Source organism: Nicotiana tabacum, chromosome 5, assembly GCF_000715075.1.
Source record: "Nicotiana tabacum cultivar K326 chromosome 5, ASM71507v2, whole genome shotgun sequence".
Classification (NCBI taxonomy): Eukaryota; Viridiplantae; Streptophyta; class Magnoliopsida; order Solanales; family Solanaceae; genus Nicotiana; species Nicotiana tabacum.
Window position 1 is genome coordinate 164456574 of NC_134084.1, and position 57122 is coordinate 164513695.

Here is a 57122-nt window from a genome sequence, read left to right on the forward strand (position 1 = left end):
ACCTTCGATTGCAACTGCTTGATCACTTCTTCTTTGATTTTTATACTCATTTCTGTTTTAAATTTCCTTAGTTTTTGCTTGACCGGAGGGTATGCCGGGTCAGTGGGTAGTTTGTGAACCACTAAATTGGTGCTCAATCCAGGCATATCATCATATGACCATGCAAAAACATCTTTGAATTCCCTGAGAGTTTCGATCAATTCTGCTTTGACATTCGGCTCAATGTGGATACTAATTTTGGTCTCTTGGATGTTATTAGCGTCTCCTAGGTTCACAGCCTCAGTGTCATTTAGGTTAGGCTTGGGTTTCTCTTCAAATTGGCACAGTTCTCGGTTTATTTCTTCGAAGGCTTCCCCTTCGTCACCTTCGGATTCATTATCACAAACGACCTCTTGCATCATTGAGTCAGATTCAAATTGATTTATTAGACTAGGTCGAAGATCCGATGTGCATGCCATGTCATTAGGACCAGTAAAAAGAGAACTGTTCAGAAAGAAAAAGAACAAAACAAGAAATTAAAATGGGACAAAAGAAAAGAACTTTATTAAATTTGCAGGATAAAAAGGGTTCACACTTTTACAAAACGAAAGTAAAATTTGGATTACACCCTTGAATAATCCGATCAAACAAATAAACAAACAAAACATTAATCAAAGCCTACTACCAAGACTCCCCTCGGACAGGAAGAGGAGTAACCGTCCAATTGTTGGTCTTGGCCTCAGGCCCCACAAATTTTATCCCTGCTCTGCTGGAACCCTCTCCAGCTTCCACCATACTGACATCCGCGAATAGTCTCTCAAAACTCTGATTCAGGTCTTCACTTATGCCGATCAAAGGTCCTCGAATCTTTGGGATCGCTGACCCCTTGGCACTAGCTTTAACAAAAGACCTTGAGAGGCGTGGCACTGGTTTAGGCAGAAACCAGACTCTCTTCTTCATTTTTCGTGCTTGCTTCCTGTCTGCTGCGGTTGGTTTGAACCCCAACCCGAAAGTTTCCAGATTCTTAGGAAGGGAGACAGGTTGGACTATCCCTTGAAGTTCAACTCCCAGGCCTTTTCCCGGCACAAACCCATTACCCAGCATTTCTGATACCATCATGACTGTTGCGGTAGTCACCCTAGGGTGCGGGATGATTTCTCCTTCAGAAATTTTGTTAGCCGACCCTGTATCGAGAATCTGGTAGACCCAGGGACCCTTGTCATCAGTGGTCTCTATGAAAGGCACAATGGTTCCGCCCATGGTGCATGTCGTATCCTCGCCGTGCAACACGACCTCTTGTCTTTCCCACTCGAACTTCACTGTCTGATGTAGGGTGGAAGGCACCGCTTTAGCTGCATGAATCCAAGGTCGTCCTAACAGCAAGTTGTAAGATACCGTGGCGTCCAACACCTGGAATTCCATGGTAAATAGGACCGGACCAATGGTTAATTCAAGTACAACATCCCCCACAGTGGCGGTTCCGTTTCCGTCAAACCCCCGGACACAGATGCTATTCTCGCGGATTCTTCCACGGCCAATCTTTAACTGGTCCAGGGTGGATAATGGACAAATATTGGCGCTTGAGCCGTTATCCACCAATACTCGAGTTACCACCGAGTCTTCACATTTGACAGCTAGGTATAGAGCTTTGTTATGCTCCGTACCTTCCACCGGCAGGTCATCATCTGAGAATGTTACCCTGTTCACCTCGAAAATCTTGCTGGCGATGGTTTCCAGGTGGTTTACAGAAATCTCACTGGGTACATGGGCCTCGTTCAATATCTTTAACAGGGCCCGACGATGTTCCTCGGAATGGAGGAGTAATGACAATAGTGAGATCTGGGCAGGTGTTTTTCTCAGCTGCTCAACCACAGAATAGTCTTGTACTTTCATCTTCCTCAGGAATTCTTCAGCCTCTTCTTCTGACACTGGCTTCTTGGTTGCCACTGGGTAGGTTTTTCTTAACTCCACCGGAGCAAAACATCGACCTGATCGAGTCAGCCCTTGCGCTTCACAACTGACTTCTTCCACCTGTTTTCCTTGGTACGTCACCACTGCATTTTCATATTTCCAGGGCACAGCCCTGCTGTCAATCATCGGCAGTTGGACCAACGGCTTTATGGTCACCCGTTCTCTACATACCCCTTTCAACATGACTGCCGGTGCGGGCAGGATCCCTGGTATTACCAACTTGCTTGGCTCGGGTTTGCTTGCTATGATGGATGGGCTTTTCCCCCATATCACTACCGGCTTGATGCCTTCTCCCTGCTACTGTACGCTCGTTCCTCCACTGGCTAAGACTTCTTTTGGGGCGGCTTGGATCATCATCACTGTTTGTGAGGGTTTTCTTAATTCTCCTCCCTCACACACCAACTCAATCATGTGAGTTTCGTGGTGCGCTGGCAGTGGGTTCTGGTTGATGTTAGGAGCCTCCGGTGTCTGGACCTCGATCTTATTGGTGTCAATAAGATCCTGTATGGCATGCCTTAACTTCCAGCACTTCTCGGTATCGTGCCCGAGCATCCCTGAACAGTATTCACAACTGATTGAACGATCCAAATTCTGAGGCGGGGGATTTGGTTCCCGAGTATGGACAGGACTAACCAAACCCAATTGCCGCAGCTTGTGGAACACAGCGGTGTAGGTTTCTCCCAGTTCGGTGAAAGTTCTTTGCTTCCGCAACCTGTCATTCCTAGCATCTGGATTTCCCCGGAAACCTGCCCCTGAAGGGTTTCTATATGCCCTTGGTGGAGGGTAGGTGTTTTGTGGTGGTGCATATATGTTCTGGGGAGCCGGTGCGCGCCATTGTGGGCGAACCGGAGGCTGAGTGTATACCTGGGCTTGGTGTACGGAACAATGTGGTTCTCGAGGTGGATAGAAATTTTGTGGTGGGTTGTATGGGTAGTTTGACCTGTGAGGCCTGGGTTGGTTGTAATGCGGCCTGCCAGCCCTGGACCAACTGCCTGCCTCGATCGTGGCAACCTCTTCTTTCTTTCTTCTCAATGCACCTCCCGTGCCGCTTTGAATAGCCTGGGTTGTGGCCTTGAGTGCCGAATAATTCAAGATCTTGTCCGACCTCAAACCTTCTTCTATCATGACCCCTATTTTGACCACCTCGTTGAAAGATTTTCCAACCGTTGTCACCAAGTGACCAAAGTAGGTTGGATCCAATGTTTGCAAAAAATAGTTCACCATCTCTCCCTCTCTCATGGGAGGATCGACTCTAGCTGCTTGTTCTCTCCAGCGGAACCCGAACTCGCGAAAACTTTCCCCGGGTTTCTTCCCAGTTCTCAATAACGTGAGACGGTCAGGGACTATCTCCAGATTGTACTGGAAATGACCTGCAAAAGCCTGCGCCAGGTCATCCCACGTGTACCACCTGCTAAAATCCTGCCTGGTATACCATTCCAGTGCAGATCCGCTCAGACTTTGGCCGAAATAAGCTATCAAGAGCTCGTCCTTGCCTCCTGCCCCTCTCATTTTACTACAGAATCCCCGCAAATGTGCCATGGGATCACCGTGCCCTTCGTATAAATCAAACTTGGGCATCTTGAACCCAGCCGGGAGTTGGACATCTGGGAAAGGGCACAGATCTTTGTATGCCACGCTGACTTGATTGCCCAAACCGTGCAAGTTCCTGAAGGATTGCTCCAGGCTTTTGAACTTTCTCAGCACTTCATCCTGTTCAGGGGCCTTAGCCGGCTTTTCAATCTCTGCCGGCACTTCCACATGTGGATTGTAAGCTTGGGGCTCAGGTGCATGAAATGTAGGCTCAGGGGGATAGTATTGTGTATCGTGAGCCTGAAACAATGGCTCACTGGTCGTCCTTTGCAAAGGGGCCGATGTTGGTCCCACAAAAATGGGAATATTGGGTGTTGGGAGAGGTTGATGGGGTGGTGGAGCTTGGGAATCATGAGGGCTTCTTTCTTGATGATAGAGGGGATTTGGGCGGCTTGTGGAAGGGCCAGAGTGAGGGTACTCCGGCATGTGTCCCAGTGTCTCAGGGCTCTTTTGCGTTTTGGCCAGGGCTAGCTGCATTGCATGCATCTCTAGTCCCATCCTTTCAATCTTTTCCATTGCCTCTTTTAGCAACTGGCTCATCGGCCTTTCTTCCTCATTACTATTCTCTGAAGTAGTCATGCTTGTTGCTACCGGTCCTTTGGATCTGGTTTGGTATGAATGTGTTGCCAGAATTCTTTAACAACTAACTGTCTGGATCAGACAATAACAAACTTTGTTAGCGTTAGATTTCAACAGATTTGATCATAACACATAGAGGATGCAATGCACCTAGGCAGTTAACCGTTTCTATGTGCTTTGCTTCAAACAGCATGCGTCATCCCGGCTTGCTCAGTTATCCCCTTTTTATTTGTTTTTGTACTTTCTTTTCTTTCTTTATTAAAGACACATAGAAATTCTTCCGGAGTCACTTAATTTCATTATCAAAATTTGCTATTACACATTACTTCAAACAAAATAGCAACAGTACAGACTCCAGGGTTTTAAACTTGGTTTGAGGAAAAGAAAACAACATTGGGGAAACAACAAACAAAACAACCAGGACTCGATCAACAACTAATTTTCCAACTTAGGGACCCACGAGGCATCTTTCGGCCCTTTCGCGGCCCTAGGTGTAAGGTCTCTTTGCAAGCCCTTCAACTCGTTCATAATCCGATGGACGCAGCCCATGATGGAAGCAATGAGGTTTTCCCGAGGTGTCTGCTCGCATGCCAAACATTTTAGGTAGATGTAATGCCCGACTTCGTCAATTCTTGCCCGAATGTTGTCCCTTTCTGCGAACAATTGCCTTATCTGTCGGCTTTTTAACCCTAGCGTTTGTGCATTGGCGGCGAGCTGATCCTGGAATATATCCATTTGCCTTTCCATCCTTGTCATTGCATTGTAATAGCGTCTCCGGTCGGCCTGGGCATCTTGTGTTTGCTTGAAGATCCGCTCTTGCAAAGCGGAATTTGTTTCCTTTGCTGCTTTGACGCTCAGTTCACAATTCCTCATGACTTGCTGTAGGCGCTTTCTCCGGGCCATTGTACCTTCTGCCCATTTGGCCTTCATCCTTGCTATGCAAGCCTCTGATAGGTCTAATTCTACCTGGCTCTGGATGACCTGATTTCTCAAACTGGCTATCAATCTTTCGTCGGAGCAACGCCTCTGTCGGTCGATGTTATTCTTACTGGCTTGTACGTTGTTTTCGAATACCATCCTTTCCATTTGTCGCTTCAGCTTCCTAATTTCAACCAGGTAACCTTCCTCTTTTGCGAGCCAGTCCCATTGTTCTTGCGATGACTCAACAAAATTTCGGAGGTGAGGCCGTTTGGTTGGCCGTTTTACGATGTTCTTCTTGTTCTGCCAAGTGATATAGGCCGGCGAGACTTCACCCCTAGACAAATCATTTACTCGGGTATTCGCCGTTAAGTACTGGCATTCACTCCATATGCAACGAACTGTCTTTTCAGGAAATTGGCCGTCACTGCTGACCTCGACTGCATAAGTGCTGAGATCTTCGTCCGGGTGTAGTACTTGACATCTTCCCAACTGCCTCATTACCCTGTAAGGGGCATAAGGTTGAATACCCCTGAGTCCCATTAAGAGGAAGTGAGGACCAGTGGCGGGCATGTATATGATTTCTTCCACAGAAAGCCAACCCAAAGTCCAGTTTACTTGGTCTGCGGTGATGACCCGGAGATAGGATATCCATTCTTCAAACCCTCCCGGTGATCGGAAACCTGAAACCCTTAGGCTATAACCCTCGATGCAGCCCCCATTTGTAGACATGTAGCGCATATACTGAGGGTGGTGACACAAGTGTTCGATCATCCACATCTGTAACAACAAATTGCACCCTTCGAAGAAGTCTGCTCCAGCCTTACAAGCCGTGAGGGCTCGGTATATTTCTGACATTATCATGGGAGCAAGGATGCTTTTATCGTTGGTAATCAGGATTTTGACGATTCCAGCCACCTTTAGGTCGATATTTCTATCTTTTCGGGGAAACACCACAAGGCCCAAAAATGCCACCATAAAAGCGAACCGCCTATGCTCATTCCATTTTACCAGATTTCCCCTGCTGCAAACACCACTTTCTGGATCATTGAATCCTCCTATGCTCCCGTACCTCTGGTATATGAATTGTAGGGTAGAAAAACCTCTATCCAGTTCAGCGTATGGGACTCCTTTGCTTATCTTCAACAGATCCATGAATTTGTGTGAATTCACAGCCCTTGGAGCGATTAGGTATTTGTGTCTCAAACCTTCAGTGACGTCCATGTAACCCGCCATTTCCTCTAAGGTTGGGGTGAGTTCAAAATCTGAGAAACGGAACACGTTGTGGGCCGGATCCTAGAATGTAACCAAAGCCTTTATGATGTCGCACCGAGGCCTGACTTTCAACAAATCAACCAAACCCCCCAGGTGCAGTTTGACCTTGTCTTGCTCTGGCTTTTCCAAATCCTCCCACCATAATCGCACTTCCAGGGGGATTTTGCTTCTAACCGTTATCGGCAAACTTGGACTCATGCTCATTCTGCATGTTTATTGGGGTGATTAAGCGAAGATCCAGACTCATTAGACTCAAATACACAAATCGACACACTATTTTCTAGAAAAACGAAATTTTGGTTGTTTCTGAAAAGTATGATGTTACCTTAAAACTTTCGTTATTTGGTTTGTACCTCTATTTTGAAAGAACAAGTTGAGCCCGATGGGGGTTGCCTACGTATCCCGCACCATGCGAGAATCAAACTGACGTAGTTCGGGCATAAATCGAATTTTGGGGACACCCTATTTTTCTCTTAAAAATGAATCAAAGACTCTTTTTTCTTTTTTAAAACAAATTAATAAGACACACATTTTTTTTTTTCGAAATTCTGGCAGAGCTTTGACCATTTTTGTGACTTTTCAAGAATAAATAAGTAACCCCTTAACCGTTATTCCTCTTCCCTTTGCAAACATTCCCGATATTCAGAAACCGGTCAGCATGCAAGCCTTGAAACAAGTAAATGCATAAAGCAAACAGGATGTAGCAGGATGGCCTTTATTCTCAGGTTGCCTGTCCTAGACGGACCCAGCCCCTGTGCTGAGTCCCCTAAGTCAAATGCACATGATGCAAATAAGCGTTCCTACTAGGGATCCGGCATGAAGCTATGTTATGCTAAGCTGTAAAGCCTAGGTGTTTGTTCTAGACCTGGCTTACCCGAGCGGACAACTCGAGCCGAGGATGGGAGCTGTGTACCGGTAACCAAAAGGCCATCCGATTTTGCAACTCCTCCGAATCCTCGTTCTATTTTGGCATATGACACTAACAGAAAGAAGCCACGACCAGCGTGCGCTCCTCAAGAGAGAAGAGAAGGGTTTCGACACAGTTTATATATACAGTCCAAATAATATCAAAGCAGTAAAAGCAGCATTTAGCACAATAGGCTCAAACACATTAAAAAAATCAGATAATAAATAAAGCCAAATAACAACAATTATTCTAAGCTCGAATTCTTAACCCTGAACTAGTGGTTCTGGGTTTTACGATCCCCAGCAGAGTCGCCAGAACTGTCACACCTCCTTTTTCCGTGCCCGAGGGGCGCAGGGGAGTTTTTTCCAATTAAAGGACAATCGAAACGGGATTTATTTGTTTATTTCAGAGTCGCCACTTGGGAGTTTTAGGGTGTCCCAAGTCACCAATTTTAATCCCGAATCGAGGAAAAGAATGACTCTATATTACAGTCTGCGTACCAGAAATCCGGATAAGGAATTCTGTTAACCCGGGAGAAGGTGTTAGGCATTCCCGAGTTCCGTGGTTCTAGCACGGTCGCTCAACTGTTATATTCGGCTTATTTATCTGATTTTAAATACAATATGAACTTATGTGCAAAAATTAATTTTAAACCGCTTTTATCATTTACTGTTATTTTATAAGACTTGCAACGTTGTGAAAGCATATCTCGAACCACGTTGCATCAATGCACCCGTGATTGTTGACATATTTCGACTTGGTTGGGATTTGGATTTGGGTCACATCAATGTGCACCCGAGTTTAAGGAAATTAGATTATTAAAGGCGCGCCTAAAGCGACTAGCGTATTTATTTTGGGTAGGACCGTGGAATTTTACTAAACGGTCCATCCCGAAGTTTAAGCAATTTTTAAGGCAAATATTTACTGAGGGACCCGCAATTTGTATTTTATTTGGCGAGGCTCATCTCATTCCCTTTTTTTTAATGAAATTGCAACGTCATGGACACGCATCTCGAACCACGTCACAATCAATGTACCCATGATTAGAAATACATTTCGAATCCGTCGAGATTTGGATTTGGGTCACATAAATGTGCACCCGAGTTTAAGAAGGTAAGGTTTATTAAAGCGTGTCCTAAAGAGACTAACGTGTTGTTATTTTAGGAGGGTTGTGAGATTTGCTAAACAACCCGTCCTGGAAACTAAATGCTTCAATAATATACATTTAACAAGGGCCCCGCATCTGCGTGTTTTGTTTATTTTCATCGAGGCTCATCTCGTTCTTATTTTAAAAGGATATCCTATAGCAACTACGTTTCTTGTCGTGTTCGTCTCTATCAATTGAAAACGGTAGATAGTCCTAATTAATTACATGCTTGCAAGTTGTTTGTAATGGAATTCGGAAATGCTTAACAACAAAAAAAAAAGTCGGGACCGAAGCTGCGTGCACAGTCGGCCAAACAAATAATCCTGGGCCCAAATCCAGCCCACGCGCGGTTGGCCAGACCTGGGCCACTGCTCGCTCGATGCGGGCCTGCCTGATCTGTCCTCGACCTGGGCTCGACCCTTGTGAGGTTGAGGCCGTGAACTTGTTCTGGGTTCTATTGGCGTGGTTTATCAGTTATAAAAGGATCGCCTATTAAAGGGAAAGAAATTAACTAGTAGTGGATAGTTTTCATGCTTGGCCTACATTAAAGAATATACTGCACAGTTAAACTAAGTCTAAGATACAACCTATTACATTGGGAATATTTTCACCTAACAACATACATATATAAACTAACATTCAGCTAATCTACATTGATATATACTGGGCATACAGGCTACTTCCATTATCAAAACAGGAATGAAAATTATTATACAGTACATGATATCTAATGTAACAATCTATGTATAAAAGTCACTCTTCCGGTCTTTTCTTTTGTATTCATGCTCAACTTTCCAATTACATTTGACAGAGTATTAGTCATGTACCTGGTATAGAGAAACAAAAGAAGAAGGAAATGATCAGCTGAGTGGTACGCAGCAAGCACAGCAGCAGCAGATAAATGGCACAACACAGCAACAACCAAACAGCCACAAAGATGAAGTTCACACGTTGGTCGAGCAACAGACTAATAATCCCAGGAAGACAGGATAGGAAACAAAACCAGTCGAGAAAGGAAACAGAATATTTTGTGCTATAGCCACAGAAGTTCAATAACCACCAAGGCTCAGCAAATAACCAGCACAGTTTCGACAATCAAGGAGACTAAAACTCAAACCAACAGCACACAGAAAGCTCAGTGTAGCAACAATCACAGCAGAAGAAACACAGACTTCTCTTAATGGAACAAAGAACAATCCCAGTTAGGATAACCAACTTGGTTTCTTTGTGCAATTCTTGGACAGTGTTCAGTTACAGTATTTCTGGAAATTTCTTTCTGTTTTTTTTTCAGTTTTCTTCAACTCACAAGACCTCTCTTCAAGACTAAAATTTCCAGCCTTTTCTCTCTTTTTCTGAAGACTAAAAGTCCAGCCTAAGACTCAAAACTCCAGCCCTCTCTTATGTTCTAAAACAGCTTATTTATAAGCTAATCGACCTAGTGCAGCTAAGCTGCCTGCATCCTCAACTTTGCAGTCTGCCCATCCCTATTAAGCCCATCCTAAGCATCTTTTGATGCCAGCCCTTTTTGTTCCCCACGCCTGGCTTTCTTTAATCAAGAGTTATGGGTTCATTTTAGTATTCATTTTAAATTCCCATGCTCTTATGTCTTGTTCCCCATTGGCATTAATTTAATCCCAAATTAGTACCCTACTTGTCAGCTCATTTAAACTAATCATTTTTGTTCTTTTCAAACCCCAGACTACCCTTGCTAGCCCTTGATTATCACTGCCCTGCCCATTGCAGTATCAGGGCACTTTGGGCTTTAACCATTTGATTTCAGAATTGCCCCAGCCTGGCTTTTTTAATTGTTTACAAGGTAGTTACAAACTAATATTCATAGGCAATGCCCAATTCAAACCACAATACAGGCTCATTAGTCATGCGACATTATTAGTTCGTTCGTTTCATTAGTTATAGAAAACTAATCGACGACATTTATCGAGTCGACTATACTAATTATAGCAGGTAATAATCAATCGCTCACATAAACAATACATTTAGGGACCTAAAGGGCATCAGACAATTTTTGTTCAATTACTGGGGCCTATATGAGTTAACTTATCTGACGATTAAACTAATCGACGATCATGTTTATCACAGAGTACATTCAGAATCATACACAGAACACAATCGACCAAATAAAAAAGGTCTTTATAGAGATGAAAGAAATCCGAATGAAAAAATAACAAAAAATAACAAACAAACATAATGACACATGCTGACCACTTAATCAAAACTATCACAAAAGAAAGGAAAACTTACCGAAAATGTTTAAATCAAACAGACCCAAATCTGATTCAACTTCGAACTTTTGAGGCCGAACAAACTTTAACCAGGGTGTTCTCACATGAGAACACCTTGATTAAGGTCTATTAGACCTCAAACCCTTGTCAAGACTGGCCGGGTTCCCCAGGTGCATGTGTTTCAAGTTCTGGATTTTCAGATCTGGATTTTTAGGAGTTGTGGGTAGATTCGGACCAAACCAAGCTTGGTTTGGTCACGAGGAAGGTCAGGGGGTGTCTGGTATGAAGATGGGGTAACTTGGCATAGGTACGGGTTCGACTCAAATCTTCAAATGAAGATTCGAGACGAACGAAAGTGATTCGAGGCAAATGGATAGTAGATCCATGTTCAGGAGAGGGAGGGGGTCTTAGGGTGTTCAGGAGGCGGTCACCGGCGTTCGTGCCGCCGGGTTCTGGTGAAAGGGAAGCTAGGGCGGCTGCTAGGGTTTGGGGGGGCTTCAGTGTTTGGATGAAGACGATGAGTGGGGGGTTAGAATAGGGGCGTGGGGTATGATAGGAGGCTTATATACGGGGAGGCTGATTCAATCCTGGCCGTTGGATTGATTAAAATTGATGGCCAGGATTGGGAGGCTAGACCATACGGTGCCGTTTGGTTAATCAAGGGGTCGGTCAAAAACGGGAATGGGTCGGGTCATGAGGGCTAATAAGGGCCATCGGATCACTGGAAATGAACGGCTCAGATTAATCATCCCTGAAACGACGTAGTTTTGGTGTTGAACTACGTCGTTTTGATGGCCTGGGGAATGGGTCGCTTGGGCTGCTGATTTGGGCTGCTTTTGGGCTTAGAATATTCAAAACAAATAGGCCCAAGTCCGGTTAATCTTGCACTATTTTCTTTTTGTTCCTTTTTCCTAATTTTAAAATTAAATAAATAGAAATTAAAACAATTATTAATTTAAACCTTTAACACAGTTATCACTCGCATATTGAAATATTCAAGTAGGTTTAAATCACCACCTAGATGCATTTCATATTTTTTGTGGATTTTCTTTTAACGACCGAATTTAATTACCCTGACATACACGCTTTGTAATTTGATCGGTAAGACTAAATGCAAAATGGACAGACCCGCAAATGATTAACAACACATGTAACGGAAAACTTGAAACATTGTATAGCGCAGTCATTTGTCGCTATTTTTTATTTTCTTTCTGGAGCGATTGCCGGTAAAGCAAAAATCACGTGCTTACAGGGCTGTTCATTCGGATCGGATATCCGAAATCCGAACCGATCCATTCAATTTTGGATTTCGGATTTCGGATTGGATCGGATTTCGGATTGTGTTTATTAAAATTTCGAATTTCGGATCGGATTCGGATTGGTATATTTTAATCCGATCCGATCCGAAATCCGAAATTATTAGGTAATGTATAAATACTACACTTTAATTTCGGATAGTCAGTACTTCTTTTACATCTTCTTCGAAGTTATTACCTTTACAATTGCTAGATTTAGCTATATTGGCACCGTAGTACTCTCATAATTGCATAAACATGAATTTTTCTTAATATCTTGCCTCTTTTACAAAGAAAATATACATATTAGTTTGCAACCTTGAGGCATAATAATATCCGAAATCCGATCTGATCCAATCTTTAAAATTCGATCTGATCCGATATAATTCGGATCGAATTCGGATTGCATTTTCTAGAATCCGAAATCCGAAATCCGAATCCAAAATGTACGAAATCTGATCTGATCCGATCCATGCATAGCCCTAATTTGTAGGAAGGTTCTAGAGAAATATAGAGGTTTCTTTAGGAAGATCCTAGAACCCTATAGAATTGTTAGGAAAGTCCTGAGAAGAATCAAGCTGTGTAGAATATTCTAGAGAAGGGACTTAGTTGTAAATATGGAAGGACTTGTAGAACAATTATTATTTACATACTAGCCCCTAGGTGATTAGTATAAATAGGGGGCATTCATTTGTAATTCATCAACCAAGCAAACAATTCAAGTTATCTCTAATACAAAGCTTCTTTGAACAATTCTCTTGTGTTCTTTCTTCCATTCTCTTAGCGATCTTGAAGGTAGTAAGGCTAACTTGGCATAGCAAGAACGTGAGCAAGTTGTGCAAGATCGTGAGCGAGTTGTCAAGTGTCGCATGTGTACTTAGTTAACAACTAGTTTCACGGTACGCGCGTTGCGCGTGTACCTTATATTGATGAGAATCATTTTTTAAAAATATATAACTAATATTCAAACATGGTTTCAGTCACAAAAATAATATTAAGTAAAAGTTTGAGTTCTTGAAAATAATAAATATTGATCATGAAATTAATACACATATAAAGAATTTTATTCATTTATTCATGATCTTTTCTAATAATATTTATTTAAGTAACAAATTAAGTTAACGTATACAAAAGAATTTATTAGTAATTTGAAATTAGAATATCTTATGAATATTGCTTTTGTCTTAATAACCATGTATATTATGATTCGTTATGTAGTAATCAATAAAAATGGACAATTAGGTTAATAATTTTATCATAATATTATAATTGATTTCAAATTATAATTATTACGAAAAATGATTAAATGCCAATGTTATCCTATTTGAAATTTATTTTTAAGGGTAAAAAGGTTTATTAATATTTCGCTATGAGGCTTTGTGCTTTTATAATAGTTAATATATATTGATTAAAAAAATATAACAACATGTATTTTGCTCGCAAGAAAGAAAAAATATTGCATTCTGTCTATTAAAATGAACTTGAAAATAACTTTTCAATTTTTTAGAAATGCTCTTAGATCTTTAAAAGTTATGTGTTCTTGCTAAAACTGAAAAGTTGAATATATAGAATTTGGATATACATCAATTTCAAAAATTTAAAGTTTTTATTTTATACTCGAATATAACTTTTAGTAAGTATACTTACATATTGAGATTAGGTGCACACGCAACGTACATAACGTGAATTTTACCAAATAATAAAGTCTCCTAACCAAAAAGAAAATTGTGTGTGTGATTTAATGCAAAAAAATTTAACCAAAAAGATCTCCTAAACCTAAAAGATATTAACTACAAAATAAACGCATTCAATACTCCAACATAGGGGCGAAAATTTAGGCTAGGCAGAATTTTTAACTACAAAAAAGGTCTCCAAAACCTTAAAGCTATAAACTACTCCAACATACGTAGGGAGTAGAACGAATAGGAAAAAATTTAGGCAAAATTTTATTACCTTTGCTAGACGGTTAATAATAGGAGAATAATTAAATAGCTATTCCTAAATTATAGGAGAATTAATTAAATCATTATTTCTAAATATTAATGAAATACTTAAATTACTATTTTATCTAATGTGAACTCTATATTTTAAAGGATAAAAAAGGCGAACGACATTTCGCTAAGGGCCTTCGTGCTTTTAATATAGTATAGACTAAGGACATGACATATAGTTGTACGTACGTCGTTCATACCTTCTTTTTAAGCCATAGTTTAGCCCTAAAAATGTTAAAACAGCCTAATTATAACCATATACTATAACCACTTATTAAGGGGAGAAATTCAAAAATTGCCCAGTTTCAAAAGTAATCAAAATTTAGCCACTTTTCATGTAAAGATAAATCTAAACGAAAACATTGCTCAAAATCCGGAAACATACTCCAGCATAATATACCGGTCCAGCATAATATACTGGAGTTTGGAGCATCGGTGCTCCAGTATCCAGTATATTATACTAGAGCCAGTAAAGTATACCGGTCCAGCATAATATGCTGGAAGTTCGCACATAGGTGCACTGAACTCCAGTATATTATGCTGGACCGGTTTCTGTTGCAGCAAAATAGTGGCTATTTTTCATTGATTTGATAAACGCTGGCTATTTTTGAATGACCAGTCCAAAAACTGGCTAGACCGTGCTATTTTTACCTTATTAAGTTGACATGCATCTTCTATGTGAGTTTTCCTTCATTCATAGGCTACTATACTACATAAATAAAAATTATTGCCTAGTATCAATAATGTCTCAAGAAAAATTAAATGAATTAGTTTTTGGATAACCAAAATGGATTAGCTATATTATCAGATGAAAAGGACATCTCTTAGAAGAAATATATTATAAAAATTATTACTCATAATTTTCCATCTTAAAGAGCTAGAAAAATAAACTTCAAATAAAAACATATATTCATGAGGTTTCTTTTGTTGACAATAAAATTTAAAGCCTCTTATTGAAGTTTGGATTTAGGCCACTAACTTCATTGTGCCGCCCCCGACTATACTACATAAAATTCCCTCAATTGCCAATACATAAATTCGATATCTTTGCAATTTGCTTCCTTCTAGATAAAGCTATTGAGTAGGATTAGGATCTAAGTTAATGTGTCTTACTTTCATCGATATGCAGCCATACTTTTCGGGAGAGAAGCCTTGGAGCAATGGTAAAGTTGTCTCCATATGATCTATAGATAGAGGTGGATTAGGATTTCGGGAAGATGGGTGCACTATTGCTTTTAAGATAAATATTAAATTTGATGGCATAAATTTTTATAGTATAGTAACTTAGAAAGCAAAAAATAATTAGTCTCAAAAAGGGGCCAAAACCAGTACACCACTTCGCCTCTTTTGACCATGGGTTCCATCGAATATGTATACATATTTTTTGCAAATTATGTACATCATATATATAGTTTAACCGGAGGACCAAGGGTTCATGTGAACAACATTTTATACAGTGGATACACCCCTGCCTATAGGTCACGGGTTCGAGCCCTAGAATCAGCTATCAGGGTACAATGCCTATATCACACCCCCTTGGACTGCGACTCTTTCCCGAACCCTGTGTAGACACGGGATACTTCGTGCATCAGGCTGTACTTTTTATTTGGCAGACAACTTTTCGGGCCTAACATCTCTTCCGTTGTATTTAAGTTCTACATAATGTCACACCTCCTTTTTCCTACACCCCCGTAAAGGGTATAAAGGAGTTTTTTCCAATTTAAGTGACAATCAAAACGGGATTATTTTGTTTATTCAGAGTCGCCACTTGGGATGATTTATGATATCCCAAGTCACCGATTTCGAATCCCGAACCGAGGAAAGATTGACTCTGTTTTACAGTCCGCGAACACAGAAATCCGGGTAAGGAATTTTGTTAACCCGGGAGAAGGGATTAGGCATTCCCGAGTTCCGTGGTTCTAACACGGTCGCTCAACCGTTATAATTGGCCTATTATCTGATTTTTAATACATGTTTTAACCTATGGTTCAATTTTAACTTTATAACCGCTTTTATTTAAATAATTTTCAGGAAGATTCAACGTCATCTAAAACACGTCTTGAACCACGTCACATAAATACACTCGCGGTCCACGATATATTTTATCTAATGTTGCTGAGATTTGGATTTGGGTCACATAAATGCACACCCAAGTTTAAGGAAATTAATTTAAATTACGCGCCAAAAGCACTACGATGTTCATTTTTATTTTCCTAATAACTAATAAATATTTTCCACACACAAGTCAACAACTACAATTTGAAAGCTACAAATTCATTAGTAAATCAATGCATGTTCCGGCCATATGATGTATTTGTGCATATGATGTATTGTTAGCGCTTTGCTTTTGTAACGACCCGACCTGTCGTTTTGAGCTTTTGCACTTCGTTCGCCAGTTCTCGGGCATAACTTACCCCATGTGGTGTATTATGACTTATGTAAATCGTTGGTGTTGGGTTTCAGGTTAATCAGAATGAATTTGGAAGAACAATATCTGTTGAAAGCTTAAAATTTGAAAGGTTTGACCAAGATTTAACTTATGTGTATTTGATCTCGGATTGAAATTTTTATGATTTGGTTAGCTCCGTTAGGTGATTTGGGACTTAGGAGTGTGATCGGAATGCATTTTGGAAGTCCGTGGAAGGTTTAGGCTTGGATTGGCGAAATTGAGATTTCGGCGCTTTCTGGTTGATAGGTGAGATTTTGATATAAAGGTCAGAATGAAATTCCGAGAGTTGCAGCAGCTTCATTGTGTCATTTGGGATGTGTGTGCAAAATTTCAGGTCATTCGGACGAGATTTGATAGACTTTTTGAGCGAAAGCATAATTTAAGAGTTCTTGGAGTTCTTAGGCTTGGATCCTATGTTAAATTGGTGATTGGATGTTGTTGTGAGCGTTCCGAAGTTTTGAGCAAGTTTAAACGATGTCATGGGATGTGTTGGTACAATTGGTTTGAAGTTCCGGGAGTTCCGGGATGTTTTAGTGCAAAAATCATGGCCGTAGCAGGTCCACAGGGGTTGCAGGCCCCGGAACTCACTCACGCGGTCCGCACAAAAATAAGTGCTCCCACGGTGAGTGCTGTGCGGACCGCACAAAAGCGTACACGGCCGCGGTAGGCATCGCGCGGACCGCACAAAAGTGGGCTCGGCTGCGGTGAAGAACCTTCCCGCTGGTCCTACTTTGGAAGCTCATATCTTTAGATCTACAAGGAATGTTGAGGTAATTCAAAAACGAAAGTTGTAGCTCTTCGTGTCTAGTTTCCCGAAAGGTAAAGATATCTCAATTTGGACATCTGTAGTGAAAGTTATGGTCGAATTACTAAAGCCTATCACTGCAGAGGAAGGCCTGTGCGGCAGCGGTGGTTTTGTGCGGACCGTGGTGCTTTTGCGTGGACCGCGGTGGTTCTGTGTGGACCGCGGAGGCTGAAATCTGAGAGGTACTCTATAAATACGAGGTTTTGGGTTTTATTTAATATTTTGACCTAGAGAGCTCGAATTTTGGCGATTTTTCGAAGGTTTTTCAAGAAATTCATCGAGATTCGACGCACGTGGAGGCCGATTTGAGGGGCAAAGGCGTCGCGAGCTAGAGATTTTGCCGGTTAGAGGTGAGTAATGATTGTAAATGATACTCTGAGAGTTTGAAACCCCGGATTGCACATCGTAGTGCTATATTGAGGTGAGGCACACGCTTGACGACGAGCGTGGGGTCGTGTACTATTGGGGATTGTGACTTAGTCCGTCTCGATTGATGACTTTACCGCGTATTTAACTGAAAACTAATTGTTACCATCATTATTTGGGTTGAATGCCATCTTTGGGCCTAGTGCCAGCTATTTGAACCCTTCGGGGATTGTTGTTTGATAATTCCTCACTATTTGATTATATAGTTGAACTCAGTCATGTTATTTTCTACTGTTTTCAAAACTCAGTCATGTTTACTCTGCTTTAACACTTGAAATGGTATTTTAAATAATATTTTTGGGCTGAGCATCATGTTTTACTGTTGCCCGAGGGCTTATGTGATTTTGACTGAGTAAGGCCGAGGGCCTGTATTGCGAGGATACTTTTGAGATTGGGCTACACGCCGCAGCAGTGTTATACTGATATTGATATGAGCCCGAGGGCCTAGATTTGATACCACGAGATGGCTTGATATTGCCCTTGGGCCATAAGGGGCCCTCCTGGAGTCTGCACACCCACGGTGAGCACCATCGACGATAAATGGATCGGGCTGCATGCCGCAGCGATATATGGATCGGGCTGCACGCCGCAGCGGTGCTGGTACTGTTCTATGTGTTTACTTTATTTCATTTGTCTTCCATTATCTGTTGTTGTGCTACTTCATGTGATATCTATCTGATTGCCTGGCATTATCTGTTAATTGAGTGTTGCGCCCGAGAGGCGGATTTCCGTACTTATCTGCACTATTTGTTTTGCATTCATTTGCGTAACTGTTGATAAGGTCATTTTCAAAAGAGGTTTAAACTGAGCTAAGATATTTCTAAAGATTTCACAACTTCACTATTTTTCTCAAAGGGTTTTTCACTGCCTCTCTACAGCATGTTGGTTGCTTTACGTGATTTCTTACTGCTCAGTTGTTATTTACCTTTATTACTCATTGAGTTGGAGTACTCACTTTACTCCCTACACCTTGTGTGCAGATGCAGGTATTTAAACACCCAGTAGCGGGTTTCGAGCCGATCGGAGGCTAAGTTATCGGAGTTTAGCAAGGTGACCGCCAGCGTTCGCGGCACCGCATTTCTTCCTTTTGTTTATCAGTCCTATTTTGTATAATTCAGACCGTGTAGTTGTATTTATACTCTAATAGATGCTCGTGACTTGTGACACCCCGGTTTGGGCTGTGTTTGGGTTGTATTCCGCACTTAATAAAGAAATTTTTTGTTTAGACTATGGTTATTTAATTATGTTAAAACTGTTTATTAATGTTAACTATTCTGAAAAGGCGAAATGTGTTAGTTGGCTGGCCTTGTCTTCACGAGAGGCGCCATCACGACCGGATCGGGGTTTGGGTCGTGACAGCTTTTCAATTTGTTATGAGATTTGTCAAAGACTAGAAGATGCAAGGGACACAAAGCACACCTATTTATATGTGTCAACCACAATATACAGTGATGGGCCCAATGTGAAGTAATATCCAAAACTTTTAAAAACTTGATTATTAAAATTTCTAGACATTCTAACACTAATACCAACATTCTAACTTAAGCAAATAGAGATGAAAGGGTAGATGTCTGCATTCGTACAACGTGATCAGCCATCTTTTAATGAAAAATTTAAAAGAGAGAACCACCGCAAACAAATTTCATTGTGCACGCTAGTAACAGACATACGGGTAAATATCTAGTGAAGAAATGAAAGAACGAACCTTCTATTGCTGAAATTCTGGAGCAGATTCAATGAAAATAAAAGCTCTAGAACAGCAAATCCTTAAGCGAGCTACAGACTAGAAACCCGGACCGTAATCGGCAACCTGAACAGATTCAACTCGACTGGATTTGGGTGGTGATTTCGAGCTGATTTTCACACTGATTTGGTGTAGTTTTAGGGAGTTTTGGAGCTGGGCTTACCGATGGGTTCAAACTCTGTTTCGACGAATTCTATGGAAGGTCGCCGGAGCTACACGTTTTCGGTCAAACCCGGTTCCGTCTTATGTGCGTGTCCGACTATTTCTGGGCAGCAGAGAGTTGTGGAACAAGGAGCAGCGGCTACCTTAGTCTAAGAAGAAGTTGTTGGTTCTTTTTGCTTCAAATGAGAAGGAGCTTCATTGAAGAAGACAGACATGGGCGGGGGTCTAGGATACAGGGGTTTGCGGCGCCTTTTTAGCCTTTTTCCGGGCGTTATTTTTTGTTCCCCCTGCTCATTTCAGGCGTTAGTCTCTATATAGGTCTAGGTCTAAATGTGTATTTTTGTGCTAACTGCTCTTAGGTCCTTAGAGTCTTTTTATTTATTTTTTGGTCCAAAGAAGAGTCTAGAAGGGTCCCTAGGGTTAGCTTAATGGTTATTGGGCTTAAGAAATGGGCTAGAAACTTGGGCCTTTATGACTAGCTATGCTTAAAATTAATTTAATTAACTAAAAATATTATCAAAAATATTAATTAGCCCTATTTAAGTAAAAATAATTATTAAAATAACAAAGACTGACCGTTAAAGCAAAACTATTTTTTGTATTTTTTTCAAGGTTAAAAATGGCTATAAAATATTAATGAACCTATTTTTTGTAATTTTCGTTTTCTTGTAATAAAATAAAAGTAAAAGAGTAAAAATGAGTTGAAATAGCTATATTAGGTCTAAATTAAATATTTACGCTAAAATATGAAAAATCTTGAAGATGGTCAAAAATAACATGTCTACACATAACAATAGTTGCTTCTTATTATCATATAGTCCTGTTTCATATATTTCAATTTATTTTAAAAAAAGACAAACAGAAATCAGACTTCCATCCAAGTCTGGAGCTGAGAACTAGTCCGATGAAATACATAATTTCCCACGCCGCGCTTGCATTTTTCATAATAAATATTCAAAACTTTTCTTTCCAATATGCGCACTCCTTATTAGTTAATAATGTATTTAATTATGCTAGTAACTGAATTTCTATGCTTAGTATTGTAGGAAATAAGATATTCAAACAAACAATTTATAGTGGAGTCATTCATCTATTATATTTTTATACAGATAGGGGCAAGAAGACTATGTAGAAACGTGGCACTTTAATTCGATGTTGTTAAAAAAAGATTTCGAACACAAATATGAACTAAAAAAAATAGGAAAAATTTAATGAACAGTCTTGGTCCTATTAAAATGTTCTAAACGAATTCAGTCTTATGTAAAATACATTTTAGTTTTGAGTTATGATCTCCATAAGAGTAGAATAACTTTGAGATAATACAAAGAGATACTATTATTAGACAACATTTTGATCTTTGAATGCTGATCCACGGTATGTACCCATGAACAAAAAATAAAAGGGGGGAAAAGAGAGATCTTCGATCAACAGAAATGGATAAAATCACGGACTGGATGATGCACCAAGTAAGCAGAAATATAACTCGTCATACAGCAAAATCAGTAGTTTTAAAAGACAACTCTTCCATAATGTACAGGAAATAATGGACAACATTTAGGCCACTAACAACTTGGACAATTATCAGAATCCATTCTTACAAATTCCGCAACATATTTGAGATATCGAAATACGGAAATAGATGTAAAAGGGAAATAGGGTAGAGCAGAATATGGAAGGGGTTCAAAATCATCCGGAGAATAGAGTTACATGGTTACCTTCATATAAATAGTGGCTCTTTCACCAATTGAAGTTGTGGCAAAAAATTTTGGAGACATGAATAAGGAGATAGAACATAGGATCTAGCGGTGACAGCCTGAAATAAACTCGCTCCCGGATCAGAATGTCTCGCTTGTTCAACAGAACTAGCTAGATATGCTGCTTCAAAGCACAGAAGACATCTCAGGCATGATTTTCCTGCATGTGCCTTTTGTGGTCCCTCTCAGAATAATCAAGCCTCCCAGCCCCGTTTCTATCATCTGGAAAATCTTGGTAAGTTTGATTGTGGGTCCCTGTTATATACTCATCCCGCTTTCCCTCCAGTTTTTCTGAGGGGCTACTTGCCTTTCTCTTCCTACTGTTAGACTTTGGTGACCGATATACCTTGTCAGCATCATCATATGGTTCCAGTTCCCCTTCTTCAACATAGTCGTAATCTTCCCCACGTGAAGACTGCCGTTTTGACCCTTGGTGATGCCCGTCCCCAGCTTCATCTTGATGCTTTTCATGATATGTGTTCTCATGCTCCAGCCTGTTTGAAGGCTTGGTCCAGCTTTCTTTTCTTTCCCGTTTGATTTTCTCATTCCCAGCTGCCAGTTCTATTCCATCCTCCAATTCCCTCTCAATGAGATCATCGTCATCCATAACATCAGTTTTCCTGGTTACATCCCCTTGGGATTTTCTGCGTTTCTCCAATGCTGCCTTGACCTTGTTCTCAACAGCTGCTTTGACCTTGTCTTTATCTATCTTTTTAACTCCTTGCGGTGACTGGCCAAGTCTGCCATCCTTGTTCTCCAGGGCTCGACCATGGTACTTCTCCTTTGGTTCCCCTTTACGCCTTGTTTCAGCTTTCCCAGTGTTCTCTTCCTGATCATCTTCATCATGGCTTTCAGAACCATACTTTGATCTACTTTGTACCTCTGCTGCATTACCCTGATAAGCCAACTGCTCACTTTCAAGCTTCTGCCTATCACTAATCTCATCATCTCCAATACGATCTGAAGCATAATTTTCAGTACTTCCATAGTTATTAGTGCTAGTTTGAGCAGCTTCGGAGGGCCCACTGTGATTATCAGCATATGGTTGATCAGGAATTGCCCTAGAAGATGCACGATTGGAGGTTCCTGCATTTGAATTTGCAGCTCCACCCAGAGAATTACTGTTATTTGCAGCATGCTCTTCATTTGCAACTGAAGCTTTTCCTGCAGGCCTTTGATTTCCACCAGCACTTCCTTCTGCTTCACTAGCCTGAGAAGGTTGTACTCTATTTTGTTCATACAATTCTAGCATTTGGTTGCTCACCTCTGCAAGGGTAAAGAATGCAAAGTAAGATAGCGAAGAGCTATTGCTTTCATTGTTTACACTCTATACTAACCCCCTCCCCCACCCCACCCCACCCCCCACCCCACAAAGCCCAATTGAAAATTAGTCCTTTATTAGAAAAAAACAGAAAGTTCATTTCAGAACGTTTCCATGTACTGATGTGGTCACAGAATCCCTGAAAGTAAGCCAGACTGGGTTCATCCAATACCACAAATTTCACATAGTATACATATCCAAGGCAAGACACCAACCCTCCAGTTGGCGTGGGGTGACATCAAACTCCTGCCACCAAACCTTCTCGCCATCAGATGGGAGCTTTACTCTGAGAAACTTGGCTGCAAGGAAAATGGCACCTGCTGCAATGTGATGGGGCTTAAATTGCAAGCATAAGGACGTCCGAAGCCTGCACGCGGCTCTCCCACGTCAACAAGAGATAGGAGTGACCATCAATTGGTACATACAAATATCATATAGACGAGAAACATATCATACCCATCATTCACAAAGTTCCATGCAACTTGAGCTAGGGCGTTCTGAGCAACCTTGAATTTCTTTATCGCCTCAACAAGGGGTTTATATGGATGATGTACATTAAGATCAAAACCAAGAGTCGCAAGAACAACCCTCTCTCCCTGCAGAAGTAGTTCTTTTTGGTGTTCGTATACTTCCTGCATGACAGCACAAAATTTTTAAATTACTTTAGTATGTAATAATAAGACACTAAAAATGATTAAAGATACCAGAGAAACAGATTAACAGAAACTGAACGGCCAGTAACTATCCATACAAGTTAGCGAAAGGCAAAATCTTCCACATATAAGCAGTAGGAAGCAAGTTTTAAGGTCAAATCTAGAAGAGGACCTAGAAGTAGAAGATGGAATAAATAGATACGTACAGAGCACAACCACCAGGCCAATTGGCAATACCTTTTGCTTAATCCTCTGCGCTGCTGCAGCATCCTTCTTATGAATGATCTCATAAGAAACAAGTATAACATCTTTCAGGGGACGAGGAGTTTCTTCAACCTTTCCTGCGAGGAACATGCATACTGTGGCAATGCTCTGCAAAAGGTATGGAAGTTGGGTAGAATATTAGTTAGTTCTATCTACCACAAACTTTAGCTAATTAGTACAATTGCTCGTAAAGATGTTCACTTACCTTAGCAAAAAAAATGCTCGTAAAGATGTCCTTTTTTCTTTTGATAAGTGGACGGCCATTAGTATTTACCAGTAATACAAAATTCGTTCACCAGCTAGTACGAAAATTAGCTAACTGAATTGTTGCCCATCATTCTAGAATCTCCCCTCAATTAAGGTATGCTTATTATAGTTTTTAGTACCATAAAGGAACAAGATATCTAACTGAATTCCTCCTTAAACCTTTTCTTACATTCATTGTTCTTCACAAACTTCACAATTTGAAAAGTAATGCATCATTTTAAACTGTTTCTCCAAATGATGTAACTGGAAACCTGTGCATAATACTCATGAGAAAATGCTTACAGGTCTGATGATTTTGGGTCCACATACTTTTTTTTAATAAGTAAATATTATTAAGGCAAGTACCAAGTACTGCAAAATACAAGATTACAGCAGTACAGAGGTCACCATTTAACGATTAAGCACACTCATCTCAACGAATCTAAAAAGTTTAAAACATCTGATAACTCTTCTACCCGAATACATTTTTAGTAGGAATTGGAGATTCAATCTAGTCACATAAAAGGAACCGGTCTTCGGTGTCAAAAGTTGGTGGCCCTCTATTGGACCACTACATGCTAAAAGCTTGATGGTTTCCCTATTGCCGGGTGATATAAAAATACATCTAATGCCCCCTTGTGTCTTTTTCTTTTTCCCTTCTCAATTGAACCTTTGTGTCTCTTGAATTTTATTAAAAAATGCAAGGTAGCATAGCTGATAACAACATATACCAACACTTGAATTGCAAGGTATGATAAAATATAAATTTCAATGTATGGTTTAGGCACGCTTCAGGGGTTTGAACCCTTCCGCAGACAAAAGCTTGGTATTTATATGTAGAAGGGTAGAGGGACGGGCCCATTATCCACTGAATTGCCACTGGCGCTCGGCAATTTTCCCCGAGAAAATAGTAATAGAATACATAATCCTACTTACAAATCAATCAGAGACTATGCAAGTTTCATTTTCCATGCAACTTAATCAACCAAGCTCAACTAATGGCACCGATCGTTTTTAGCCAATAGATGCCACAACCAATTATATGGCATATCCTGTAACTTGGTAAGTTAGGCACCAAAAGATCTTTTGCTCATCCACACGCTTACACGATATTCAAGGAAATATGTTATGCAATCACTGGTTTCATTTAACAAATATATGCAAAAGGTCAAGCAGCCATAGATGCAATAGATGGTAAAACGGAAACAGAAAGTTACTTACCCTCCTATCATTCCTGGTATGAGATTGCCGAAGAAAGAACCGATGACAAAATATTATTGCAGTGGCAATTGTTACCTGAGGCCTGCAAGCACCCAACAATTGAACCACGAATGATAATGGTTAATTTCATACAGTGAAATAAGGTGTGATGCTGCATTTATGACAAGCCTGAGAAAGCACATATGAGAGTTCTTAAAAGAAAAAACTGCTAATGCTGTAAGCCGCTGTAACATCAACAGAGCTCCAATCATCGTATCTAATATGATAATGAATGCATATCAACAAACTACAAAGGAACAGGACGCGGACTAGTCCTCTAAACTATGTTCATATATTTACACATGCATAAAATATGCATTGACATTTATCAGTAAGAAATGACACTAGAAAATCTTAGTGCAGATATCCCTCCTTTTTATCTAGTTTGAACTTATATCCGCAGTCAAAAGAAGAAAGGGAAGAGGATGAAATACTTAAAAAATCATATCTCTAAAGAGTTTTTGAAACATTTAGGGGACACAAGAGGTCATTTACCTGTTTGGCCAAATTATTATTTTTTTGGGGAAGGGGGGTGGGGGGTGTTTGGAGAATGAGCAAGAAAACATTGTGTTTATTAAGGGCACCCCAGGGTACAACTACTAAATATAGTGTTGAGTGTAAAAACTGAACCTACAACCCTTAAATCATCTTAACATGTGCTTATTAGTATGACATCTTAGACAAAACATACTTCAAGCTGGGTGATGGAAGGAAAGATTAGCTTTTGTAATGACTCTTGTTTGGGGTTGAAGTGGACAATTCCAAACGACACTGGAATTTCTGCAAGGTTGGCAGAAAAGAGGCTTGAGGGGTAAGCATCAAAGAATTTGGAACGCAATAACAGCGGCAATATGGTGGATTATATGGTAAGAGAGAAACTTGAGAATTTTTTAAGTCAAAAAAGAGAATTTTTTAAGTCAAAAAAGAGAATGTTTCTAGTCTTAAGTTTAATTGTATTTCTTTAATTTCTTATTGGATCGACATGGTAGATATACATGACTGTTACAATGTAGAGGCCATGGTTGGCTTTATTACTTCTCTTCACAACCTGTGAGAGACACTTTTGATGTGCTCAGATGTTCATACCAGCACACTCTTGTTGCTGATACAGTTATAAAATTTTACCTTATAAAAAATATGTGCAATAGAAGTAACTCACAAGCATGCAAAAGGTGAGTGTTTCTTCTAAACCTCCAAAATATATCGTGGGCTGCATGGTGTGTAGCCTAGGATTCAAACAATCAAAGAAGACACCAAATGATAGATTGTGTCCAGCATTGTAATCTACCTCATGACCCACTAGAATGTACTAAATCGTGTCACAATTCCCTACAGTTAAAAGGGGTAATAAAGATGCAGCAAAGCCTGGAACACCCAAGAATAAATGTTTTAAGAGTGAAAAAAACCCAGTTGTGTTTTGTTCTTTACAAAACACAAACTACAACTCAGGCTGAACCTATTTCTCAGTAGCACCTCTTTTGCCTAAGGGATTCCTGTATGAAGGGTTTGAGCATAATCCTCACTAGTGACCACTACTGAATTGTTAAAAGCTATATGAATAGTCACTTGAGATAGTACCCATACTCTTTTGGCTACTTTGCTATACTTTAAATTTTTCTAACAAGAGACGGTTGGAGAGATCTCCATTGACTATCTCACAGCAATATGTTTTATCTTTCTTTTATACAACAACGACCCAATAAAATCCCACAAGTGGGGTCTGGGGAGAGTAGTATGTACGCAGACCTTACCTCTACCCGAGGGAGTAAGGAGGATGTTTCCGATAGACCCTCGGCTCAAGAAGATGAAAAGAGACAATATATCAGTACCATCAACAAAAATCATAGAAATAATATCATAAGAACCAGTAAATAGAATAACCAGTAAATAAGGCCCGGCACTATGAAAATGGAAGAGTAGTGTGAACACAACACTGACCACTAGCAGTTTAAGACAAAATCCTATCAGACTAGCCTCACACTGGTACGAATTAGAAATATGCTCAACTATCTCCTAACCTACAACCTTAATGATCTACCTCCACAGCTTCCTAATTTCAAGGGCTATGTCCTCTTTGATCTGAAGTCTCGCCATATGCCGCCCGATCATCTCTCCCCAATACTTCTTAGGCCACTCTCTACCTCTCCTCATACCCACCAACGCCAACCGCTCGCACCTCCTTACCGGGGCATCTGGGCTCCTCCTTTGTACGTGCCCGAACCATGAGCCTCACTTCCCGCATCTTGTCATCCATGGGAGCCACGCCCACCTTCTCCCGAATATCTTCATTCCTAATCTTATCCATCCTAGTGTGCCCGCACATCCATCTCAACATCCTCATTTCTACTACTTTCATCTTCTGGATATGTGAGTTCTTAATTCCCAAATAAAAGAGTCTGGATTTGATTAAGACCACGAGCGGCAGACTACTAAAGAATCCAAAACACCTTTTCACGTCATGATAAAGCATTAAGATCTAGCCTAGAACTAAGAACTGCATAGGAAAATCTAGGCATATGGACCTGTGGGAGACTTAGAACTTTCCTTACAAGTTGAAGCCAAATGTTCGATTGTTACTTCTAATACTATTTAATCAAGATCTCATAGAGTTTCTAACGTAACAAGGAATTCAAAACTAGTTATGCTCTAGACTAAGAGAAGGACAAGTTTGATCTCATCTTGAAACTCTCCATAAATTATAGCCAATATACCCAACTAGACTATAGATCTTCACAGCAAAAGAACTGAGGGATAAGATGCTGCTGTAGATTATAGCATTCGCAAACACCAAAATCATGGTATGCGCAACAAATAGGCCCCGTAAGACCCCAACTAAAGTACTCTCAACAGGTAGGATGGAATGTTCTTCAGCAATCTGGAATCCAGCTGGTTCAAGAAAGGTTAAATGAAAAGAAGCATTATGGAAGTGCAATAGCTATTATCTTGGTCAAAATGAATGTAAAACCAGTAGTGTTAGATGCCCTAGAGCCAAATAAATCATATGTAAATACTTGTGGTTTTTTATAAAGGATGAAAAGAGAAGGTCTAGGTCTAGTTGGAAGCAAGTCAGCATCAATCTCTGGGATTGTGAGAGCAAGTAGATATAATGATGTAACAAGGTCAGAGTGATGGTCAGCTATGGGAATAGGCTCACTCAAGGTGCCTTTAAACCCTAAAGCTAACTCAGGATAGGCTCTTTGCTTTGCTTACGCGGCGTTTTAGCACATACACTCAAAGCACTATGGTGTGCACCTCATCACCCATGAAGTGTTGTAAATAGCGCTCGCCTCAGCGCTAATAGCGTGAGGCGATGCGAAGCGGAGGCTTAACGCTATTTTCATCTGAGGCGTAGCGTCTTCTGAAAAGCGACAGCGAGGCGACGAAGCGGCAACGAGGCGTGGAGGCGTGGAGGCGTCAGAAGCGTCGCTTTTTTTAAACTAACAAAAATAACAAGTGACTTAAATAAAACATTAGGGTTTTCTTCTCTTCAAACCACTTCTTCCTCTTTCAGGAGTCAACACAGGCGCAACTCTTCTTCGAGTTTCAGGTACTGATTTCTCTTCTTTCTTCTTTTTTTCTTTTTCTTTTTTCGGCAGTAAGCCCTCTGTTTTCCGGCGTCTTTTTCCGGCAACAAGTCCTCTCTTCTTTCTTCTTCTTTCTTCTTCTTTCTTCTTTCTTATCTTTTTCTTCTTCCGGCAGTAAATCTTCTTTGTTCTTCTTTGCGATAGCAACTGATTTCCGGCAGCAACTGATTTCCGGTCTTTCACCTCTTTCACCTATGTTTTCTCTCTTTTCTACTCGCCTTTCTTCTTCTATTTCTCTTTTATTCTATTTTTTCAGTTTTTGTATACAAGTAATTGCATATTAACTTCTCTCTATAATTACAATTACAATTAATTGTTCTTTTCTCTCTTTGATTACAATTAATTTCTCTCTTAAACAGTATATCCAATGAAATATTTGCTAAAATGTTATTATTATTGAGTTTTTGGTTATTTATATATGCAAATTTTAATATTTTAATTTTTTTGTATTAATTGGCGCTTCACTGCAAAAAGGCGAGCGCTTCGCTTCTCACCTCAGTGAAGCGGGCACTCGTCGCTTTTTCTCGCCTCTCGCTATTCAAAACACTGCACCCATGTGATTTTCATGACTCTGTTTTGAAGAGGAGAATACTAGAAAATAAATATAGTTGGCGAAGTGATATACTAATCTTATGGAGACTTTATGAATGTTATTATCTTAGTGATTTGGAATAGGGACACAAATTTAGCAATAAAAAAAAGCTACTAAGATCTCTTTTTCTTCTGATAGTTACTAACATCATTTATTATCCTCATATTGCATCTTTGCTCTAAACGAAGATTACTGAACCTTATTGACATGATTTTTAGTTCATAAGTGTAGCTTTTCCAATTCATTTTGTACAGAAATTACTTTTTGTGTTTACAGTTATTTTTTCTTGTGTTACATATTTATTTCTAATTCTTTTATTTGCGCCTTCTTTCACTAAAGCCCATGATGCCCAGCAAGCGTTAGCACTTTCTAACTGCATTTGACAATAATGTTGGTCTATCAAGAAATCAATGACGCTGGTCAGCACATGTTTAAGAAGAGGATATCACGGAAAGGATTTCAATCGCTGCTCATACTAAAGAGACATCTAAAGAAGATTCAGATGTTGTCGCTACATGAAGGACTTTAGTACCTCGTTGCTCAAAACGAAGGATCTTATTACCTCTCATTTTTTCAAGTTGGAACTTGGGAGGCAGCTTTCTCTAAAGGTTTCCTCAATTTGGAGTTCTAGAAGACAAACGCAAATCTAAAAAGAAGAGGAAACCAACTACCTAAGCCAATTTCACCACAACCTAGAGTAACCTCGGATTGACAGTGTAATGATAAGGCAGAACTGCAGTATAGATTATATGAAGTCATCTTTATCAAAAAAGTATATATTACACCACGTCAAGCATTAGCAATTCTAGCAGTGTGTAAAACAATGCAAACATTGCGCCTGGTAAAAGAAAAAACTAAAAGAACAATCACCAAATAGCACAAAAAATTGAATCCAATTATAAGAAAGCCACAATGACGACGACAATCAAAAAACAAGGACTTACACTTTAAGCCTCATGCCCAAATCTTGCAGGAATGTACAATATGACTTGCGTAGATAAGTCTCTTTCTTCAAATCTATACCATCTTGTCGCGATGGGGAGTTCTCTTCAATTTCCTTCCTGGAGAAATACCAACGACCACCACTGTCATCTGGCCTTTCTTGAGAAGCCCTAAAACTTCCACCTTCATAAGCTCCATGATGCGTCAAGGGATCACCAGACATCAGACCAGCCATCAGAACCTCTTCAATCCCCACGAAAGTTATCAATAAATTATGAAAATGGTCTCTATGGAAAACAGCAGTTATTTACATGACCATCACCGAGCAACATCCTATAAATAAATCAGACAGGAAGACAGAGGATTTGAACAGGAAACATAACCGCATAGAGGCAGTCAAAACCCAAAATATAAAAGCATAAAACCCAACTTGAAAAAAAAGGGGGAGAATGCCGCATCATAACACTTAGCATCTGCTGAGAGCTGTAAAATGGTACGTAACACCTTTTTTTTTTTGGACAAACAATTGCCATATGGTACTATCAAATGGCATTAATAAGTCTGAACATTCAACTTTCACTCTTTCAAATCCATGATTCTAGTCAACAAGATTTTAACAAACACATAAACAAGCCAAGAATATGTTATCCATGAGACAAGGTATGTTGTTTCTTCCTCCGCAACTGATTTTAGGGGGGGAAAACACAATCTTGAGATCATTTAAAACTTCATTTGTTAAAAGACATGGATTGAGCAAAGAGAGAAATTGATGCCGCCACCAATCAATTCCCAGAAGAAGGTTACAATAAAAACTACTACTACTATGCCTCAGTCCCAAACAAGTTGGGGTCACCTATATGAATTCCCATTGACCATGGGTAAAGCAGATAAAACTTTACAAGCTGGAAAAATCCACATGAACAGTTTCTTATAGGTCAAGAAGAAAAAAATGCAAACAAGAAAGCAGACACATGCTTTGAGCAAGTTGTAGAAGTTCTTTTTTAACTAAAATAACCTCAACTTACTTATCGTTTGGATTCTATATTTTTATATATTTCTTAAGAAATTCAAATAACTCTGATAAATTCACCAAAATAGTTAGTACAATTTACAAGCTCAAAAATAAAGAAACGAAGTGTCGCCAAAAATCAGATTTTTACAAGGTAGGTAAGTCTATTTGCTCAAATATATAAGAATGATACATAAAATAAGCAAATCTCTCAAGCTCAACGCAACAAAAAAATAAAAAAAATAAAAAAAGGTGAGAGCTTAAACTCCTCAACTACGAAAACAAAAAGAACCCTTTTTTTACATATTTTTTTCATTTAACCACCGTAACGGAAAATCAAGAACAAAAAAGAAATTCTACAAGGTAGGGTTGGAAGAAGAACAAACTGATACGAAACAAGAATTAGAGAAAAACCTGTCCGTTACAAGGAACTGAGGAGATTCTACTTCACCGCCGGCGAGATTTAACGGCCAGAGACGGCGAGGATGACGGCAATTCAGAAAGTTGAAGATTCGGAGGGTTTGGGTTTGGGAGAGGACGAGCGAGTGAAAGAAGCGTAGGGAGGAAAAATGTGGGGGCTTTCTGCAAATTGGGGAAAGACTATTCCTCACTAAGTGAATTTATTCCAATTTGCGGTTCACTTAAACCGTCCGGTTTTTCCACCCCTAGAGTTTTCTCTTTTTGGTTTAATTTTCCGATTTGCTCAACTTTTAGAGTTTTGCTAATATCGTCTCTTTTCTTTCTTTTTTATAATCATGACATCCAAATGACAGGTTTTAAGGATATCATTTAAAATATATTTAATTTTTAAAGATTATTTGAAATTTAGTTAGATTTACTGAATTTAGATAGATACCCTCGTAATCATCATCATTTGTAACTTCAAACTATTGGGTCAGAAGTTTGAATTGTTAAAATTACTTTCGCTCTCTAAAGTTAGAAGTTTGAAATATCATGTATAAAATTAGATTTTGACAGCTTAAGATTCTTATCTGACGGTATAAAATTTGAATCTCTAAACCCATAATTAAAACTTTAGAATCTTGAGGTTTGAATACTTTATAGATTCCGACTATTAATTAAGTAGACCAAAGCATGAAAATTGTAAAGGGATTTTTACATTTCTGTACGCTATTTGAATCCTTATTACTTTCCTTACTTAAATTTCAATTTAATTACATGTTCATATACAATTTACCAATTATGTACAAATAAGTTTTAAATGAGTATTTTGAATAAGGAATATAAGTTATTTCCTTATCAATTTACACTTGCCCACTCTCTCTCCGTCTCTCTCTCTTCATCTCTCTACTCTCCTTCTTTGTTTTTTTCCACATTTTTTTCATTTGATGTTCTCTATTTTTTATGTTTTCTTGTTGTATATAGTTTTAAGGAATTCATCAATGGATTTCAATCGTTTTAACTTAGCAATTTCCTTTCATGTTGCACAATTAGTGTTCAAATTAAAATTGTCAATCAATAAATTTTGAAGGTGTTTGACTCTCCACATTGACAGCCATTAAAAAGCTTTAAAGCTTTGAATTCGAATTTGGATTTTCAAAAACTATTATTTAGTTTGGATTGGGTATTGTTGCAAACAATTGGAAATATTGTTTGGAGTTTATATCTCAATTTTGAGGGTGTTTTGGTAAAGATTAGACTTGATTTTCGCTGAATTTCAGATTGAAACTCTGTGGAAATAGAAAGATATTTGGAGAACTTTTGTGTGTATTGATTGAATGAGTCACGTAATGTACAGCTTGTTCCTTTATACAAGAAACTAGTATTAGTACCCGCATGGATGCGCGGTCAGTAATCATGTCAAATATTTAAGTTATTTGGATTGTATGTAAATAATCTTAAAATTTACACTTTCTCAGTAAATATAGATAATCATTGGATATTAATTACATGAAAAAAATTAACCATTTCTTCTATTTTTCTTTTTTGATATCATTTTTGCCGGTGTCATTGGATCCTAAAAATAGTCAGGAAGCAAAATAATAACTCATATTTATGGCAAAACAATCAAATGTTGAGACAATGGACTCTTTGCATAAGACTTAACTTTTTTACTACTATTTGAACTTTTATTTGGTGTTGATATCTCTTAAAAAATATTTTTTTCTTAAAATTTCAGTTTCTAAAACATTATTTTTCAATAATAATTACTTTTATAATAATGTAATTAAAAATATTATTCATAATTCAAAACTCATTTTAGTTGGCTATCTAAAAATATAAAAAATTCTCTAGCTAGTGAATTTCTTTTACTCCATTTTTGATATTTGATATTAACCATGGTAAATATCTGAGTTATTTGAATTATATATAAATAACCTTAATATTTAAACCTTCTGAATAATTATAGATAATCGTTAGATATTAATTGAGAAACACTACATGAGAAAAGACTAACATTTTCTCAATTCTCGTAGTGATAATTTTATTTTTGCACTATTCTCATAGGTGTCATTGGAACCTAAAATAGTCACAAAGTGAAATAATAACTCATATTTATGGCAAAGCACAACGGTTGACACGATATAAACGATTCTTTGATTACGACGTGACTCTTATACTACGACTTGAACTCTTATTTGGTATGATTATATCTTTCAAAAAATATTTCTATTTTGAAGTTTCAATTTCTAAAACTTTATATATATTATAAGGGATAATGCATAAAATCCTCCCCGACCTATGACCATATTACCAACTACACACCTTTTCTTTTCGGGGGTCCTATTACCCCCCTGAACTATTTTAAAGTATAATAAACACCACCTTAAGTGCTGACATGGCATAGAGAGTGTGCACACTCTCTTAAAGGCAAGTGAAAGTTACAAAAATAATTTTAAAATTGATTAACAAGTACAAGTGTCATCTTTTAATGGGACATTACAGAATTAATTACATCAAATTAATTAGTTTCCTTTGCTTCTAAACCTTTTCTCGCACGAACAAGGGGGACATCGTTTCAACGGTGAAATGCCGGAGCAAAAATCCAATATAACGCAAAATAAACCCAGAAATCAAAAGCAGATATGTTTAATAATAGAAACAGAGCTACAACTAGAGGGAGCAACGAGCATGATTCAGTAAGAACCTACGAACAGTCAAAACGGTTTCGTTCACTGGAGTTTCGTTGGAGCAAGGTTCTTCGTCGGAGTTTCGTTCTCCGGCCAGATACTACAATATCAAACAAGTATTATATAAAACCCATTAAATGAGGTTTTTGCCTTTTGGCCGGATATGGTAATGAAGGCCTGCAAATAGAAAATAAGGAAGAAGAAGAAAATGGTGAAAAAAAGTTTTTAAGTAAGAAATACACATTTTAGGCGCGTGTATTTCACCACCTTGCACGCATCTGGTTGTTGCTTTTTAAGGGGTAAATAATATTACTTAAAAAAAGTTCAGGGGGGTAATAGGACCCCCGAAAAGAAAAGGTGTGTAGTTGATAATATGGTCATAGGTCGGGGAGGATTTTATGCTTATCCCTATATTATAATAATGATTATCTTTATAATGATGCAAGTGAAGATATTATCCTTAATTGAAAATTCACTTTAATCGGCTATCTAAAACTTCAAATGATTCTTTGAGCGGATTTATTTCAGTATGACTCCACTTTAAGTTTATCGATATCTCTAGCCCCAAAATTTGAATTTTTAATACCCTATATATACAAAAATGTTGTTCTTTGAATCATTAAATGTTAAACTAGTTGATTATTATTATTATAAAACATTGCATATATTGTCTTAAAATTGTCAAATAGTTTATTTTTCGACACCATACTTGGCTTAACCTCCATGCAAACTACTCAAATTGTATTCCAATTCAAATTCGAATATCATATCAGTTTGTTAGTAATAGTGATTTTATAAAAACGACACATAATGTAAATTAAAAAAAATATTCTAAGATATCTTTATCTTATAATCTATGTATTTGAGTTAAAAAAAAATATATTTGAAATCGATGAGATTAACTTTCAAAAAATTTATACTCAACAAAGATGAAACATAAGAAAAAATTTATTGTCATCTTTTATTTCTCGTTTTTAGATTTTTCTAAGATTTTTTTCAATATATATTTTCTTTTATCTTATTTTTTATGCCATTATTTCTTTTGTTACAAAAAATTAGTTTATTTCACTATAAAAGAATGAGTTTTAATAAAAATTGTCTACATATGAACTTTAAATATATTTTTAGTCTTTGGTTGAAATTATTTCATATTTTTCTTCTAGCTTTATCTAATCAACCTAAATAGGTGCTGACCCGACCACTTATATTAAAAAATTGAATGATGTGTAATTTATATATAATCCATATAAATATGTGTATAATCGTGTGTTGTCGGTATATCATCTATTTATATTAGCTATAAAAAGTAAACAATAAATATGACCGGATATTATGTAAATATTCCATCAGATTTCGGTTTTTTGAGTTTATCCATTATATAACTTCTATTATAATAATTTAAAACTCTCTATTAATGTTCAAAAATATCTTATCTTTTTATTATCTTTGAATTAAAAAAAGTAAAGAGTTTTTTCAAAATAATTTATTTATATTTTTAAAAAAATATTTCACGCTATACCAATTTTTTCTTTATATATACTCTTTGTTACACTTAAAAGTCGTTATAGAAACTATCAATTAGAAACCAATTTATCTCTTGTTGAGTTTGAAAAAAAAACCTTTCACATAATCTAATGATTCAAAACTAATATTCTTTATATATATATATATATATATATATATATATATATATATATATATTATTTTATATTATATTATATTTGTATTTAACTAAAATAGTCAAATATAGAATAAAGTTACCATATACTATTGATATTTATTAGCTTGTCACTTGGCTTAACCATAATGTCAATTATATATGGTAACTTTCTTGCTTTAATATATATCTAGATACCAATTTTTTCTTTATATATATTCTTTGTTACACTTAAAAGTCGCTATAGAAACTATCAATTAGAAACCAGTTTATCTCTTGTTGAGTTTGAAAAAAAAAACTTTTCACATAATCTAATAATTCAAAACTAATATTCTTCAACGAAAAAATATTATACCCTTGCAATATTGGCTTGACTACAGCTAAATGAATGTGTTTCAGCTTATACCCTTCAATTACTTGAATGTGCTAAATTGAAATTAATGATAACAATTGTATAACCCAAGTTTTGTTATTTGTTTGATGTCCATTGATGCAAATTGACTCTTCAAACAAATATTCTTCAAGAAGCAAAAAGAAATAACTTTTTTTTAATATTGACTTATTTTGTGATGTTGCTTTCTCCAGCATGAATGCGTACTTTATTATATATGTAAGTAAACTTTTAGCTGGTTTTGTAAACTCTTTTTGTTATTTAGATAAACATAGACGTGTAGCCTATGTATTATATTTATTTTAAAAGAATTTTTTAATTTAAATCTAGCTACAGTGTTTCAAATAACTATATTTATAGGATTTTAAATGTGAAAGAGTTTTATAGTTATACTTATATGGAGTAGTTTTTTTTTCTAGAGGCGAAGTATTATTTAAATAATTAAAAAAATAACAAAAGTTCCTAACATGATTGCATATGATCATTAACTGAATTAAGTATGATAACATGATAAAAAAGAATAAATTTTATTTTTAATTTAAATTTTAATTTTAGAACTTTATCTATAAATTCAAAATTATCTTTTAATTCAAATTCATTATATTATATTATATTATATTATATTATATTATATTATATTATATTATATTATATTATATTATATTATATTATATTATATTATATTATATTATATTATATTATATTATATTATATTATATTATATTATATTATATTATATTATATTATATTATATTATATTATATTATATTATATTATATTATATTATATTATATTATATTATATTATATTATATTATATTATATTATATTATATTATATAATAATCATTTTGCAAATAGTTCTATCTGTGTTCTTAACACTTTTACAGATAGTTGAGTTCATAAGCATTCTATGTACAAGAATAGTTAACTGTCTATCAGTTAAGCCATCAAGATTCCATTCATAAATTTCGGAACCACTGTAAGACGTAATAGTCTGATTCCAATCGCGTTCCTCTATTAACACATCTTGAGGAGTAGGACAAGAATAATAGTAAGTTTGCATCCGGGGTTTGTCGGCATACTTACTATTGGGTTGAATTAAACCCTAGGGAATTATCAATTCCTTTTTTGTATTGAATTTCAAAATCAAAAGGCGCCAGTTGAGCTTGTCATCTAGCAAATATTAATTTAGACGCATCATGTTTGAAATCTCTGTCAAACATATATTTAACAGATTGAGCATCAGTTTTTATTAAAAACTTTTGATTATATAAATCGTCTTGAAATTTTAAAACACATTGAACAATAGTTAACATTTCATGAGCCACAGTAGCATATTTCTTCTGGGCTTCGGTCAATTTACCAGAGTGAAATCTTATCAGGTATTCACTCTTATTGTTGGGATTCACTTGCTTTAAAATCCCACCGGTAGCCAACGTTGGACACATCTGTCTCAATAACTTTTTGCCATGTAGGATTAGCAAGAGTTAAGCAAGATAGAGACCTAACACGCTGTTTAATACTTTTGACTGACGTAGTATGCTGGTCAGTCCAAGGCTCCCTATGATATTTTTTCAAGCAGTCAAATCATCCAATTTTTTATCAAGAGAACCGATATGTTCTCCTAAATTTTTTACATATAAACCCAAATAATTGTTTTGAGAAATCAATTTATTAATTTCTGCGATACTAACAGCTGCAACATTATTGTTAACAAATTTTTGAAAAGCAGTGAAGGTAATACCAGTATTATTAGGTAAAATAAAGGGGGCTTGAGGAGGGTAAATGGCTTTAGTAATATTACCACTCCCGTCTTTATAAGATCTCTCTAACACCTTTATATAAAGAGGCAAATAATTTGTTATAAACCAAGGAACAAAATACATAATTTGATTATGCAAAGCACAATTTTCGTAAAATTCTTGAGAAATACTGTTTAAATCTTCTTTGCTATAAGCATCAAAAAACCAAGTTTTAAACTGGCTCCATTTATCACTAAAAAATTCTTTTTGAATATATTTTCTTGCCCGTGAACCTGGACTAAAATCAATTTGGTGTGGAATCATTAAGCATCATTGGGGTCGAAATCCATTTCGGATATAGAAGGAATATCCTTATCAGAAATATTGTCATTGTCTTGAATAATATTTGTTTGTGGGTTAATTTTAACCCTTTCGACAGACTTATTACTCACCTTTGTAGTGATAGTGTGTAACGATGTTGCACGATTTCGAGTTGGACCATAGACTGGCTCGACAGGAGAAATATGTTGAATAGCAGGTAAAAGTCTATGATTAGAAAACAAATGTCTATTATAAACAGTAGACTTATCATCAAATTGAATACAAATCCGTCTTATAGCGGTTTCGAAAATTATGAATGGAATCTTGATGGCTTAACTGATAGACAGTTAACTATTCTTGTACATAGAATACTTATGTACTCAACTATCTGTAAAAGTGTTAAGAACACAGATAGAACTATTTGCAAAATGATTATTGCAGGCTTTACTAGCCAACTTCGTGGCTGGTGGGATAACTATCTATCCATTGAAGAAAAGGCAACAGTTATTAATGCTACCACCGTTGATGAAGGGGTTCAGAATCGCTGTAAGACGTATTAGTCTGATTCCAATCACGTTCCTCTATTAACACATCTTGAGGAGTAGGACGGGAATAATAGTAAGTTTGCATCCGGGGTTTGTCGGCATACTTACTATTGGGTTTAATTAAACCCTTGAGCTTATTAAGCTCTGACCACATTTCAGTTTTATTATCGAAAACAGTCTCAATTTTATCAGCAAATTTTTTTGATAAATCAATTGGTCTAATATTTAAACTATAAAGTTTCTTATCAAGAAGGTCTGCTAAGTCATCAAGAGATTTGAATTTAAAATCTTGAACCTCAGGAGGCCTTTGAACATGAGTAAGAACTTCCTGATCAACCGGTTTGATTCCCGAAGTGGAGGCAATATCGGTTGGTCCTTTATTAGTACTCATCTTCTTTATTAGTTGGTCCTTTATTAGATCATTTTGTAAATCAGTTGAAGTAAATAAAAGTTTCGAAGTTCAGTTCATCATCTTCAGGGCCTTGCGTCCCGGCCTTAAAGCTATTTGTTTATTTTATTTTATTGTATAGTATTTAAATTACTTTGTTTCTCTCCACTGCCATGACTATGTTCGGCTAAGCGAATTCATATCTATGTTGAAGAACTAATTTCTCTTGCATATTAACCATGAAAAATCCAGACTCTTTCAAAATATAAAGGAATTTTAATATAGTTTTTTGGCTTGGTTCCAAGATTGTGGTACAGTCGACTCTGGTATTACTCTTATTGGCTTTGCCTTAGTGGCTACGTCTAGCCAGCTATGACATTAAAACCCGCTGAAGTTATCAAAAGGGCTATCCCTTTCACAATTAGAACTGCTAGACACATAGACTCAATAATAGTATGTATCGGACCTAGATGTAGGACCCTTAGTGAATTTAGATGGTACAAAGATACTTTTATGAGTAGGGTTATGGAGCTACCCGAAAACAAGTATGAACATTGGAAAGCTAAGTTTATAGACGGCTTTCCCTCCTTATTCACTGAAAGAGTAAGAAAAGTGTTAAGAGGTAGTTACGGTAAAATTCCGGATGGAAATTATACCTATGGTAAACTTATAGGAGTGTGTACATAAGAAGGATTAAACTTGTGTAATGAGCTGAAGCTTTCTAGACAGCTTAAGATTGATAAACTTAAAGAAAAATCCCAATTAGGTGACTTCTGTACCCAGTTCGGTTTACCCAGAACTTCTACTCAAAGTAAGAAGAAGAAGAAAAACATATATCATAAGTATCTGTAACGACCCGACCGGTCGTTTTGAGCTTTTGCGCTTTGATCGCCAGTTCTCGGGCATGACTTGACCCATGTTATGTATTATGACTGATGTAGATCATTGGTTTTAGTTTTCAGGAAAAAAAATCGGAATGAATTTGAAAGAATAGTCTCAGTTGAAAGCTTTGAATTTGAAAGGTTTGACCAACAGTTGACTTATGTGTAAATGATCTCGGATCAGAATTTTTATGATTTTTCTAGTTCCATTAGGTGATTTATGACTTAGGAGCGCGATCGTAATTGGTTTTGGAGGTCCGGTGTGGAATTTGGCTTGAATTGGCGAAAGTAGTATTTTAGCGATTTCCGGTTGATAGGTGAGATTTTGATCCAAGGGTCGGAATAGAATTCCAAGAGTTTCTGTAGCTTCATTATGTGATTTGAGATGTGTGTGCAAAATTTCATGTCATTCAGAGGTGATTTGGTCGGGTTTTTGATCAAATGCGTATTTCGGAAGTTTTTGGAAAACTTAGGCTTGAATTCGATGTGAATTGATGGTTTTGATGTTGTTTGAGGTGTTTTGTTGATTGGAAAAAGTTTGAATGATGTTATGGGGTGTGTTGACATGTTTGGTCGGGGTCACATGAGGTTCGGATAAGTTTTGGAAGAGTTTTTGAAAGATTTTTGCCGTTTTGAGCATAAGCACGTAATGATCCAAAGGTCCATTTTTAGTTCTAGAGATTGAAAATTGATTTCGAGACTTCCGGAATTTTGATAATGAATTATAGGACTGATCTGGAAAGTTTGGTCTAATTTCATCAAGTCGCGATTGGGTTTTTGACGCGAAACATTTGTTAATTGTTTAACGAGCGAAATGGATATCGCACTGAGCAAACGAGCTCCGAATTGAGTTTTGATTGAAGGACTATGTTCGTATCATTATTTGTGACTCATTGGAACAAGAATCATCGAATTCAGAGTTTGTATGGTGGAGTTAGAGCCTTTTTAGTGAAAATAAATATTGCTGGTGCAGAAGGTTCTGGTGTGCACCTTTAGCGACCAGATTTGGCACCTTTAGCGACCAGAAAGGTCTTTTAGCGACTAGAATGGGCTTTATTAGTGATGTTCTATTTTTTAGCTCATTTTCACGTTTTTCTTGTGAAAGAACACGGCTTGGGGCGATTTTTGAGCAAGAAATCATGGGAAATCTTGAGGTAAGTCACTTGTGATCATTTCTACTCTATAATATTGAATTATCATCGAATAATCCGACTAGATTACATGTTTTTGTGGAGTAAATTGGGGATTTAGGCCTAGGGATTTGAAAATAAGATTTGAAGATTTAAGGGTCGAGTTGATGTCCGATTTTGGTAAATTTTATATGTATAGACTCGTGGCGAGATAAGGAATCCGTTGATGTTAATTTTTTTGATTTTCGAGAAGTGGGCCCGGGGTTCGGGTTTTGCCAAATTTCGGGATTTTGTTGTTTTTCAGTTATTTCGATTGGGTATTGTTCCTACAGCATAATGTGACATATTCGTTCTGATTTTGGATAGATTCGATGCACGAAGAGGCCAATTCGAGAGGCAAGGGCATAGCGAGCTAGACTTTTGGCCGTCTTGAGGTGAGTAATTGATGTAAATGATGTCCTGAGGGTTTGAAACCCCAGAATTTCACATCGTAACGCTATATTGAGGTGACTTGCACGCCGGATAACAGGCGTGGGGTAGAGCACCATTGAGGATTGTGACTTGGTCCGTCCCGAGAGATGTTTTTACCGTGTTTTCTACTTGAACTAAATTGAGAATCATCCTTACTTAGATTTGATTGTCACATTTGGGCTTCTTGCCAATTATTTGAATCCTTCAGGGATTGATATCACTGTTTTCGCATATTTTGCATATCATTTGATCTCAGTCCAAGGTTTTAAATACTGTTTTGCAAACTCTACCATCTTTCTAAGATTTGAAAACTTAAATGATATTTCTAATTGATATTTCGGGCTGAGAACTATTGTTTTACGAATGCCCAATGGGCTTATGATGATTTCTGGACTGAGCATGGATCGGGCTGCGCGCCGCAACAGTATTACATTAATATTGAGCCTGAGAGCCTGGTTGATTACATTGATATTGAGACCGAGAGCCTGGTTGATTATATTGATATTGAGGTCGAGAGCCTGGGTGATTATACTGATATTGATATGAGGCCGAGGGCCTAGATTTGATGCCACGAGAGGGCTTGATATTGCGCTTGGGCTGTAAGAGCCCCTCCGGAGTCTGTACACACCCCTAGTAAGTACCGTCGATGATAAATAAATATGGATGGCTCGGGATGCACACCGCAGTGGGTACCAGAGGGTACTGTCATATGCATTGCATTGCACTCATGCATTTATTCCTTATCTTCATTATCTGCCATAATTTTTATGTGCTCTTATTTCATTGACTGGTTGCTTCATACTGTTCTGAGCCTGAGGGGCTGATACTGTTCTGAGATACTGAGTCCGAGGGGCAGATTTCTTCTTGTTATTTTGATACTGAACCCGAGAGGCAGATTTCTACTTGTTGTTTTGATATTGAGCCCGAGGGGCAGATTTCTACTCGTCATTTTACTGCCAAATTACCTGTTTTACTGGTTTAAAAGAAATTTCACATGATGTTTCACTGAATTATTATTTTAAATGATTTCACTGCTTCTGTATAGAATGTTGTGTGCCTTAACATGTTTTCTTACCTTCAGTCATTATTTATATTTATTACTCACTGGGTCGGAGTACTCACATTACTCCCTGCACCATGTGTGCAAGTGCAGGTATTCCTGAGGCATAGAGCGAGTTTTCTGCTGTTCAGTTTTTTTCGGAGTTATCGAGGTAGTTGCATGGCGTTCGTAGACCTGTTTTCTCCCTTATCTTCTGTTATTTATGATATCTTCAGACTTTGTTCCTAATTCCATACTTTGTAGAATTTTAGTAAACTTTGTAGTAGCTCATGACTTGTGACACCCCGGTTAGGGCTGAGTTGGGTTGGATTTCCATATTTTATCTATACTTTCCGCTATTGGATATTATTAAACCATGTTTATACTATAATTGTGTTAATTAATTGTCTTAAAAGGATGAATTGGGTTGAATGGCTGGCCTTGTCTTCATGAGAGGCGCCATCACGACCAGGTTCGGGAATTGGGTCGTGACAAGTTGGTATCAAAGCCTAGGTTACTAGGTCTCGCGAGTCATGAGCAGGTTTAGTAGAGTCTCGCGGATCGGTACAGAGACGTCTGTATTTATCCTCGAGAGGCTGCAGAACCTTTAGGAAAACTTCATATTCTTGAATTCTTATCATGCGTCCTTGATTCAGCTGGAAAAAAAAGTAACTCTTACAATTCCATCCACGTGTTCGTATGCGCGAACGAGCGCTCAGTATTAGATGTGCCTTGATGGCTTGTAATTCCCCGGTCGAAGGGCGAGACGTAATCGCTGTGAGTTTGATGTTAGGCTAGTTTGGAGGACTTGAGGCTGGATCCTTGCCTATGGCTTGAGCACCGAAGTGCTGATTGTGCGAGCAAGAGTATTGAAATTATATGTCCGGTATTATCCTTATTAGTGGGAATGATGGTTGGATAGCCACGTGAGGAGTATGTTATTACTGCGAGATATATCTATATGACTTGGAGGTGACGAGGAAGGGCGACAGGATGATAGATGAACTATTAAGTGTTTGATTTTCATTGTGATCTGATGTGTAGCCCCGAGTTATGGGCGCGTGAAGAATCTTTTCATGTCTCCTGTTTGGAGTGAAGTAAATTTCATGTTACGGTATGAGTTTAGACTCAGGAAGACTAAGTGATTGTGTAATGTGAATGACGGTGGAAGGTATACAAAAATATTAATTAGAAGTGAAACATGTGGGTTATCTCCTACGGAGTGTTCTAAGGTGGTGCGATTCTTATACTGTCTATTAGAAGATCTCATTTACAAGTGAAGAATATGCGTTGAAATCTAAACTTGGTCGCCTAGAGAGTGGGCTTAACTGTTATGTGAGTGGATGCAAGAATTGCAGAAGAGTTAAAATTCCAAATGATTTGTGTTTCCACAAGCTTATGAAGGAGTGAGTTCAATCTCACTATGGTATTACGACAATAATAGAGTATGTGTGTTATGATTTATTGAGTGCGTTTTGATCTATGTCTTTGAGCTAAGTTGGGGAGTTTGCTATTAAATAAGTGGATTGCACGATTATGTGCTATATTGGTTCCAATTTGAGGTGTGTTGGTGAGTCGGTTATTGCTTACGGGGATTAAGGTCGATCAGGCGGTGGACGGGCTTGTTTTTTTATGTTATTGCTTTAGATGCTGTCATTACAGGAATTGTCCAGTCTGCCACAGAGATGCCTCTGTATTATTCGATCCCGATTCCACCTATTCTTATGTGTCCTCATATTTTGCTCATTATTTGGGTACACCCCGAGAGTTTCCTTCTTTACCTGTTCATGTATCTACCCCGGTGGGCTATACTATTATTGTGGACCGTGTGTACCGGTCATGTGTTGTGATTATTGAGGGTCTGGAGACCCGAGTTGATCTATTGTTATTGAGCATGGTGTACTTTGATGTTATATTGGGCATGGATTGGTTATTTCCGTGTCATGTTATTCTAGACTGTCATGCTAAGACAGTTACTTTGGCTATGCCGGGTGTACCGCGGATCGAGTGGCATGGTATGACTGATTATGTTCCTAGCAGAGTAATTTCTTTCTTGAAAGCCCAACATATAGTTGGAAAGGGTTGTCTGTCATATCTAGCGTTTGTGCTAGATGTTGGAGATGAGACTACTAGTATCGATTCTATCCCAGTTGTGAGGGATTTTTCATCCATTGCATCTCCCTTGACCAAGTTGACTCAGAAGGGTGCACCGTTTGTATGGTCGGACGAATGTGAGAAGAGCTTTCAGAAGCTCAAGACAGCTTTGACCACATCTCCAGTGTTGGTTTTGCCATCAGCTTCAGATTCATATACCGTATAATGTGATGCTTTACAGATGTTTTATGGCAATATTTTTGGGTTGGTGACCTACATGGTCTGGTCAAGCCAGAGGAATTCCGTTTTGATAACTTGGGTATGTGTGAGCAGATTTGAAAGTTTTCTTGATGGTTTTTACCATAGTTCGAGCCGGATATCTTCTACCGGTGCGTGGAACATATTGTATATTACGAACTCCTCCTAAATGGGAGAAAATAGAAGATTTCTAACTGCCGGAATGTAATTTTCCTATAGCCCAGAAATTTCTAATGAGATTTTGTGTTTGCAACAAGATGGCATGATAGACGTGGTGTGTGGTACATGATTAATATTTTCATGTGCAACGTGGCAGTTCATTCTTAAAGGGAAGGTCACGAGTTCTGGATGGAATAGTCAGTTTCAGGTATTTAGATGAATGTTATAACTGCTCGGTAAGACCTTAGAAGGGTGCACACTATATTTTAACCAACAAATGTCTATTGGTATTTCAACACCCACTTGGTTGATCGACTGCCAATATTTCGATCTTGCTATGTATTGTAGGAAAATTTTGAGAATAATTATCATGAAATGATCGTACTTGAGGGATGTGTCAGTCATTGAGTGCTGAGGTTGTGATCAGTTACGGTGATTTATGTAATCTAGGAATTTGGAGACGGGATATTCTCAAAAATATATTATTTCGGGATTGTGGCATGTTTGAGGCGAGTGTCTTATCCAAACTCTTTGGATGCACTAGTTGAGCTAATTGATAATGATAACTATGTGTTGCGAGCGAGAATATATGTGAGGGTTGAACTTGTGTGCAAGCACCGAGCTAATATTCATGCTCGGAAGATACGTAGGCTATGATATGCCTAGAGTGGGATATTGGGCTAAGGTATAATGTTTCTCGTATTCGTAACTCTGTTAAGAACTATCTGGACAATACTTGAGATTTCCAAGATGTTAAATTCCAGAACAAACTTGGTAAGTACTAATTATGTGTTAACTTGCTAATTTGAGCTATGACAGCACAGTTTGCTCATGCCTACGATATAGAGTGTTATTTATTCCAGTCAAGGAGAATGAGAATCTTGTTTCAGTTAGCATATACATGTGTACTTGTTGGATTGCTTCTATATGATATGCTTGGACTGGAGGTTTGTGACCGTGCCAGGTGGATTATGTTATTGGCAGCTAAGTTGCTCGTGAGGTTGATGTCAATGTGAGCTATAGAAGAGCCGGTTATTATTATTCTATTCATATATCTTGGTTCCACTAGGATTGACGAGCCCATAGCATATCGTTGGGGTGGTACTTGTGGAACTTGCAAAGCGGCTCTTTCTTTAAGGTATTCTCCTTTTTTAGGGTAACCGGATGGCGCAATAGTGAGGTTTTCCGGTATGACATTGTATTATGTACTTCTCCGTGGGTATGGTGATTCACTAGTGGTAATAGATATCAAATTGCGCTTGGTTGATGATTTTGAGTATGGTGACTTGGGGCGTCTCATGTGAACTAGTGTCTGGATAGGGTCGCGCATGACAGCGAAGCTATGTGGAGATATGACCTTCTGGGTTAGATTCATATGTTATATTTTTATGATGTGAGACGGGTTCTCAGCCTTGTGTTGTGGTGGTACTGGTGAGCTTGAGGTACAACTCTTTCGTTTGAGTCATTTTCATGAATTGAGTATGCTCGAACTGTTGCTTATTGGTGCACGTATTGTGCGAGTGGTGGCTTAGGCCTGTATTGATGTGTCATGTCACCAGAATAATGTGTTGGATTAGAAGAGATCAGTGAGATCATTAATGAATACGAACGGATTTGATTTCAGCATGTTGGAAGGATAATATCGAGCTTCGGCTTAGAAATTTGATGTAGCATTTGCCAAAGGAGAAGTGGCTTCATGAATGGTTGATATAGAAAATGGTTATGGCTTATCACGTGATTTAGTAAGCATTGGCTGTATGTAAAAGTGTTGAGATGAAACTTTAGTTTATAAGAGTTTTTCTATCGGTATTCGGGTGTTGTGTGCAACTGCTGTGATTAGAAGTTATCACTACAAGCGTTTGAGTTATGTGGTCTATCATGTAATTGCACCTGAGGTTGCAGGTATCGGTTATTACAGCTGGTTCGGGCTTATTCTGAATATAGATGTGAGGTTCTGACTTTGTGTATGATTTCGGAAATGGAAATGTGGTTCTAAGGTTATGGGCTAGATTGTGTTGTGAAATTTCAGTTATATTATGCTATCAGAACTATATGAGATAGCGTGACTTGGGATCACCCCCGGGTATGTGTTTGGTAAGGTTATTCAGCTATTGGTTAGCTTCTAGAACAACTCTGGAACGTTAGAGGACGAACGTGTGTTTAAGTGGGGGAGGTGTAACGACCCGACCAGTCGTTTTGAGCTTTTGCACTTTGATCGCTAGTTCTCGGGCATGACTTGCCCCGTGTTATGTATTATGACTGATGTAGATCGTTGGTTTTGGTTTTCAGGAAAAAAAAATCGAAATGAATTTGAAAGAATAGTCTTAGTTGAAAGCTTTGAATTTGAAAGGTTTGACCGAGAGTGACTTATGTGTAAATGATCTCGAATCGAAACTTTTATGATTTTTATAGCTCCATTAGGTGATTTATGACTTAGGAGCGCAATCATAATTGGTTTTGGAGGTCCGGTGTGGAATTTGGCTTGAATTGACGAAAGTAGTATTTTAGCGATTTCCGGTTGATAGGCGAGATTATGATCCAAGGGTCGGAATGGAATTCCGAGAGTTTTTGTAGCTTCATTATATTATTTGGGATGTGTGTGCAAAATTTCATGTCATTCGGAGGTGATTTGGTCGGGTTTTTTATCAAATGCGTGTTTCGGAAGTTTTTGGAAAACTTAGGCTTGAATTCGATGTGAATTGATGGTTTTGATGTTGTTTGAGGTGTTTTGTTGATTTGAAAAAGTTTGAATGATGTTATGGGGTGTGCTGGCATGTTTGATCGGGGTCACATGAGGCTCGGATAAGTTTTGGAAGAGTTTTTGGAAGATTTTTGCCGTTTTGAGCATAAGCACGTAATGATCCAAATGTCCATTTTTAGTTCTAGAGAATGAAAATTGATTTCGAGACTTCCGGAATTTTGATAATGAATTATAGGACTGATCTGGAAAGTTTGGTCTAATTTCATCAAGTCGCGATTGGGTTTTTGACGCGAAACATCTGTTAATTGTTTAACGAGCGAAATGGATATCGCACTGAGCAAACGAGCTCCGAATTGAGTTTCAATTGAAGGACTATGTTCGTATCATTATTTGTGACTCATAGGAACAAGAATCATCGAATTCAGAGTTCGTATGGTGGAGTTAGAGCCTTTTTAGTGAAAATAAATATTGCTGGTGCAGAAGGTTCTGGTGTGCACCTTTAGCGACCAGATTTGGCACCTTTAGTGACCAGAAAGGTCTTTTAGCGACTAGAATGGGCTTTATTAGTGATGTTCTATTTTTTTAGCTCATTTTCACGTTTTTCTTGTGAAAGAACACGGCTTGGGGCGATTTTTGAGCAAGAAATCATGGGAAATCTTGAGGTAAGTCACTTGTGATCATTTCTACTCTATAATATTGAATTATCATCGAATAATCCGACTAGATTACATGTTTTTTAGGAGTAAATTGGGAATTTAGGCCTAGGGATTTGAAAATAAGATTTGAGGGTCGAGTTGATGTCCGATTTTGGTAAATTTTATATGTACTAGACTCGTGGCGAGATAAGGAATCCGTTGATGTTAATTTTTTTGAATTTCGAGAAGTGGACCCGGGGCTCGGGTTTTGCCAAATTTCGGGATTTTGATGTTTTTCAGTTATTTTCGATTGGGTATTGTTCCTACAGCATAATGTGACATATTCGTTCTGATTTTGGATAGATTCGACGCACGAAGAGGCCAATTCGAGAGGCAAGGGCATAGCGAGCTAGACTTTTGGCCGTCTTGAGGTGAGTAATTGATGTAAATGATGTCCTGAGGGTTTGAAACCCCGGAATTTCACATCGTAACGCTATATTGAGGTGACTTGCACGCCGGATAACGGGCGTGGGGTAGAGCACCATTGGGGATTGTGACTTGGTCCGTCCCGAGAGATGTTTTTACCGTGTTTTCTACTTGAACTAAATTGAGAATCATCCTTACTTAGATTTGATTGTTACATTTGGGCTTCTTGCCAATTATTTGAATCCTTCAGGGATTGATATCACTGTTTTCGCATATTTTGCATATCATTTGATCTCAGTCCAAGGTTTTAAATACTGTTTTGCAAACTCAGTCATCTTTCTAAGATTTGAAAACTTAAATGATATTTCGGGCTGAGAACTATTGTTTTACGAATGCCCAATGGGCTTATGATGATTTCTGGACTGAGCATGGATCGGGCTGCGCGCCGCAATAGTGTTACATTGATATTGAGGCCGAGATCCTAGTTGATTACATTGATATTGAGGCCGAGAGCCTGGTTGATTACATTGATATTGAGGCCGAGAGCCTGGGTGATTATACTGATATTGATATGAGGCCGAGGGCCTAGATTTGATGCCACAAGATGGCTTGATATTGCGCTTGGGTTGTAGGAGCCCCTCCGGAGTCTGTACACACCCCCAGTGAGCGCCGACGACGATAAATAAATATGGATGGCTCGGGCTGCACGCCGCAGTGGGTACCAGAGGGTACCGTCATATGCATTGCATTGCACTCATGCATTTATTCCTTATCTGCATTATCTGCCATAATAATTATGTGCTCTTATTTCATTGACTGGTTGCTTCATACTGTTCTGAGCCTGAGGGGTTGATACTGTTCTGAGATACTGAGCCCGAGGGGCAGATTTCTACTTGTTATTTTGATATTGAGCCCGAGGGGCAGATTTCTACTTGTTGTTTTGATATTGAGCCCGAGGGGCAGATTTCTACTCGTCATTTTACTGCCAAATTACCTGTTTTACTGGTTTAAACGAAATTTCTCATGATGTTTCATTGAATTATTATTTTAAATGATTTCACTGCTTCTGTATAGAATGTTGTGTGCCTTAACGTGTTTTCTTACCTTCAGTCATTATTTATATTTATTACTCACTGGGTCGGAGTACTCACATTACTCCCTGCACCATGTGTGCAGGTACAGGTATTCCTGAGGCATAGAGCGAGTTTTCTGCTGTTCAGTTTTCATCGGAGTTATCGAGGTAGCCGCATGGCGTTCGCAGACCCGTTTTCTCCCTTATCTTCTGTTATTTATGATATCTTCAGACTTTGTTCCTAATTCCATACTTTGTAGAATTTTAGTAAACTCTGTAGTAGCTCATGACTTGTGATACCCCGGTTAGGGCTGAGTTGGGTTGGATTTCCATATTTTATCTATACTTTCCGCTATTGGATATTATTAAACCATGTTTATACTATAATTGTGTTAATTAATTGTCTTAAAAGGATGAATTAGGTTGAATGACTGGCTTTGTCTTCATGAGAGGCGCCATCACAACCAGGTTCGGGAATTGGGTCGTGACAGTATCCTAACCCTGATAGCCCGTATAAGAAAAAAGGTTTAGATATAGATCTAAGGAAGAGCGTGATACTAGAAAAGCGCATCGCAAATCTACTCGATTTACAAAGAATAGATCAAAGAGAGATCTCGCTGATATTAAGTGTGGAAATTTGGGCATATCGCTCCAAATTGCAAGCTTCAAAAGCTAAAGGCCTTAGAACTAGACGATGGGTTACGTGACAAAGTTTATAACTTTTTATACACTTCCGGATCAGATTCTGATTATACTTGTTCTGGGACTGAGTCCGAAGCTAAGATTGATCTGATAGATTTATCTGAAAGTAGTAAAGATTTGGATAATACTTGCACCACTTGTAAAGGTGATATTTGCACTTGCTATGATGATGAGTTTTATAAATTGCAATCACAATTTCAAGATTTGAATATAAAAACTATTACATCTGACAATGTAATAGAACTTTTAAAGGAAATTACTGATGAAAAACTTCGTAAAAAAATTATAAATTTGACTGAAAGTTCTAGTTCTAATGGTTCAAAGCCTTTTGAAAGACCAAAAAAATGAATTTGAATGCCATATTCTTTGTCTGAAGTTAATAAACGTCTTCATAAGACAAATACGCCAAGCAGAGATACTTCGTTTGATGATTTGAAAATCGAAATCGAAAATTTGAAAAGAGATATTAAGTCTCTTAAACAAAATCAAATGATTTGTGATCACCGGATTACTCAAATTGAGAAAAATAATTCTCTAACTGATTTTTCGGCTAAAGGAATTTTCGAATTTTCAAATAAAAAGGGAAAAGAAATTTCTGATAAGAATGATCCGATTAATGAAAATTCTAATATATTTTTAGGAATGATGCAGGTTGTTACGGCTCATAAGTGGCACATTAAATGTACTATCTTGATTGAAAATAGTTTCTCTCTAACTGATGTAGCAATGATTGATAGTGGAGCAGATGTAAGTTGTATTCAAGAGGGTCTTGTTCCTACTAAATATTTTCAAAAGACCACTCATTTGGTAAAATCTGCTTCTGGTCATGCTTTAGATATAGAGTATAAATTACCTAATACTCGTATTTGCCAAAATAGAGTTTGTATTCCTCATTTCTTCTTTTTGGTAAAAAATCATTTATACCCTCCGATTATACTTGGAACCCCATTTATTAATGCTATTTACCCTTTTAATAACATAGATGCACAACAGATTGTAAAGTATCGAATATATTCATGCTCAATATTTCTAATTGTAATGAATCAACATGCCTTTGTTTACACCAGGATCCTTAAAGTAATGAATCAACTCAATATTTGCACAGAGTATGTATCGGACCTAGACAGGCCCCTTGCTTGGGTAAAAGGATAGATCCTTCCATACAGTCATTAAAACTATAATAAAATTCCCGTATATTTTGAATCTTTACTGGTCGTGCGGATTACCGCCAACCTTCAAAGGTACTGAAACAGCTAGAACTGGATGGTCGTGCGGACTACCGCCCGCCTACCCTGATCCTGATGTAAATGGATTAGAAAACGAATGTCTATTATAAACAGTAGACTTATCATCAAATTGAATACAAATCCTACCATACGGGTTTTGAGTAACATGCGAACAATCAGTATTTGACAAGTCATTAGTAATCTACCTTAGGGATATAGCCGAATTTAAAGTCCAAGTAGTTGGAAAATTAATTTCATCCCACCTAATAGGTCTCCTAGTGGTGACCTTGGACCTTGCAAAATTGGTTTCCACCAATATGGTCTGATCCGACGTATCGTATAACTTACATCGAGGATTCAAAGTGGACAATAATTTGAAATATATTCTATAAGATAAACATATAAGTTCATAACCGGGTGCATAATTATAACCATGCATTTTCATATTTAAAGTCAAGACATCAAGAATATTAATATCAGAAAGAGACAATTGTAAATTAGGTTGAGTATTAAAATATACTGGGCCATAGGCAATAGTAGATTCAATCGAACCCATCAGAGACTGTCTGAAGTTCAGATTTCTAGCATCTCTAAGAGCTTCTAAAAAGGTCTTTGGTAATCCTTTAAGGGTTAATGATTTAAACGCAATTTGGATCATACCAATATGCAAGTAATGATAATGATGTTTATATAAATCTATATTGTGTTTGTTTAACAAACGAATAGTCTGTTTAGAAGAATTTAACGCGAAAGATTGTTCAGTCGTTTTTATCAATTGTTTTGAAGAAAGTTTATCAAACCAACCATAATCATAAATGATCTTTATAGAAACTTTAGGAATTATCCATTTATTTAACAAATCAAGGTTTTGAGGTATATCCACCTCTTCAAGTCTAGTACTTTTAGTACTTGTTTCTCCCAGATCCATTCCAAAAGCTTCATATCTATGTTGAATATTTCAAATCTATTACATTTGACCTTGCCAGATGAATGCTGAATTGGTCGAATTCTGCAAAAATGAAATTGATAATTTGTTACAAAAGGGTTTGATAAAACCCTCAAAATCTTCTTGGTCATGTTCTGCCTTTTATGTTAATAATGCTGCAGAAAAGGAACGTGGTATTCCTAGATTAGTTATAAATTATAAACCTTTGAATAAACATCTGAAATGGATTAGATATCCTATCCCCAATAAAAGAGATCTGCTATCTAGATTATATGACGCCAATATATTTTCAAAATTCGATTTAAAATCTGGATATTGGCAAATTCAAATTTTTAAGGAGCATACTTATAGAACTGCTTTTAATGTTCCATTTGGTCAATATGAATGGAATGTCATGCCTTTTGGTTTAAAAAATACCTCTTCTGAATTTCAGAAGATTATGAATGATATTTTTAACCCTTATCTAGATTTTATCATCGTTTATATTGATGACATATTAGTATTTTCTAAAACATTAGAGATGCATATTAAGCATCTTGATATTTTTAAGAAAATTGTAATACAAAACGGCTTAGAATATTTAACTAAAATAGTCAAATATAGAATAAAGTTACCATATACTATTGACATTTATTAGCTTGCCACATGGCTTAACCATAATGTCAATTATATATGGTAACTTTCTTACTTTAATATGTCAATTATATATGGTAACTTTCTTGCTTTAATATATATATATAGATAGATAGATAGATAATAGAATCTTTATATAACTAACTCCTACACCTGTCACTATTTTATTAGCTAATTCCTAACAGATTATTGGGATATATACATCAATAAATAATTATTTACAGTGTATATCTTACTTGACTTGTTTCTATACTCTTCTAGAATAAACTAACTTATATCTCCTTCCAATAGGCCCAACACATCAAGGCTGAATGCTTTAGCCCAATATCATAAGTTGAGCCCAATAACAGACCCCGATCCATTACTTCTTTGAGATAAAAGTCCAACTAATCTAACCTAAGTCTCAAACTCGCTCTTTAGTTTTTGTTGGAGAACCTTCGAGCACCATTAGAGAACCTCCATTACTACTTTCAATTTCAGTACCAACATCCCCTCAAGTTGGAGAGGGAAGAAGACACACCCAACTTGCCAATAGAGTGTGATGTAGAGGACCAGTGAGTGATTTTATAAAGAGATCCGCGAGCTGAGAGGAATATCAAACAAATGAGACAGAGATCAAGCCGGAGAGGAACTGCTGTCGCACAAAATGGCAGTCCAACTCCACGTGTTTCGTCCTCTCGTGAAAGATAGGATTTTTTACGATGTGGATCGCTGCTTGACTATCGAAGTGCAGAGGTACTAGAAGTGAGATGGGAATGGATATATCTTCAAATAGGCGAACCAACCAAGTAAGTTTTTCCACCACACGTCACATAGACCGGTACTCTGCCTCGACGGAGCTCAGGGATATGGAAGTTTGTTTCTTAGATTTCCACGAGATCGGAGAATAACCAAGAGAGATGTAAAATCCACTCACCGATCTCCGTGAATCCGGGCAAGTCGCCCAATACGAGTCACAGAAAGCCAGTAACTGAAATAAAGGTGAAAAGCTCATGAAAAGCCCCAATCCAGGATCCCTTAGGAGATAGCGAAGCACACGAAGTGCTGCATCTAGATGTGGTTGCCGGGGATCCTGTATGTATTGACTTAGATATTGCACAGTGAATGACAAATCTGGCGGTGTATGGGTAAGATATTAAATTTTCCTAAAAGATGTCTAAAAAAGGTGGGATCTTTGATTGTATCTCCTGTTTTTGCTTGTAGATGCATTGTTGGATCAAGTGGAAAGGAAACGGGAGTCAAATGCATAGAATTGAACTCCTGAAGCAGATCCAAGATGAATTTCCTCTGTGAGAATATCAACCCCTAGGGTTCTCGAATAACCTCCATTCCCAGGAAAAACTGTAAGCTCCCAAGATCTTTAATCTTAAATTCCCGATGAAGAAAGTCCTTTAAAGCACTCAACTCTGTTGTAAAATGTCAGTAAAATGTCGTCGACATAGACTGCTACAATAGAAATAGATGAATTTGTTTTTTTAAAGAAAAAGGAGTAGTCGTTTAATTAATGAGTGAATCCCTTAAAATTGAAGGCATGGGTAAGCTTGACATACCATTGCCTTGAAGCTTGACGAAGTCCATAAGGTGACTTCTTCAACTTGCAAACATGGGTAGAAGAACGTGGAATAACTCATGCTGGAAATCTCATGCAGACTTCCTCATTCAAGTCTCCATGTAAAAAAGTATTATTTATAGCTAACAAATATAGACCCTAGCCATTCTTCACTGCAGTAGCTAAGATGTACCTAATTGTGGTCATCTTAACTACAGGTGAAAAAGTTTCAGTAAAATCTATGCTTTTATAATAATATTATGTATTTTACCTATTTTTTATCTATTTTTATTAATTTTTATGCATATTTTGTAATTTTAAATAGTTTTTATGTCACTTTTTTATAAAAATATTTAATATTTTATGTGTTATATTATTACAAGATGTATTGGAATTTTTCTCCATTGTTTTTTCTATATTTATAATAATTTTCATATTTTTTAGTATTTTATTATGTATTTTTCGTTTTTTAATTAAAATATTTTAAAAAAAATATTATTATTTAAAAAAATATATCATTTACAATGTTTAAAAGTCATTTGTGAATATATTAGCTAAGTTGTACTTTGGTTTGTGCTATTTGGTGTTGTACATGTCTATTATGATTCTCTGGCCAAAACATGTCTACTCCTGGAACTTGTTTTTTTTAAGCATATATAAGGGGGGTAGAGGTGTTGAAAGGCACCTTAGGTGCTTGCTGCCAGGCAGAGGTGGGCATGCATGGGGGACGCTGACATGGGGCGTGGGCATTGGGGGCATGCACGGCTTGTCCGTGCTACGTCCCCGATGTTCGCAAACCGCACCGATAAGTACTCGTGTGGGCTCGTAGTACGCCTGGTGGTGACACCGCTCGTGGCAAACATTGGCTTTTGGCAACAAACGACGAAGAGTCATGCAAGTAGCTCCTTAGGGTGCCGTGCGCATGGGGCGAAGCTCAGTACATGTTGATTGCCATTGGATGTTGCGGGAAAAATCGGGAGGCGACATCGCTCGTGGCGGCTGATGGCTTTTGGCAACAGAACGGCTAAGCATCGCGCAAGTAGCGCCGTAAGGTGCCGTGCGCATGGGGCGAAGCTTAATAAGTTGTCAATTGCCATCGGTTGTTGCGGGCAACATTGGGAGGCGACATCACTCGTGGCGGCTGATGGCTTTTGGCAATGAACGGCGGAGCGTCGTGCAAGTAGCGCCGCAAGGTGCTGTGCACATGGAACGAAGCTCAGTACATGTTGATTGCCATCGGGTGTTGCGGGCAACATTGCTCGTGGCGGCTGATGGCTTTTGGCAACAGAACGACAAAGCACCGTGCAAGTAGCGCCGCAAGGTGCCATGCGCATGAGGAGAAGCTTAGTAAGTTGCCTATTGCCATCGGTTGTTGTGAGTAGTGTCTGTGAACCCCCCACTCCCACCCACCCCCTCGTGGCGGCTGATGGCTTTTGGCAATTGAATGGCTAAGCGTCATGCAAGTAGCGCCGTAAGGTGTCGTGCGCATGGGGAGAAGCTTAGTAAGTTGCCGATTGCCATCGGTTATTGTGGGCAACATCGGGAGGTGACATCGCCCGTGGCAGCTGATGGCTTTTCGCAATAGAATGGCAAAATGTCGTGAAAGTAGCGCCGCAAGGTGCCATGCGCATGGGGCGAAGCTTAGTAAGTTGCCGATTGTCATCGGTTGTTGTGGGTTGTGTATGGAACCGCTCGTGGCGGTTGATGGCTTTTGGCAATGGAACGGCAAAGCATCGTGCAAGTAGCGCCGCAAGGTGCCATGCGCATGGGGCGAAGCTTAGTAAGTTGCCGATTGCCATCAGTTGTTGCGGGAAACATCGCGAGGCGACATCGCTCGTGGCGGCTGATGGCTTTTGGCAATAGAACGGCAAAGCATCGTGCAAGTAGCGCCGCAAGGTGCCATGCGCATGGGGCGAAACTTAGTAAATTGGCGATTGCCATTGGTTGTTGTGGGTTG

General features: G+C 38.0%; 1 protein-coding gene across 4 annotated transcripts; it reads right to left on the bottom strand.

Annotated features, from left to right (window-relative positions):
• Positions 1-20948: 20948 nt before the first annotated feature.
• LOC107764485 (cyclin-T1-3-like) lies at positions 20949-31701 on the bottom strand. 4 transcript variants are annotated; one of them, XM_075254295.1, is made up of 7 exons: positions 31521-31701; positions 30100-30340; positions 24941-25022; positions 23447-23581; positions 23013-23188; positions 22772-22923; positions 20949-22501 (listed from the first exon to the last, which is right to left on the bottom strand). In XM_075254295.1, exons 2-7 carry the CDS (start codon positions 30330-30332, stop codon positions 21381-21383), a joined length of 1899 nt encoding a protein of 632 aa, XP_075110396.1. In that variant the 5' UTR covers positions 30333-30340; positions 31521-31701; the 3' UTR covers positions 20949-21380. The 4 variants fall into 4 exon arrangements, with proteins under 4 accessions (XP_075110396.1, XP_075110395.1, XP_075110397.1 ...); XM_075254294.1 differs by having other exon boundaries at positions 30100-30430; positions 31521-31698; XM_075254296.1 differs by having other exon boundaries at positions 30100-30384; positions 31521-31658.
• Between the last annotated feature and the right edge of the window lie 25421 nt (positions 31702-57122).

Bases quoted from the DNA above. Each gene is read 5' to 3' on its own strand.
- LOC107764485 (XM_075254295.1), bottom strand. From the start codon at position 30,332: ATGGCTGGTCTGATGTCTGGTGATCCCTTGACGCATCATGGAGCTTAT. The intron at 22,924-23,012 runs GTATGATATGTT...AGCCGCGTGCAG, and splicing joins TGGAACTTTGTGAATGATGG to GCTTCGGACGTCCTTATGCT. The intron at 22,502-22,771 runs GTTGGTGTCTTG...TTACCCTTGCAG, and splicing joins CACCCCACGCCAACTGGAGG to AGGTGAGCAACCAAATGCTA.